Genomic DNA, 72,089 nt, shown 5'->3' with positions numbered 1-72,089 from the left:
CTTTGAGAAGCAATGACTTAAACAGTATCAACTGATACTCTTAACAGTACTTTTACTTTGTGTGTCTGTGTGGGTGCAATCTGTTGAAATCTTTACTTAATCTTCTGTATGTAAAGATAATTAAAAATGAATCTTAATGAAGAATGGGATGGCAGAGGTATTAGGAGGTGGGATCGTCTGGGTGTGTGTGGGTGGTTATTGGGGGGAAGAACTGCTATAATCCAAAAGTTGTACTTTTGAAATTTATATTTATTCAATAAAAGCTTTCTATAAAAAATAAACATACTTTAATATCATAATGTTGTCATCGTAACAAGTTCATTTGTCGGTGGTGATTCTCATTGCTTTGGGGTGCTGGGAAAACATGTATTATGACTCCAGTTTACTAACGTCTGTTATTTCTGAAAAGCAGAAATCTCCTAAACTCCTGACATACTACATAGCAATCAAATTGCCCCTTCTAAATAATGGTTTCATCTTTTTGTAATGTAATGATTTTTTTTTTATTTTTGACAGGCAGAGTGGACAGTGAGAGAGACAGAGAGAAAGGTCTTCCTTTACCATTGGTTCACCCTCTAATGGCCGCCGCGGCCAGCACACTGCGGCCCGCGCATCGCGCTGATCCGAAGCCAGGAGCCAGGTGTCTCTCCTGGTCTCCCATGCGGGTGCAGGGCCCAAGCACTTGGGCCATCCTCCACTGCACACCTGGGCAATAGCAGAGATCTGGCCTAGAAGAGGGGTAACCGGGACAGAATCTGGCGCCCCGACTGGGACTAGAACCTGGGGTTTCGGTGCCGCAGGTGGAGGATTAGCCTATTGAGCCATGGATCCGGCCTGTAATGTAATGATTTTATTTAAAATTTAAATTTTATCCTTCATTTAGTTTTTATTTCTGTGAATAAAAAACTACATTTAATAAAAAAATCAGCAATATCCTACACTAAAGAAAATAGTGACTGGGCAGGCTTGTCTTCCAGGACCAAAGAGTAAATGAGTGAGAGTCTGCAGTTTCCATGGAAAAAAGCAGGGGAGAGTAAAGCTTTAAGGACTGGCCAACTTTGATAATTTCATCTGGCTCTAAACTGTAGAGGCAGTCAGTCCCTGGTTGTCTGGGACCTGGCCCTGGGATGATTACAATAGAGAAAAACAGCCTCCCACCAGGTTGGATCCAGGGAGGAAGGCACCTGCCCTGGCAAACTAGGTGAGATCAGACTCCACAGGCCCATGTGGCTGTTGATACAGTGGGAGGGAGAGCTTAGTGAACTGCACCTTTTTGAGTCCTACCCAGATTCCTCAGGACAGCAGGGTAATTGCTCACCTAGAGGTGGACTGGGGGAAATTAGTGATGCATCTCTTTCCCTCCCCCTCTACCTGCTACAACAGAGACCTGCAGCAAGTTGTGGGAGTGCTGGCGCCATTTCTGGACATAGGCAGGTAGTGGCTGCCCCAGCTCCTGTGCACTCATCCAGCAATTATTGTAGTTGCCCTCCATCCAGTGGGCGAGGGCAACCACAGCAGTTCAAGAGAAACTGAGGGAGATGGTCTCTACCGTGGCATCTGCACCCACACAGCAATGGGAAGGGGGGGAGCCATCCCTACAGAAGGGAAGTATTGCCTGTGGGACTCCTCTACGCACCCAGCACAATTGTGAAGTGAATGGGGCTGTGGTTGGCAGTTATTTTGTGCTCCTGCAAACCATAGATCTTACCAGAGGGAAAAATTTGCATTCCACGCTAACATCAAATCTGGCTGGGAGGACTGGACTCAATCCAGCAGACTGGAACACACATGGGCAGTGGCTCTGGAAACACCTTAGTTCCCTTGCAGATAGGACAGGCTAGCACGGAAGAGTGGCTCCCCTGGTACTCCTTGACCTTGAGAGCCCTGGGAGCTGAGACTGAGAAAACACTGTGACTGCATGAGAGCAGGCAGGGTGCAGCTGGGTTCTGGGCAACCACAGAGTGCTTCTGCACACTCTCAGAGCTCCTTGGTTGTCTAGAGCAGCTCATAGCAGAGGGAACCGCGCTCACAAGAAGGACTCCACAGGTGATATGTGTGGTTCATACAGTGGTGCAAATGAGTTTTGAGCACATTGGGGACTAACACTTGGGCATTCCTCAGCTTGGAAGAGAATAGGTGGTCACACCAACAGAGGTGACCTTTCCTTTCCATCCAGTTAACCAGAGGAGAGCTAACATGCCTAATGTGGATATTACTGTGGATACTCGCCCCATCCTGGAGCACTCAACAGAGCACACTGGCCACACCCAGCACACACCTCTTGGTATTCTCTGAAAGTGTAGCTGCTTCACTAAGCCACAGAGACACAGATTAAAGGTAAAAGCCATCAGATAAAGAAATATTTTACAAATGCCTAAAAGTAAAGGCAGAAATTCAAGAAACAAGAATAAGGAAGACATTATGATTCCCCCCACAAAGGAACACTACAACATTACAATATTAGAATGTGAAGATGAAGAGAAGGAGGAAATGTCAGAAATGGAATTCAACAAATTAATCATCAGATTACTCAAAAGCAATCAGAAGCAAATCCACAAACTAAAGAAAACTATATATGATATGAATTTTCCCATGAAATTGAGATCTTAAAGAGAGAATCAAAATGAAATACTAGAACTGAAGAATTCAGTAGATCAAACAAAAAATGCAATGGAAAGCCTTAACAACAGAGTTGATGAGGCAGAAGAATATCTGTTAGAAGACAAAGCCCAGGAAATTTTACAGTCAGATTACAGTGATATCATGAAATTATTAGAGAACATTGGGGAAACACTACAAGACATTGGCATAGGGAAAGACTGCTTGGAAAAGACCCCAGAAGCATAGGCAATCAAAGCCAATATTATAAAGTGGATTACATCAAACTGAGAAGCTTCTGCACTGCAAAAGAAACACTCAGCAAAGTGAAGAGGCAACTGACAAAATGAGAGGAAATATTGGCAAACTGTGAAACTGACAAAGGATTAACTTCCAGAACCTATAAAGAGCTCAAGAAACTAAACAACCACAAAACAAACAACCTAGTCAAGAAATGGGTAAAGGAGCTGAACAGACATTTTTCAAGAGAGAAAATTCAAATGTCCAATATATACGTGAAAAAATGCTCAGGATCACTAGCCATCAGGGAAATGCAAATCAAAACCTCACCTCACCCCCATTAGAATGGCCCTCATACAGCAAACAACATCAGCAAACAACAAATTCTGGCAAGGATGAAGGGTATTGTATCCACTGTTGGTGGGAAAGTAAACTTTTACATCCACTGTGGAGGACAGTATGAAGATATCACAGAAAGCTGAATATAGTCCTACCATATGACACAGCATCCTACTCCTGGGAATTTATCCAAAGGAAATGAAATCAGCATATGAAAGAGTGATCTGTACCCCCATGTTAATCCCAGCTCAATTTACAATAGCTAAGATATAGAAACAACCCATATGTCCATCAACTGAAGACTGGATAAAGAAATTATGATATATATACACTATGGAATATTACACAGGGGTAAGAAATAATCAAATCCTGTCATTTGTAAGAAAATGGGTGCAACTGGAAACCATTATACTTAGTGAAATAAGCCAGGGCCGGCGCCGCGGCTCAATTGGCTAATCCTCCACCTGTGGTGCTGGATTCTGTCCCGGTTGCCCCTCTTCCAGGCCAGCTATCTGCTATGGCCCGGGCGTGCAGTGGAGGATGGCCCAAGTCTTTGGGCCCTGCACCCACCCAGGAGACCAGGAGAAGCACCTGGCTTCTGGCTTTGAATCAGCACAGTGTGCTGGCTGCAGCGTGTCGGCCATGGTGGCCATTGGAGGGTGAACCAACGGCAAAGGAAGACCTTTCTCTCTCTCTCTCTCTCTCTCTCACTGTCCACTCTGCCTGTCAAAAAAAAAAAAAAAGAAAAAAAGAAAAAAAAAAAAAAAAGAAAGAAATAAGCCAGTCACGGGGCCAGCGCTGTGGCGCAGCGGGTTAATGCCCTGTCCTGAAGTGCCGGCATCCCATATGGGTGCCGGTTCTAGTTTTGGATGCTCCTCTTCGATCCAGCTCTCTGCTATGGCCTGGGATAGCAGTGGAAGATGGCCCAAGTCCTTGGGCCCCTGCACCTGCATGGGAGACCTGGAGGAAGCTCCTGGCTCCTGGCTTCAGATTGGCACAGCTCTGGCTGTTGCGGCCATATGGGGGAGTGAACCAATGGATGGAAGACCTCTCTCTGTTTCTACCTCTCTCTGTAACGCTGAGTTTCAAATAAATAAAAATAAATCTTAAAAAAAGAAATAAGCCAGTCACAAAAAGATAAATACCATACGGTCTCTGATCTGTGGTAACTAATAGAGTACCTAAAATGTAATCTATAGGAATGAAACTGACACTTTGAGATGTGGTGATTTTGAACAGCCCCTTCCTTGACTGTTGAGGAATAGTATTTTGTTCATTTTCTATTTTTTCTTCATTTTAAAAATTCATACTCATCAGTGAATTCTCTACTTAGAGTAGGGTTAATCATATGAGTATAAAAATTAACTGAAAATTGATCTCTGTAAAAAATTAGAATGGGAAAGGAAGAGGGAGGAGGAAGAAAGGCAGGGGTGTGGGTGGAAGGGAGGTGGGGGGGGAAGAATGATTATGGTCCCAAATCTGTATATATTAAATGAATGAAGTTTATTCCTTAAACAAATGCTGTAATAATTCAATGACTTTACAACTCATTTCTTTTTTTCCAGCAAGTTGCATTTTTAAAAATTTATCTTTTCCTATTATAAATGACACTGTTGCCTTTACCCATACAGCCAGAAATGTTTGACAGGCCCAGAATAGGGGTCTGAACAATATAGAATTGTGATACACAAATATTTTGTTGGACACTACTTTTCAAAAATACTTAATGATTTCTGAAGGACCCATGGAGAGTGTGGGAGAGCTGTCCAACTGTATGATTAAGAAGCTGTATGCATGCCAATGTGAAAATAATCAATGCATGGTACTATACCAATCAATAAACTGGCCATTTCAGGGCCAGCACTGTGGTACAGCAGGTTAAGCCTTTGCTTGCAAAGCTGGCAGTCCCATATGGGTGCCACTTGAGTCATGGCTGCTCTATTTCTCATCTGGCTCCCTGATAATGTCCTTGGGAATGTGACAGAGGATGGCACAAGTACTTGGGCCCCTGTCCACCTATGGGGAAGACCTGGATGGAGTTCCAGGCTCTTGGCTACATCCTGGTCCAGTCCTGGCTGTTGTGGTCATTTGGGAAATGAAACAGCAGATAGAAAAATCTCTCCCTCTCTTTACCTCTCATTCTGTAACCTTGCCTTTCAAATAAATAAAACTGATCTTAAAAAAAAATAAAGTGGTATTTCCCCCTTCAAAGAAACATTTTATTTAAGGAATATAAACTTCATGCATTTCTTAAGTACAACTTCAGCAATATAGTGATTCTTCCTACCATGCCTACCCTCCCAACCTACTCTCCCATCCCTACTCCTCCTCCTTTTCCCATTCCCAGTCCCATTCTCCACTAAGATTCATTTTTGATTAATTTTATACACAGAATACCAACTCTATACTAAGACTTCAACAATTTGCATGAAAAAAGAAACTGTTCCTCCACAGTAGAGACAAAGGCTGTTCAAAGTCATTGCATCTTGAAATTGATTTCACATCTTTTTCCAGAAACTTAATTAACTTCAAATAAGCACCCAAGCATGATACATCTTTTGTGAGTACTTAGACATAATTATAACACATCTTTGAGGACAGAGGTCCTGCATGGGAAGTTAGTGCACAGTGACTCCTGTTGTAAATTTAGCAATTAACACTCCTATGTCTGATGTTAGTGACTACCTGAGGCTCTTGATATGAGCTGCGTAGGCTGTGGAAGCCTTTTAAATCCACACACTCCATCAGTATTTAGACAAGGCCATAGCACAGTAGTTCTCTCCTCCCTTCAGAGAAAAGTATCTCCTTTTTTGATGACCACTTTTTCCATTGGGGTCTTACCCAATGAGGTCCTTCATGTAGGACATTTTTTCCACAGTGTTATGGCTTTCCATGCCTGAAATGCTCTCATGGGTTTTTCAGCCAAAATAGAATGCCTTAAAGGCTGATTCTGAGGTCAGAGTGCTGCTTAAAGCCATTGTCATTCTATAAGTCTGCTGTGTGAACTGTTTCCCACGTTGGAGCATTCACTCATTTTTAATTTTATCTATATTATTATCAGACACTTAATCCTATCAATATGATCACTTTAACACTTAAGATAGTATTTTTACCCCCAGCTTAAGGGGATTTGGAGTCCTACTGCAAATTTTTAAACTGTACCCTTAGAAGTAAGTCCATAGGAATGCTTGCAAAACTATGCAGCTTTACAGTTACAAACTTCATATACTTCATAATTACAACTTTAGGAACATGGTGATTTACCATGACAACCCTCTCACCCATACTCCCACACCTCTTCTTTCTCCCTCTGTTATTCCCACCCTTTTTACTGAGATCTATATTCAATTGACTGTATACACATATAACTTAATTCTACATTAAGTAAAGAGTTCAACAAATGGTATGAAAAAGACTGTTCTTCAACAGTCAAGACAATGGCTGTTTAAGTCATTGCTTCTTAAAGTGTCAATTTCCCTTCCACAGATTGCCTTTTAGGTGCTCTATCAGTCATCACAGGTCAGGGAGAACATATGGTATTTGTCCCTTTGGGACTGGCTTATTTCACTGAGTATGATGTTTGTTTTCCAGGTTTGTCCATTTTGTTGCAAATGACTAGATTTCATTTTTTTTTAAACGACCGTGTAGTATTCCATGGTATACATATCCCATAATATATCCACTATTCAGTTTACAGGCATTTTGGTTGATTCCATATCTTAGCTATTGTGAACTGAGCTGTAATAAACATGGGGATGCATACTGAAAATCAGCAAGGAAACAACAGAGTTAATTGACATTATAGACCAAATGGAACTAACAGGTATCTACAGAAATCTCCATCCTACAGTCGCAGTATACACATTCTTCTCACAAGTACATGGAACTTTCTCTAGGTTTAACCACATGCTCAGCCATAAAGCAAGTCTCAGCACATTCAAAAAAATCGAAATCATACCATGCATCTTCTCTGACCACAATGGAAAGAAGCTGGAAATCAACAACTCAGGAATCTCTATAACATATGCAAACATATGGAGACTGAACCATATCCTCCTGTATGAACAGTGGGTCACTGAAGAAATCAAAAGGGAAATAAAAAAATTTCTGGAAACAAATGAAGTTGACAATACAACATATCCACACTTAAGGGATACAGCAAAAGCACTGTTAAGAGGAAAGTTTGTAACAATTGGTGCCTAGACCAAGAAATTGGAAAGGTACCAAATAAATGAGCTGTCCATGCATCTCAAGAAACTAGAAAAGAGCACAACAGCAAACCAAACCCAAAACTAGTAGGAGAAAAAAATAATTAAAATTAGAGAAAAATAAACAAAATTGAAACAAAAAAACTATATGAAATATCATCAAAAGGAAGAGCTGATTTTTGGAAAAAATAAACAAAATTGACACAGCTTTGCCAACTAATCAAAAAAAGCAGAGAGAAGACCCAAATCAATATAATTAGAGATGAAAAAGGAAATGTAAAAATGGACACCACAGAAATAAAAAGAATAATCAGAAATTACTACAAAGAACAGTATGCCAACAAACCACAAAACCTAGAAGAAGCCAGGAAGACAAAATCTAAACAACCAATAACCAATACAGAGCTTGAATTAGTAATAAAGACCCTCCCAACAAAGAAAAGACCAGGATTGGATGGCTTCACTGCTGAATTCTACCAGAAATCTAAAAAAGAACTCCAATTCTTCTCAAGCTGTTCTAAACCATCAAAAGGGAAGAAATCCTTCCAAATTATTTCTATGAAGCCAGCATCACCTTAATTCCTATACCTGAAAAAGATGCAACACATAGAGTGAGAACTACCAACAAATTTCCCTGATAAACGTAGACACAAAAATCCTCAACAAAATACAAGCCAATAGAATCCAACAACACATCAGAAAGATCAATCACCCAGACCAAGTGGGATTTTTTTTAAAAAAAGATTTATTTATTTATTTGAAAGATAGAGTTACAGAGAGGCAGAGGCAGAGAGAGAGAGAGAGAGAGAGACAGAGAGAGAGACTTCCATCTGCTGGTTTACTCCCCAAATGGCTGTAATAGCCAGAGCTGTGCCAATCTGAAGTCAGAGCCAGGAGCTTCCTCCAGGTCTCCCATATGGGTGCAAGGTCCCAAGCACTTGGGCCTTCTTCCACTGCTTTCCCAGGCCATGTAAGAGAGCTGGATGGGAAGTGAAGCAGCTGGATCTTGTACTGGTGTCCATATGGGATGCTGGCACTGCAGGCACCAGCTTTACTCATTATGCTACAGCGCTGGCCCCATCAAATGGGATTTATCCCTGATATGCAAGGATGGTTCAATATTCTCAAATCAATCAATGTCATACATCACATTAACAGATTGAAGAACAAATGCTATATGATTATTTTAATAGATGCAGAGAAAGCATTTGATAAAATACAACATCGATTCTTGATGAAAACTCTAAGTAAATTGGGTATAGAAGGAACATTTCTCAACACAATCAAGGCAATTTATGACATACACATGGCCAGAATGCTATTGAATGGGTAAAAGTTGGAAGCATTCCCTCATAGATCCAGAAGCAGACAAGGATGACCACTTTCACTACTGCTATTCAATATAGTCCTCGAAATCTTAGCCAAATATATTAAACAAGGGAAAACAAGCAAAGGGATATAAATAGGAAAGAAGGCTGTTTGCAGATGACATGATTCTTTTTTTCCTTTAATGTAAATTTACAAAGTACAACTTTTGAATTATAGCGGCTTTTTCCCCCATAACCTCCCTCCCACCCGCAACCATCCGATCTCCCACTCCCTCCCCCAACCCATTCTTCATCAAGATTCATTTTCAATTATCTTTGTACACAGATCAACTTAGTATATACTAAGTAAAGATTTCAACAGACTGCACCCACCCAGATGCACAAAAATATAGAGTACTGTTCGAATAGTAATTTTACCATTAATTCTCATAGTACAACACATTAAGGATAGAGATCCTTCATGGGGAACAGGTGCACAGTGACTCCTGTTGTTGGTTTAACAATTGACACTCTTATTTATGACGTCAGTAATTACCCGAGGCTCTTATCATGAGCTGCCAAGGCTATAAAAGCATCTTGAGTTCACCAACTCTGATCTTATTTAGACAAGGCCATATCAAAGTGGAAATTCCTTCCTCCCTTAAGATAAAGGTGCCTCCTTCTTTGATGGCCCACTCTTTCTGCTGGGATCTCATTCACTGAGATCTTTCCAGATGACATGATTCTATACTTAGGGGATTCAAAAGACTCCACCAAGAGACTATTGGGACTCATAGAAGAGTTTGGTAAAGTGGCAGGATAAGAAATAAACATACAAAAATCAATAGCCTTTGAATACACAGGTAATGCTACAGCTGAGAAAGAACTTCTAAGATGAATCTTATTCACAATAGCTACAAAAGAAATCAGATACTTTGAAATAAATTGAACCAAGGATGTCAAAGATCTCTATGATGAGAATTACAAAACATTAAAGAAAGAAATAGAAAAGATACTAAAAAATTGAAAAATCTTCCATATTAATGGATTGGAAGAATCAATATCATCAAAACGTCAATACTACTGAAAGCAATTTACATATCAATGCAATAGCAGTCAAAATACCAAGGACACTTTTCTCATATACAGAAAAATAATGCTGAAATTCATATTGAAACACAGGAGACCCCAAATAGCTAAAGCGATCTTATACAACAAAAACAAAGTAGGAAGCTTCATAATACCAGATTATGAAATGTATGAAGTTTGTGTTCCTTACATAAAAGATTTCTGGTTAAAAATGATGGTAATTGTAAATATTGAAAACAACCATTTGGGATTTATAAAAGGAGTTCATTGGATTGTCGATGTCATGAAATAAAAACACTATCAGGAAATAAAATTAAAAAGAATAAAGGAAAGAGAAAAATAAGGAAGAACTCAAAGATTATCTTGGGGAGAACAGGAGCAAAAATGGAGTTGAATGATATAAAACACATGTAAAGGTGGGCCTGAGGTCCTTACCTGACAGGGGCTCTCAGCAGCTTGTTTAAAGTGATGTATTCCTTCCACTGTCTTCTTCAGTCTTGCTTGTCCACCCATCATATCAGTGGTTGCACTTAATTTCCTGACACCAAAGTAGACAAGTTTCTCAGTGTGTAATTATACATACATTTGTGTGGCTATTTTAGTAATATGTGTCTTCCTGCCTCTCTGGACTTCAGGCTCCATGTGGACAAGAGTCAAAGCCTATTTTAACCACCTTCATATCTCCAAATCTCCCTTACGTGGCACATTCAGACTCTCAACATGTACCTGTAGCTGAATGAATGAATAAGCCATCAGCTGAGCCTGATGTGATTCTTGTTTCTGGTTTAATTAATCACTATTCACAACCCACATGTTCTGGTTTTAGACTTTTACATCCTTAGACTAAAATCTCCTTTTCTTTCTCTTACTTTGGTCCCCACAGGAGAGAAGCTTCAAGGGAGGTTCTTAAAAGATTCCTGTCTTCACTTCTTTATCATTATTTCAGTCATCAATCTACTATAATCAGCCTATCATTTCCCCAATTCCACTGAAAGTCACCAATAATTTCCCTGCTTAAGGCTCATCTGAATTGGTTTACTAGTTTCTGTTGACATACTATTCTCCCAACTTTTTTTCCCCTGCCTTTCTCTCTCCCAGTGGCTGTGAGAACTCCCTCTAGTGGTGTATCTTAAACTGCTGGGGTTATTTTTGAATCTCCTTGTATGGAAGTTTTACCATTGACTTTCCAGAATAAAGTGTTTTAATCATGGAAGCTTTACGTTATAATGATAGAATCAAAGAATAATTTGTTTATGCTATAATAATAAATATACATGTTATCAATGAGAAGGAATTGTCTTATATGTACAGAAGTGTGCCAACGTTACCATAAAACCACCCAGATAAAGATAATTCTGTATTTTCCTGATTTAGTTAAAAATAGGGTGGGGGGAGGGTGGTTAAACAGTTTTCTGCTTAGAAGCCAGACCTATGAAGGGAATGACTTTTGTAGCATATTATTTCTATCTCTAATATTCTATCATTTATACTACATTTTATAAAAATATCCCACAGCAGCTGCTCACTTTTCTTACAGTTTGGATAATGGTTCCACTTTCAGTTGCTCTTCCACAAAAGGACTGAAATCTGTGTAAAGCTCTGCTCCAGAGATATTTTTAGATTCCTTTGTCATATTGTCTGTATGAGTCTAGAAATGAAAACAAGCAGAACAGTAAAGCTACCCAATCTGGTGTGTTTTGTTTTGGTACTGCATGTAGACCAACACACTAGCTGATGATGTTTTATAGAAGATGCAGTTTCCTATGCATTATCCTATCCCATGCCTCTTCTGGTTCTGTCCAGAGTCTCCTTAAATCCCTGTATGGGGATAGGAGTACACAGCACTGGAATCACAGGAGCATTTTATAGCTTTCTCCTCCTGCTGCAACAAATTACCGCAACTATGAGGGGATAAACATATTACCAATCTATTATCTTAGAATTCTGGATGTCAGACGTCTCAAGTGGGTCTCACTGGGATAAAATCAAGATGTTGGCAGGGCTAAGTGCCTTCTGGAAGTTGTAAATAAGCATTCATTTCTTTGCCTTTTTCAGCTTCTGGAGGCCACCCACTTTCCTTGGCTCATGGTCCTCTTCCCCTGTCTTCAAAGCCAGCAATGGCCATGAGAGTCTTTCCCATGCTATATCACCTGACACTGAATCTTCTGCTTCTTTCAGTTATGAGAACCTTTGTGATTACATTGGGCTCATCTATAGAATCTAGGAGAATCTCCCCTTCTTAATTTCCTCTTGTCATGTAATATACTATATGCACAGATTGCAGGAATTACAGTATGGGCATCTTTGTGAGGTTATTATTCTGAGTACCACTTATGTTTGATTGATTCAATGCAGGTAAGACCATGTACAGGTATTATAAAATAGATAATTCCAAACACCTTCCTCTCTTCCCACATTTAAAATTGAATTTTCTTTCCTTCCAAGCTAGCTCCCTAACCGAGTTAGCTCTATTACTGGTGATCTTCAGATACTCTGACATACTGAGTATAGCAGGAGAAAGCATGTGGAGTCCATCATGGGCTATGAATTCGCAGATAGAGCCTAATAAAAAAATTGGGGGGAGGAATGGGTGGGAGAGATTTGGTATTTAGAGAGATTAGTGGATTTAAAATGTACTTAGATTACTTGTGAATTTCCATTATACCACAGCTGAATTCATACTGTTCCTTAAAAACAAAGAACATAGAACCAAAATTCTAGGTCCCAACTTTAAGTGTTTCTCTTAGATAATATGATGTTAGTTATAAGATGTTCTCTGTTATTGTAAATGATGCTAGTGCTTTTCAGCTTTAGCCAATTATACTTTGGCTTGGTTAAACTACTCAGTTAAGATTGAACATCATCTACCCATACCCTTTTCCTCCATCTCTCTATCTCTCTTTTTCTTAAGATCTATTTATTTATTTGAAAGTCAGAGTTACACAGATAGAAGGAGAGGCAGAGAGAGAGAGAGAGAGAGAGAGAGAAAGAGAGAGAGAGAGAGAGAAAGAGAGAGAGAGATATAGAGGTCTTCACTCCCCAGTTGGCAGCAATGGCCAGAGCTGCGCCGATCTGAAGCCAGGAGCCAGAGCTTCCTCTGGGTCTCCCACATGGGTGCAGGGGCCCAAGGACTTGGACCATCCTCCACTGCTTTCCCAGGCCACAGCAGAGAGCTGGATCAGAAGTGGAGCAGCTGGGAATCAAACCAATGCCCATACGGGATGCCGGCACTGCAGGCGGCAGCTTTACCTGCTATGCCACAGCACTGGCCCCTCCTCCATCACTTAATTCTGTTCTAATGAGATTTAGATAGATAATGGGAAGTTTAATCCAAAGGTATGCAATTCAAAAAGCATATTTGTTGGGAGGTAAGAACACATTGTTTAATAGTAAGATCAAATAAGAATGTATTTGAATTCCTGAATCTGATTCCAAGATGAGCTGAGGATTTAGCCGTAAGGATTTGGGAGTTATTCCATCTCTTTAAAATAATATTCTTTACCATATAGCATATACAACAAATGTGTGCACACACTTTTATATTTCTCCTAACAAAATCTTTGTCTAGCAACTGTTGGCAACTGTTGCTTACCTTTCAGTTATGACCTCCTAACAAAAGGTCCTCCTCTTTTTCTCACCCTACTTTCTTCATTATATGATATTTAGCTATGCCCTTGATGCCAATTACTAAGTTTTCTACTCTGTTCCCCCCAAATTTAGAGAAAGTCTTGATTTCAATTCTGATAAATTCTGTATCTCAGACTTACCATCAAATTGTCATCCACAGTTTGGAAAGGAGGAGACTGATTTATGTTTGTCAAGCCAGAGACATCACACTGATTGTCAGAGTAAATCTTCCAGGAGTCTTCAGTTACTATATAACAATCAAATAGATCAGTACTTTCAAATAAGCAATCAGAGCCCACAGGGCAGAAGTAGGTCAAGCAGTCACTTTCAATTCAATTAATACCTTAACGTACTTACTGAATGCATACTAAATGTTGGTGTTAGGCTCTGGTGCATAAAACATCAACAGAAACTGCATCTGATCAAGTAGAACTTATGATCTATTGAGGGAGACAGATAATAACTAAGAAAACAAAACCATGCAATTGTACATTGTGGTAAGATCATTAAAGGGAAAGAATAGAATACAACAATAAAAAATGGAGAAGGGCATACCTACTTTAGGAAGGGTAGTTAAAGAAGGACTCTATGAAAAGGTGGCTTGTTTAAAAAAGGATTTATTTATTTTATTTGAAAGGCAGAGTTGAGAGAGAGAGAGAGCGAGAGAGCGAGCGATATCTTCCATCCATAGTTCACTCCCCAAATGGCCACAACAGCCAGAGCTGGGCCAGGCTGAACCCAGGAACCAGGAGCCAGGAGCTTCCTCCAGGCCTCATACATGGGTGCAGGGCCCCAAACACTTGGATCAACTTCCGCTGCTTTCCCATGCACATAAGCAGAAAGCTGGATCAGAACCAGAGTGGCTGGGACCCAAACTGCTGCTTATATGGGACACTGGCACTGCAGGTGGTGCTTAACCCACTATGCCACAGTGCTGGCCCTTGAAAAGGTGACATTTAAAAAGCCAAGCATGAGTGATAAAAAGCAGCCAGCCACGAAGCAGGTGGTTATACTTGCTGTGTATTTTAAGTAAACAAACTACTGAGGCTAAAGGTCAGTAAACCACATCTCATGGGCTAAATTTGATACACTGAATATTTTTTAATTTCATGTATGTTAAGTATTGTTTTTACAGTTTTAAATATTTGGAAGAAGAAAATCCATAGAAGGGGCCGGCACTGCGGCATAGCAGGTAAAGTTGTTGCCTGCAGTGTTGGCATCCCATATGGGTGCTGGTTTGTGGCCCAGCTGCTCCACTTCTGATCCAGCTCTCTGTTATAGCCTAGGAAAGCAGTAGAAGATGGCCCAAGTCCTTGGGCCCCTGTACTCATGTGTGAGACCCGGAAGAAGCTCTGGGCTCCTGGCTTCAAACAGGCTCTGCTCCAGCTGTTGCTACCATTTGGGGAGTGAACCAGTGGATGGAAGATCTTTCTCTCTGCCTCTCTGTAACTCTACCTTTCAAATAAATAAAAATTTTTGAAAAAAATATAAGAAGAATATTTTGTGACAAGTCAAAGTTACATGAAATTCAAATTTCAGTGCAAATAAAGTTTTTTTTGGAATATGATCAGGCTAATTCATTTATATATTGTTTACAGCTGCTTTGTGTTATAACAACAGACTTGAGTAGGGGCAACAGAAACCATATGTGCAAAAGGTATAGAATAGTTATTATCTGGCCCTTTACAAATGTTTGTCAGTCCCTTGCCTAGACTATAGGAGGTGAAGATAATGAAATGAGATGAGGCTGGAGGTATAGCATAGAAAAGGATTATTCAAGATCTTAAAAAACAGTAACAACAGAGATTGCTTTGGGGGAGAGGCACCAAGTAGATGGAATAGGGAGGGAGTTTACTGCTCTAGTCTAGGTGAAGACAGTTTTAAAAAAATGTGGAGAGTGCAATCTCAGGGAAGAGTTAGGGAGAAAATTCCAGAGGAAACTCCATGCAAAGTAGAGTAACACTGTGGTTCTGTGTGGAGGGTGTGGACGCACACAACTCAGGACCCCAGCAGCTGAGAGCCTTAGCACCAGCTTTGCAGAGTGAGATGAAACCAGACTGCAGCAGTCCAAGCCACTGGGGCGATAAAGCAGCGGGAAGAGCCAGGCATAAGTCTAGCTTGGAGTGCTGGGGGAGAGTATACCTGCCAACCTAGAGAAATGAAAAAAGGGGGAAGGTTCCTCTCTCCCTGACTACCTGGAACTGTTGTCCTGTAACTAGCCAAGGGTGGATGGCCATATTGGACATCTGCACCAGCTGCACCAGCTTGTGTCTGTGAGCCCTGCAATGAGCTGAGAGGAGATGATTGAGCCTGGCTGGGAGAATTGACAGGGGGCTTGGTGCTCATGACTGTGGGAGCCTTGTGTACTGGGACTGTGAAAACGCTGTGGCTGCATGAGAGGGTGCAGGGTGTGGCAATCACTGCGGGCAGCTCCACACCCTCTGGGCTCATTGAATCCTTGGTGAGGGTCATTGCTGTGGGATCTGTGCTTACACCAAGGACTTCACAGATCCTTTGTGTGGTTCTTGTGGCAGTCCAGATGAATATTGTACTTGCTGGGCTAGTGCCCAGGCATTGGTCCACTTGGTCGAGAGGAAGTGAGTATGAAACTACACCAACAGAGTAGAACAAACCTCTCCTCCTATAACAAAAGAAATTTACCAGGCCCAATTTGGGAGTCATATTGGACACTCCCCTTACCATGGAGCACCGAACAGAGCTCCCTGGCCACACCCAGCACACACCTCTGGGTATTCACTGAAAGAGCAGACACTCCACTAATCCACAGAGGCATAGTCCAAAGATAAAAGCCATCACAGGGAAAAAAAACCCCAATATATATGCCTAAAAATAAACACAGAAATTCAAGAAACAAGAATAAGGAAGACAACATGATGCTGCCAAAAGAATACAGCGACACTTCAATACCAGAGTGTGAAGATAAAGAGATTGAAAAAAATGCCAGACATAGAATTAAAAATATTGATCATAGGATTAGAAGCAATCAGAAGCAAATCCAAAAGCTAGAGAAATCCATACAAAACACGAAAGAAAATTTTTCTCGTAAAATTGGGATTTTAAAGAGAAATCAAAATGAAATATTAGAAATGAAGAATTCAATGCATCAAGTAAAAAATGTGGTGGAATGCCTTAACAATAGAATCAGTGAACAGGAGAAAGAATATCTGATATAAAGGACAAGTCTCTGGAAATTTTAGAGTAAGGTTAAAAACAAAAGAAGAAATTAGAAAACTAAAAAACAGTGTTGGAGATCTATGGGATACTATCAAACAACCCAACATATGGGTCTTAGGAGATCCTGAAGGCATGGAAATAGAGAATATATTAGAAGGCCATTTTGGTGAAATCATTACAGTAAATTTTCCTAATTTGGAGAAAGAAAGGGACCTCCAAGTGCAGGAAGCACATAGCACTCCTAATAGACATGACCAGAAGAGATCTTCACCATGATACATTGTGGTCAAACTCTCCACAGTACAGCATAAAGAAAAGATTCTAAAATGTGCACAAGTGAAATGCCAGATTACGTTCAGAGGATTTCCAATTAGACTCACAGATGACTTCTCATCAGAAACCCTACAGGCTAGGAGAGAATAACGATATATGTTCCAAGCCTTAAGAGAAAAAAGGTGTCATCCCAGAATATTGTACCTTGCAAAGCTCTCATTTATGAATGAAGGTGAAATAAAACCTTCCATAACAGAAATCGAAAGAATTTGTCACCACTTGTCCAGCCTTACCAAAGATGCTTAAGGATGTGTTACACACAGAAACACAGAAGCATGGTTATCACTATAAAGAAGGTGAAGGCAGAAAATCTCCCAATAAAAGTACAAAGGAAATCCAAAGTAAACAATAGGACTATTTAAGGCAAAATGGCAAGGCCAAGTTGTAACTTATCAATAGTCACCTTGAATGTAAATAGATTCAATTTTCCTGTTAAAAGATATGGCCTGGCATAATGGATTAAAAAACAGAACCCATCTATTTGTTGCCCACAAGAAACATATCTCACCAACAAAGATGCATGCAGACTGAAAGTGAAAGGATGGGAAAAGATATTCCATGCCAATAGAAACCAAAAAAGAGTAAGTGCAGCCATCTTAATATTAAACAAAATAGACTTTAATACAAAAACTGTTAAAAGAGACAAAGAAGGGCACTATGTAATGACTAAGGGATCAATTCAACAGGAAGACTTGACTATTATAAACATATATGCACCTAATAACAGGGCACCTAGCTACTGAGAAGAAATGTTAATGGATCTAAAGGGAGACAGGGGCTCCAGTACAGTAATAATGGGGGATTTCAATATCCCACTTTCAGCAATGGACAGATCAACCAGAAAGACAATCAGCAAGGAAACAACAGTTAATTGACATTATAGACCAAATGGACCTAACTGGTATCTACAGAAAATTTATTCCTACCATTTCAGAATACACATTCTTCTCATCAGTGCATGGAATTTTCCTAGGATAGACCACATGCTAGGTCATTAATCACATATCAGCAAATTAAAAAATCGGAGTCATACCATGCATCTTTTCTGACCATGAGATGAAGCTGGAAATCAACAATTCAGGAATATCAAGAACATATGCAAACACATGGAGACTGAACAACATGCTCCTGAATGAACAGTGGGTCATTGAAGAAATTTAAAGAGAAATAAAAACATTTCTGGACACGAATGAAGATGACAATACAACAAATAAAAACTTATGGGATACAGCAAAAGCAATGTAAAAAGGAGAGTTTTTAGCAATTGGTGCCTACATCAAGGAATTGGAGCAGCACCTAACAAATGAGTTATCAATACACCTCAAGGACCTAGAAAAACAAGAGCAAACCAAATCCAAAATTAGTATGTGAAAAGAAAGAATAAAACATAGAAACAAATAACAAAATTAAAGCAAAAAAATCCAAAAGGTCAGTGAAACAAAGAGCTGGTTTTTTGAAAAAACAAAAACAAAAACAAAAACAAAAACAAAAAAACCAAAAAAACCCCACCAACTATCTAAAAAAAATAGGCAGAAGATCCAAATCAATGAAATTAGAGATTAAAAATGAAATGTGACAACAGACACCACAGAAATAAAAATAATCATCAGAAATTACTACAAAGAACTGCATGCCAACAAATTGGGAAACAGATGAAATGGATAGATTCCTGGACACATATAACATACCTAAATGGAGCCATGAAGACAAAGAAAACCTAACAGACCAATAACCAAGACAGAACTCAAATCAGTAATATAGAGCCTCCCAATCAAGAAAATCCCATGACTGGATGGCTTCACTGCTGAATTTTACCAGAAATTTAAAGGATTAACTCCAATTCTTCTCAAGCTCTTCAAAATAATTGAAAGGGAAGGAATCCTTCCAAACTTATTCTATGAAGCCAGCATCATCTTAATGCCTAAACCTGAAAAAGATACAACAGAGAAAGAGAGCTACAGGCCAATTTCCCTGATGAACATAGATGCAAAAATCCTCAACAATGTACTAGCCAGTAAAATCCAACAACAGATCAGAAAGATCATTCACCCGGACCATGTGGGATTTATCCCTGGGATGCAGGAATGGTTCCACGTTTGCAAACCAACGTGATACACCACATTAACAAACTGATAAGTGATATTATTATCTCAATAGATGCAGAGAAAGCATTTGATAAAATACAACACCATTTTATGATGAAACCTTTAAGCAAATTGGATATAGAAGGAACATTCCTCAACACAATCAAGGCAATTTATGACATACCCACAGCCAGTGTCCTATTGAATGGGGAAAAGTTAGAAGTGTTCCCACCAAGATCTGGAACCAGACAGGGATGCCTACTCTCACCATTGCTATTTAATGTAGTCCTGGAAGTTTTAGCCAGAGCCATTAGACAAGAAAAAGAAATCAATGGAATACAAATAGGGAAGGAGGAAACCAAACTATCCTTATTTGCAGATGACATGATTCTATATATAGGGGATCCAGAGGACTCCACTAAGAGACTATTGGAACTCACAGAAGAGTTTGGTAAAGTGGCAGGATATAAAAACAGCATACAAAAATCAATAGTTTTTGTATACACAGAAAATTCCATGGCTGAAAAAGAATTTCTAAGATCAATCACAACTCACAATAGCTATAAAATTTAAATACATTGGAATAAATTTAACCAAAGTGGTGAGAAATATCTACAATGAGAATTATAAAACATTAAATAAAGAAATATAAGAAGACAGAAAAAATGGAGAAATCTTCCATATTCATGGATTGGAAGAATCCATATCATTAAAATGTCCATACTACCGAAAGCAATTTACAGATTCAATGAAATACCAACCAAAGTACTAGGGACATTCTTCTCAGATAGAGAAAAAATGATGCTGAAATTCATATGGAAATACAGGAGACCCCAAATAGCTAAAGAAATCGTAAACAACAAAAACAAAGCAGGAGGCATCACAATTCCAGATTTCAAGACATACTACAGGACAGTTATAATCAAAACAGACTGATACTGATACAAAAACAGAGGGGAAGACCAATGAAACAGATAGAAATGCCAGAAATCAGTCCATTCATCTACAAACAAATGGTGCTGGAAAACTGGATCTCCACACGCAGAAGTATGAAGCAGGACCCCTACCTTACACCTTATAAAAACTCCACTCAAAATGGTTTAAAGACTTAAATCTATGACCTGATACCTTCAAATTGTTACAGATCGCTGGGCCAGTACTGCAAGCCACTGGCATAGGTGAAGACTTCTTGAAAAAGGTCCCAGAGGCACAGGCAATTAAAATAAAAATTGACAAATGGGATTATATCAAATTGAGATGCTTCTGCAGTGCAAAAGAAACACTCAGCCTAGTAAAGAGGCAACCAATGGAAAGGGAGAAGTGACTTGCAAACTATGCAACTGATAAAGTATTAATAACCAGAATATTTAAAGAGACAATAAACTCCACGACAACAAAACAAACAACCCTGTTGAGATGGGAAAAGGACTTAAACAGGCATTTCTCAAAGGCAGAGAGCGAAATGGCCAACAGACACATGAAAAAAATGCTCAGGATCACTAGCCATCAGGGAAATGCTAATCAAAACCACAATGAGGTTTCACCTCACCTCAGTTATAATGGCTTTCATATTGAAATCAAGGAACAATAATGCTGCATTTTCTTGTAAATAAAATTTATTGTTAAAAGAATCATAAATAAGTACTAAATTTTTGTTAATGATATTAAGGTAAACATCATTCACAATAATATCTTAAAAATAAAATACTTAGATTGTATTTTATTTTTTTTAACTTTTATTTAATGAATATAAATTTCCAAAGTACGACTTATGGATTACAATGGCTTCCCCCCCATACCGTCCCTCCCACCCACAACCCTCCCCTTTCCCACTCCCTCTCCCCTTCCATTCACATCAAGATTCATTTTCGATTATCTTAATATACAGAAGATCAGCTTAGTATACATTAAGTAAGGATTTCAACAGTTTGCTCCCACACAGAAACATAAAGTGAAAAATAATAGATGATTTTTTTTAAATGATGATGAAATCAGATCAGACCTATTGTCATGTTTAATCCCAGTGAGAGTCAAGTTGGGAATTGATAATTTCTTTTTTTTTTTTTTTTTTACAGAAGATCAGTTTAGTATACATTAAGTAAAGATTTCAACAGTTTGCACCCACATAGAAACACAAAGTGAAATATACTGTTTGAGTACTCGTTATAGCATTAAATCTCAATGCACAGCACATTAAGGACAGAGATCCTACATGAGGAGTAAGTGCACTGTGACTCCTGTTGTTGACTTTACAAATTGACACTCCTGTTTATGGCATCAGTAAATCTCCCTATGCACCAGTCATGAGTTTCCAAGGCTATGGAAGCCCCTTGAGTTCTCCGACTCTTATCTTGTTTAGACAAGGTCATAGTCAAAGTGGAGGTTCTCTCCTCCCTTCAGAGAAAGGTACCTCCTTCCTTGAAGACCTGTTCTTTCCACTGGGATCTCACTCACAGAGATATTTTTGCCAGAGTGTCTTGGCTTTCCATGCCTGAAATACTCTCATGGGCTTTTCAGCCAGATCCGAATGGCTTTAGGGCTGATTCTGAGGCCAGAGTGCTATTTAGGACATCTGCCATTCTATGAGTCTGCTGAGTATCTCACTTCCCATGTTGGATCACTCTCCCCTTTATTTATTCTATCAGTTAGTGTTAGCAGGTACTAGACTTGTTTATGTGCTCCCTTTGACTCTTAGTCCTTTCATTATGATCAATTGTGAACTGAAATTGATCACTTGGAATAGTGAGATGGCATTGGTACATGCCACCTTGATGGGATTGAATTGGAATCCCCTGGTATGTTTCTAACTCTACCATTTGGGGCAAGATGGCGGAATAGTGAGGGCGTGCACCGATAGTCCGGGAAAATTTAGTTTAATAAAAGGGGAGTTACGGTAGCCTCAGAAAAAAGAACCAGGAAAATATTGCAGAGGAAACTCTTCTGGATCGAGTGGCAGTGAATCGGAGGACCTACTGGGAGAACAAGGTTGCCCACCGTGCGGAAGCCGAGCCGCGGGACCGAGCCGCAGAAGCCGCAGGGTCTGCGTGCCAGTGCTCGAAGGGGAGTACATGCCACACAGACAACAGCGGGGAGACTTGCGACGTCCAGGGCTCTGAGTTCACACATCGGCGCTGGAGGGGGAGGTGAGCTCAATAACCCGAGACATTGGTGGGGAAACGGGGGTCAGAATCTAGAGGGGGGCCGGAAAGTGCAGCAAACTCACTACCAGAAAGAAGGAAAAAAGCTTGGGGGTTTCTCTTTCCCCTAACCTTGCAAAGGTTGCAAGGCTGCAAGGCTTGAAGAATTCGCAAGAGACAAAGTGCAGGCCCCCTCTCTGGATTTACATATCAACGGGGGAGAGCTAAGGAACTGAGTCACTACAATTCAGTAGCCTAGGCAACCCAGTGGGAGTCCAGAGGAGCCTAAACAGACTCTGTGGGTAGAAGCCAGAGACTGGAAGCTAAATACCATCAATTCTGCACAGCCATGCCGTGCGGTGTTACTTACCCCCTGAATAAAATAAATAAATAAATAAATAAATAAATAAAAAGAGAGAGATTTACCACGCATAACCTGAGGGTGTCACCTTTGCACACCCTTAACCAGGAAGAACCAAGCAGAGCTCTCAGGCCGCACCCATCTCAAGCCTCCAAGGCTCCTCCAACAACAGGCAGTCCACTTAACACGGACATAGTATAAAAAAAAAACGCACAGTGACGAAAGAAGAATTAACTATGCCAAGTAACAAACACAGAAATCGAGGGAACAAGATCAACGATGACACTATGATGCCTCCAAATAAACAAAACACCCCAAACCAAGATTATGAAGATGATGAGATAGAAGAAATGCAAGATATGGATTTCAAAAAATTTATGATAAGAACATTTAGAAGTTTTCAAAAGCAAATCCTTGAACTACAGAAATCCTTATTGGACAAGATTGAAAATCTCTCTCGTGAAAATGAAATTTTAAGGAAGAATCAAAATGAAACTCAGAAACTAGTAGAACAGGAAAGTGTGATAGTGAAGAGAAATCAAAATGAAATGAAGAGCTCAATAGATCAAATGACAAACACATTAGAAAGCCTTAAAAACAGAATGGGTGAAGCAGAAGAGAGAATATCGGACTTAGAAGATAGAGCACAGGAAAACATACAGTCAAACCAAAGAAAAGAAGAGGAAATTAGAAATCTAAAAAATATTATTGGGAATCTACAGGATACTATTAAAAAAACCAACATTCGAGTTCTAGGAGTTCCTGAAGGCATGGAGAGAGAGAAAGGATTAGAAGGCCTTTTTAGTGAGATACTAGCAGAGAACTTTCCAGGTTTGGAGAAGGACAGAGACATCCTAGTACAGGAAGCTCATAGAACCCCCAATAAACATGACCAAAAGAGATCCTCACCACGACACGTGGTAATTAAACTTACCACAGTGAAACATAAAGAAAAGATCCTAAAATGTGCAAGAGAGAAACGTCAGATTACTCTCAGAGGATCTCCAATCAGACTCACAGCAGACTTCTCATCAGAAACACTACAGGCTAGGAGGGAATGGCGAGACATAGCACAGGTGCTAAGAGAGAAAAATTGCCAGCCCAGAATATTATATCCTGCCAAGCTCTCATTTGTGAATGAAGGTGAAATAAAGACCTTTCATAGCAAACAGAAATTGAAAGACTTTGTGGCCACTCGTCCGGCCCTGCAAAAGATACTTAAAGATGTGCTACACTCAGAAACACAGAAACAGGGCCATCAATATGAAAGAAGGGAAAGGAAGAACACCTACCAGTAAAAGAGCATGGGAAGCTCAAAGCATATACTAGAAAATATTTCCGGGAAAATGGCAGGGCAAAGTCACTACGTATCAATAGTCACATTGAACATTAATGGTCTGAATTCTTCAGTTAAAAGACACCGTTTGGCTGACTGGCTCAAAGAACACAACCCAACTATTTGTTGCCTACAAGAAACACATCTCTCTAACAAAGAGGCATGCAGACTGAAAATGAAAGATTGTATTTTATTTTTAAGATATTATTGTGAATGATGTTCTCTCTGATTGGCGACAACTAACTGAGCACCAAAGGGGAAACTTGTTGAAGTGAAATGGACACTGTGAGAAACAGTGACTTGATCAGCTCTTGTCCTGACGGTTGATGTACAATGTAATACTTTATCCATTTTAGTATTTTTTTTGTTCTAGTACCATTGGTTGAACTCTGTAATTAACACACAATTGTTCTTAGGTGTTTAAATTTTAACTGAAAAGTGATCCCTGTTAGGAATTTGGAAAACATTATGTTGCGTGAAATAAGCCAATCCCAAAAGGGACAAATACCACTTGTTCTCCTTGATAGGTGACAACTAACTGAGCACCAAAAAGGAAACCTGTTAAAGTGAAATGAACACTATGAGAAACGGTGACTTGATTAGCCCTCACCCTGACTGTTGATGAGCAGCTTAATATGTTATCCCTCTTAGTATTTTTTTTTTTGTTTGTTCTACTTAATACTTTTGGTTGAATACTGTAATCAATACACAATTCTTCTTAAATGCTGAAACTTAACTGAAAAGTGATCGCTGTTAAATATAAGAGTGGGAATAAGAGAGGGAAGAGATGTGCAATTCAGGACATGCTCAAGCTGACTTGCCTCAAACGGTGGAGTTAGAAACATACCAGGGGATTCGAATTCAATCCCATCGAGGTGGCATGTACCAATGCCATCTCACTAGTCGCAGTGATCAATTTTTGTTCACAATTGATCGTAATGATAGGACTAAGAACCAAAAGGATCACATAAACAAGAATAGTGTCTGCAAATACTAGCTGATAGAATCAAAAAGGGAGAGAATGATCCAACATGGGAAGTGAGATACTCAGCAGACTCATAGAATGGCAGATGTCCTAAATAGCACTCTGGCCTCAGAATCAGCCCTTAAGGCATGCGGATCCGGCTGAAATGCCCATGAGAGTATTTCAGGCATGGAAAGCCAAGACACTCTGGGGGAAAAAAAAACCTAAATGAAAGATCTCCACGAGTGAGATCCCAGTGGAAAGAATGGGTCATCAAAGAAGGAGGTACCTTTCTCTGAAGGGAGGAGAGAACTTCCACTTTGACCATGGCCTTGTCTAAATATGATCAGAGTCAGTGAACTCAGGGGGCTTCCATAGCCTTGGCAGCTCATGACAAGAGCCTAGGGTGATTACTGATGCCATAAACAAGAGTGTCAATTTGTTAAGTCAACAACAGGAGTCACTGTGCACTTACTCCTCATGTAGGATCTTTGTCCTTAGTGTGCTGTACATTGAGATTTAATGCTATAACTAGTGCTCAACCAGTATTTTTCACTTTATGTTTCTGTGTGGGAGCAAACTGTTGAAATCTTTACTTAATGCATGCTAAACTGATCTTCTGTATATAAAGAGAAACGAAAATGAATCTTGATGTGAATGGAAGGGGAGAGGGAGTGGATAAGGGGAGGGTTGCGGATGGGAGGGGCGTTATGGGGGGGAAGCCATTGTAATCCATATTCTGTACTTTGGAAATTTATTCATTAAATAAAAGTTAAAAAAATACTTAGGTAGTGATACATTTAGCAACAAAATGTATAAGACATTTGTTCTAAAATTATATCCTCACAGAAATTAATGAAAATATAAATTAATGGGGAGCAATAGTAGCTCTTGACTCAAAAGCCTCACTATTGTTTTTCATTTTCTCTACAGTGAGGTCTAGATTAAGTGTAATCACAGTGAAAATCCAAGCAGGTTCCTTTGTAGATATGCAAAAGGTGACATGAAATTTTTTTGTGGAAATGTGATAGACCTGAAGTAGCAAAAGCCAACCTTGAAAGAGAAGAGAAAAATTTGAAGCACATATTCTACCTGACTTTAAAACTAACTATAAACTTAGTAATAAACATAACCAAGACAGATTGATACTCATGACAGGACAAACTGATCAACTGAACTCAATAGAACAGAACCTAGAGTTCAGGAATAGACTCATACACATATGGTCAAAAGGTTTTTTTATAAGGGCACCAAGAAATTCAATGGGAAAAAGAAAATTTTTTATTTAAATATTGCTTCAGCAATCTCAGGGAAAGGTTAGGAAGAAAACTGCAGTGGAAATTCCATGAAAGGAAGAGGGATGCTGTGAATCTGCACAGAGGTGCTGGATGCGCAGGATGAGCACAGACACAAGACTGGCCCCCAGCAGCCAAGAACCTGAGTGTCAGCTTTGGAAAGTGAGGTGAGACCAGACTGCAGCAGCCTGTGCCACTGGAGCTATAACAGCAGGGAGGGCCTGGCGTGAGATGGGCCTGGAGCCCTGTAGGGGACAGGATACCTACAAACCAAGCAGAAAAAAGGGACATGTTTCTCTCTCCCCATCCTGGTGCCCAGAAACTGACTGAGAGAAGGTGGGCACGATTTTGGACATATGTAACAGTTGCACCAGCTCGTGTCCATGTGCCCAGCAATCAGCTGAGAGGAGATGCCTGAATCTGGCTAGGAGCATTGACAGGGGGCTGGACATGCATTTGGGACTGTGAAGTGCTGCAATGTTCCCAAAACATCACAGTTTCTGGGGCTCAAACTGCCTAGTTGGAGAACCCACAGCAGATGGCTCTGGAAGCATCTTTGCTTCTCTGTGGACAGGATAGACTAGCGGGATAGAGAGGATCCTTGGCATGATGTGCCTGTAGGAGCTTTGTATCTGAGACTGTGGGAACACTATGACTGCACAAGATAGCACAGAGTATATCTATGTCTCTGGGCAATCACTGTGAGTGGCTCCACAGGATCAGAGCTCCCTGATTGCCTGCAGCAGGTCATTGCTGCAGGATCAGTGCTCACAATGAGGACTGCACAGATCCTTTGGGTGGTTCTTACAGAAGTGTGGGTGAGTAACACTCAAGCATTGATTGCCTTGGAAGAGAGGAGGTGAGGGTGTGACTATGCCAATAGAGCTGATCAACACTCCTTTCTGAATAAAGAAAATATCTACCATGCTCAACTTGGCTGTCACCTTCAATACTTGCCCCACCTGGAGCACTAAACAGAGCTACCTGGTCACACCCAGCACACACCTCTGGGTATTCACTGAAAGAGCAGACATCCCACTAAGCCATAGAGGCCCAGTCCAAAGATAAACGCTATCACAGGAAAATAAAAAACCAAGTATCCCTATAAATGCCTAAAAATAAACATAGAAATTCAAGAAACAAGAATAAGGAATACAGCATAACCCCACCCCCAAAGGAACACAACACTTCAATATTAGTATGTGAAGATAAGAAATTGAAGAGATGCTAAAATCAGATTTCAAAAGATTAATCATATTATTACTCAGAAGCAATCAGAAGCAAATCTACAAATTGAGGAAATCCATACATGACATGGATGAAATTTTTTTCCCATGAAATTAAGATTTTAAAGAGAAATCAGAATGAAATATTAGAAATGAAGAATTCAATAGATCAAATAAAAAATGCAGAGGAAAGCCTTAACAACAGACTTGGTGAGGCAGAAGGAAAGAGTATCTGAGCTAGAAGATAAATCTTTGGAAATTTTACAAGCAGGCCAAAAAAGGGAGAAATTAGAAAACTTAAAAGCAGTGTTGGAGATTTTTGGGGTCAATCAAATGACACAACATATGGGTCTTATGAGTTCTTGAAGGTGTGTAAAGAGAGAATGGACTAGAAGGCCTATTTAGTGAAATGACTACAGAAAACGTCCCCAATTCAGAGAAAGGAATGCCTAAATATAGGAAGCACATAGAACTCCTAATAGATATGACCAGAAAAGATCTTCACCATTACACATTGTAGTCAAGCTATCAACAGTAAAACATAAAGAAAAGTTTCTCAACTGTGCATTAGAGAAACACCAAATTACTTTCAGAGGATCTCCAAGAAGACTCATAACTGACTTCTCACATGAAACCCTACAGTTTAGGAGAGACTGCCAAGACTTAGTCCAAGTCTTAAGAGAAAAGAGCTGTCAACTTAGAAACCTGTACCACACAAACTCTCATTTATTAATGAAGGTGAAATAAAGACATTCCATAGCAAAGAGAAATTGAAAAAATTTGTCACCACTCATCCAGCACACAGAAACATAGTCATCACTATGAAAGAGTGTGAAGGTAGAAAATCTTCCAGTAAAGGTACAAAGGAAATCCAAAGTAAACAATAAGATTATTTATGCAAAAATGGCAGGGCCAAGGTGTTACTTATCAATAGTCATCTTGAATGTAAATGGCCTCAACTTTCCACTAAAAAGATACAGACAGGCTAAGTGGATTAAAATACAAGACCCATCTATTTGCTGCCTACAAGAAACACACCTCACCAACTAAGATACACACAAACTGAAAATGAAAGGATCCTAATGGAAACCAAATATCCTAATATCAGACAAAATAGACTTTAACATAAAAACTGTTAAAAGAGATGAAGAAGAGCACTATGTAATGATTAAGAGATCAATTCAACAGAAATATGTGACTATATGGCCGGCGCCGCGGCTCACTAGGCTAATCCTCCGCCTAGCAGCGCCGGCACACCGGGTTCTAGTCCCGGTCGGGGCGCCGGATTCTGTCCCGGTTGCCCCTCTTCCAGGCCAGCTCTCTGCTGTGGCCAGGGAGTGCAGTGGAGGATGGCCCAGGTGCTTGGGCCCTGCACCCCATGGGAGACCAGGAAAAGCACCTGGCTCCTGGCTCCTGCCATCGGATCAGGGCGGTGCGCCGGCCGCAGCACGCCGGCCGCGGCGGCCATTGGAGGGTGAACCAAGGGCAAAGGAAGACCTTTCTCTCTGTCTCTCTCTCTCACTGTCCACTCTGCCTGTCAAAAAAAAAAAAAAGAAATATGTGACTATAATAAATGTATATGCACTCAATTACAGGGCATCTGGCTATTAAAAGAAATGTAAATGGATCTAAAGGGAAATGTAGACTCCAATACAATAGTAATGGGGGAATTCAACAGCTCTTTCATCAATGAACAGATCAATTAGACAGAAAATCAACAAAAAACAGTTAATTGACACTATGGACCAAATGGACATAAACTGATATCTCCAAAATTATTCAACCCATAGTTGCAGAATACAAATTCTTCTGAGCAGTGCATGGAACATTATCTAGGATAGACCACATACTAGGCAATAAAACAAGTCTCAGCAAATTCATAAAAACTGAAATCATGCCATGCATTTTCTCTGACAACTATGGAATAACGTTGTAAATCAACAACTTAGGAATCTCCACAACATATGCAAACACAAGGAGACTGAACATGTTCCTGAATTAACATTGTATAAAAGAAGAAATAAAAAATTTATAGAAATGAATGAAGACAATAATACAACACATAAAAACTTATGGGATACAGCAAAAGTGATGTTAAGAAAGAAGTTAACAGCTGGCGCCGTGGCTCACTTGGTTAATTCTCCACCTGTGGCACCGGCACCCCAGGTTCTAGTCCTGGTTGGGGTGCTGAATTCTGTCCCAGTTGCTCCTCTTCCAGTCCAGCTCTCTGCTGTGGCCCGGGAGTGCAGTGGAAAATGGCCCAGGTCCTTGGGCCCTGCACCCGCATGGGAGACCAGGAGGAAGCACCTGGCTCCTGGCTTCGGATCAGCGCAGTGCGCTGGCTGTAGCAGCCATTTGGGGAGTGAACCAATGGAAAAAGGAAGACCTTTCTCTGTCTCTCTCTCTAACTCTGCCTGTTCAAAGAAGAAGAAGAAGAAGAAGAAGAAGAAGAAGAAGAAGAAGAAGAAGAAGAAGAAGAAGAAGAAGAAAGTTTATAGCAATTGGTGCCTACATGAAGAAACTGGAAAGGCATCAAATAAATGAGCTATAAATGTATGTCAAGGACCTAGAAGAACAACAAGAAACCAAACCCAAAATTAGTAGGAGGAAAAAAATAATTAAGATTAGAGAAGATGGGGGCCGGTGCTGTGGCTCACATGGTTAATCCTCCGCCTGCGGCGCCGTTATCCCAAATGAGCGCCAAGTTTTAGTCCTGGCTGCTCCTCTTCTAGTCCATCTCTCTGCTGTGGTCCAGGAGGGCAGTGGAGGATGGCCCAAGTGCTTGGGCCCCTGCACCTACATGGGTGACCAGGAGGAAGCACCTGGCTCCTGGCTTCGGATTGGCGTAGCTCCGGCCGTAGCTGCCATTTGGGGGTGAATCAATGGAAGGAAGACCCTTTCTCTCTGTCTCTCTCTCTCACTGTTTAACTCTATCTGTCAAAAAAAGAGGAGAAATAAGGAAAATTGAAACCAAAAAAGGCAATACAAATGCTCAGTGAAATGAGGAGCTGGTTTTTTGAAAAAAATAAACAAAATTGATACACTGTTTGCCCAATTAACCAACAAGAGAGGGAGAAGATCCAAATCAATAAAATTAGAGATTAAAAAGGAAATGTAACAACAGACACCACAGATATAAAAAGAATAACCATGAGGGTTGGTGCCGTGGCTCACTTGGCTTATCCTCCACCTGTGGCACCGGCACCCCAGGTTCTAGTCCCGGTTGGGGCACCGGATTCTGTCCCGGTTGCTCCTCTTCCAGTCCAGCTCTCTGCTGTGGCCCAGGATGGCAGTGGAGGATGGCCCAAGTGCTTGGGCCCTGTACCCGCATGGGAGACAGGAGGAAGCACCTGGCTCCTGGCTTCGGATAGGCGCAGTGCTGGCCGGAGCGGCCATTAGGGGAGTGAACCAACAGAAAAAGAAGACCTTTCTCTCTTTCTCTCACTGTCTATAACTCTCTCTCTGTCTCTCTCTCTCACTGTCTAACTCTGCCTGTCAAAAAATTAAAAAAAAGAATAATTATGAATTACTACACAGAGCTGTACGTCAACAAATCAGCAAACCTAAAAGAAATAGATAAATTTCTAGACACACAAAATGTACTTAAATTGAGTCATGAAGACATAGAAAGCCTAAATAGATCGATAACCAACATGGAGATTGAATCAGAAATAAATACCCTCCCAGCAAAGGAAAGCTCATGGTTCATGTTCTGACTGCTTCACTGCTGAATTCTACCAGACATTTAAAGAAGAATTAATTTCAATTCTTCTCAAGCTAGTCAAAACAATTGAAAGGGATGGAATCCTCCCAAGCTCTTTCTATGAAGCCAGTATCACACTCATTCCTAAACCTGAAAATGATACAACAGATAAAGAGAACTATAGACCAATTTCTCTGATAAGCATAGACACAGAAAATCTCAATAAAATACTAGCCAATCATTTGTGACAACACATCAGAAAGATGATTCACCTGGACCAAATGGGATTTTCCCTGGGATGCAGGGATGGTTCAACATTCACAAATCATTGAGATACACCACATTAACAAACTGAAAAACAAAAACCACTTGATTATATGAATAGATTCAGAGAGAGCATTTGATAAAATACAACATCCTTTCATGATGAAAATCTTAAGCAATCTGGGTATAGAAGAAACATTCTTCTACACAATAAAGGTAATTTATGACAAAACCATGGCCAGTGTCCTACTGAATGGGAAAAAGTTGGAAGTATTCCCACTAAGATACGGAACAAGGCAACGGTACCCACTCTCACCATTAGTATTCAATATAGTTCTGAAAGTTTTAACCAGAATCATTACAAGAAAGAGTAATCAATGGGATACAAATCAGGGAGGAGGAAGTCAAACTATCTCTCTTTAGAGATGACATGAGTCTATACATAGCAGTTCCAAAAGCCTCCATTAAGACAATCGAAACTCATAAAAGAGTTTGGTAAAGTAAAATAAGCCAATCCCAAAAGAAATATACCATATGTTCTCCCTGATCTGTGGTAATCAATAGAATACCTAAAAGGTAATCTATAGAAATCCAGTTTACACTTTGAGATGCAATGATTTTGAACATCCCTGTCTCGTCTGCTGAGGAACAGTGTTTTTATTTTTCTTTATTCATATTATGTGTTGATCTCTGTAGTTATTATAAGGTTAATATTATTGTATAAAGTTTTAAAAATAGATCTTTGTAAAAAATAAGAATGGGGGCCGGTGCTGTGGCTCACTAGGCTAATCCTCCACCTTGCAGCGCTGGCACACCGGGTTCTAGTCCCGGTCGGGGCGCCGGATTCTGTCCCGGTTGCCCCTCTTCCAGGCCAGCTCTCTGCTGTGGCCAGGGAGTGCAGTGGAGGATGGCCCACGTGCTTGGGCCCTGCACCCCATGGAGACCAGGAGAAGCACCTGGCTCCTGCCTTCGGATCAGCGAGATGCTGAACCAATGGCAAAAGGAAGACCTTTCTCTCTGTCTCTCTCTCTCACTGTCCACTCTGCCTGTCAAAAAATTAAAAAAATAAAAAATAAAAAAGTAAGAATGGGACTAGGAGAGGGAGGGAGTGGGAGTGTGGGTGGGAGGGTTGGAGAATCACTCTGTTCCTAATTTTGTATATATGAAATGCATGAAGTGTATATACCTTAAATAAAAGTTTTCTAGGTAAAAAAACCAGTGCCTTAACCATTGAATTGCCAAATGAAAACAACTACTTTGATCTCAAATTATAGCATACAAAAATAATTTGAGGTAGGCTAACATCTACACAATAAACCTAAAAATACAGGAGCTGACGTTGTGATGCAGCAAGTTAAGCCAGTTCGAGTCCTGGGCACTCCACTTCTGATCCAGCTTCCAGCTCATGCACCTGGGAAACCAGTGGAAGATGGCCCAATTACTTGGGCCCCTGCCACTGGTGTGGGAGACCTGAATGGCTTTCCTAGCTCCTGAGTTCAGCCTGGCCATTGCAGCCATTTGGGATAACAAACCAGAGGATGGAAGATCTCTCTTTCTCTCTCTCACTCTGCTTTTCAAATAAATAAAATATACATCTTTATAAAGCTAAAAATATGGGCTGCCTGTAGTGCCAGCATATGGGCTCTAGTTTGAGTCCCAGCTGTTCCACTTCTGATCCAGCTCCCTGCTGATACACCTGGGAGAGCAGTGGAGGATGGCTCATATACTTGGGTCCCTGAACCCACGTGGGAATCCTGGAAGAAGCTCCTGGTCCCTGGCTTTTAACTGGCCTAGCTGCTGCCATTGCAGTCATTTGGGGAGTGAGCTAGCAAATGGAAGATCTCTCTCTGTTTCCATCTAACTGTTTCTCTCTCTGTGTAACTGTGCATTTCAAATAAATAAATAAATAAATCTTTTTGAAAAAATCCCTAGAAATATGAGATTATTAGTAAAAATATAGGATAATATACTCACAAGAGGACTAAGGGATTCATAAAACACAAAAAGAACTAGCCATAAAAGGTAATACTGGTGTACTGGATTTCACAAAAATTAAAATCCTGTTTATAATATATATACCATTAAGAATATAAGTATGCAAGCTAGAGACTGACAGAAGATATTTGGAATAGGTATGTATAATAAAGGATTGGCTCAAGACTATATAGAGCATATGCATATCAATAAAAAACAAGTCAATAGAGAAAAAACCAGCAGGATAGGGAAGAGTGAAAATTTGTCACAGAGAAACAAAAATTAAACTGGAATAATTTTATAAGTTATAGCCCTAGAATCAGTGAAATACCTACAATCATGAAGCAAATGCTCAATGAAGCAAAAGGCATAAAACTTATTCTCAGTGTGGGCATTGTGGCATAGTGTGTTAGGTTGCTGCTTGGGATGTCCACATTGTACATCAGAGTACCTAGGGTTGAGTCCAGCCTCCATTTCTGACGCAGCTTCATGCTAATGCACATCTTGGGAGGTAGCAATTGATGGCTCAAGTATGTAGGTCCCTGCCACCCATGTGGGAGACTCAGAGTTCCTGGCTCTTAGCTTTAGCTTGGGCTAGCCTCAGTTGTTGGAGGCATTTGGAGAGTGACCCAGCAGGTGAAAGATCTGTGTCTCTCTCTGTCTCTGTTGCTATGTTTTTCAAATGAATAATAATACATAAACTTTAAAAACCCTTAGTTTAATAACCCATTAACCTCAGTTCCTTTTACATAGTACAGCATGTCTCATTTTCAAGAAAAAACTCCAGGCCGGCACCGTGGCTCAATAGGCTAATCCTCCGCCTGTGGCGCCGGCACCCCGGGTGCTATTCCCAGTCGGGGTGCCAGATTCTGTCCCGGTTGCTCCTCTTCCAGTCCAGCTCTCTGCTGTGGCTCAGGAGTGCAGTGGAGGATGGCCCAAGTCCTTGGGCCCTGCACCCGCATGGGAGACCGGGAAAAGCACCTGGTTCCTGGCTTCCGATCAGTGCGGTGCGCCAGCTGCAGCACGCCGGCCACAGCAGCCATTGGGGGGGGGGTGAACCAACGGAAAAAGGAAGACCTTTCTCTCTGTCTCGCTCTCTCACTGTCCACTCTGCCTGTCATAATTGAAAAAAAAAAAAGAAAGAAAAAACTCCAAGGCATATTAAAAATACAAGAAGCACAATTTGAAGAGACAGTAAGCATCAGAACCAAACTAAGATATGATGTATCAGATATGACAGACATGTTGGAATTTTCAGAGGGTAATTTAAAACAACTATGATTAATATACTAAGAGGTCTAGTGGAAAAACAGACAACATGTAAGAAGAGGTGGGGTGTATGTGACATCAGCAAGATGGTAAACTAGGAAACCTTGGACTCTCCTTTCCCCAGTGGACACACTTCTTACAGATACTCTGATTTCAACAACAAAACATGAAAAAACTCCTCTTGTGACAAATCCAGAAACTGAGATGTCGCTCCCCGTCTTCGTGGAGGAACGACACAGGACCCTGCGCTGTTCTTTCGTCTGCTTGGCCCTCCCCGGGTTTGCTGCTGGTTCTTCCCGGGTTGGCTACTGTCCCTTCCACCTCCGTGGAAGGGCGGTTCCCCCTGCCACATTCCCCACTTCCGCGGGGGAGCGGCACACCGCCGGCCGGCTCTCTCGGGGGCTGCACAGGTGTTCCTTCAGATAGATGTTCCCGTTAGATGTTCCTGGTGCATGCCGTCTCTCTCCTCCTTTATAGTCCTCCTCCGCCAATCCTAACTCGGCTGCCCACACGCCGAGTACGCTGCTCTCCTCCAATCAGGAGCAGGATCAGCTCCTGGAGGTCATCACTCAAGTTGGCAAGAGGCAGCTACGCAGAAGCTGTTTTCTCCTCTCCCAGCGCCATACTGTGGGAGAGCAGATGCATAGAATAAGTCTTAATTCCAGTAACTTAGTCTAGTCCGAGTTGCTCCCCACACTGAGAGGCTCCCTCATTTTGGGTGAGCATGAAAGACCTACATTGGAACCCATAGAGAAGTTAAAAACACTTTGTCAGAGTAATCCGTCCCCCAAGCTCAGTACAGAATGACTGTATGACTGTATGTAAAACTCAGCTCCTGGCCTTTCTTTGAGAGAGAAACAAAGTGGTTGAATCACTCATCCAATATTCCAAATTTTGGAGCGTGGCTTCCCAAAATACTGGCCTCTGTCACCTGTCCTAGAGCACTGATAGAGCCCTGCACACTTTTGACATTTGGTTTCAATTGAGAACAAAGGCAGCACTGTATAAATGACTTAATTCTAGCACAAATGTTAAGACAAAAGTTAAAAGTAACAAACTATAATAAAGTTAATGGATACACTTTAAAAGATGTATATTGCTACATTAAATAACAAAGTATGATGGGGAAAGAAAGTAAAGTTTAGAATTTTTATGTGATTGAAGTTTTTATGAGTTTAAAGGAAATTGCTAGGCTATCAGACATTTTATGTAAGTCCCATGGTATCCACAAATAAAATAACTATGTAAGACACACAAATGAAAATGATAAAGAAATCAAACTGTATCAACAGAAAAAATTAGTGTAACAAAGTAAGACAGCATGAGGAAAAGTAGGAAAAAAGAACCATATGAAACAAAAGAAGTTAAATAGCAATATGTGAATCCTTCCCAATGAATAATTATATTAAATATAAATGGATTGAACCTCCCAGTCAAAATATGTAGAATGCTTGAATGAATAAAAACAAAAGAGTGTACAAGAGACTCATTTTAGTTTTAAGGAAACACACAGCTTGAAAGTGAAGGGCAGGAAAAAATATTTCATGCAAATGGTAACCAAAAGAGAGCAAAGGTGGCTATATTAATTTAATTTTTTAAAAGATTTTTTTATTTGAAAGTCGGAGTTACACACAGAGAGAAGGAGAAGCAGAGAGAGAGAGAGAGAGAGAGAGAGAGAGAGAGAGTCTTCCATCCGCTGGTTCACTCCCTAACTGGCCACAATGGCCAGAGCTGTGCTGATCTAAAGCCAGGAGTCAGGAGTTTCTTCTGGGTCTCCCATGTGGGTGGAGGGCCCAAGCACTTGGGCCATCTTTTACTGCTTTCTCAGGCCATGGCGGAGAACTGGATTGGAAGTGGAGCAGCCCGGACTGGAACCGGCACCCATTTGAGATGCCAGCACTGCAGGCGGTGGCTTTACTCACTACGCCACAGTGCCGGCCCCAAAGATGGCCATATTTATATCAGACAAATAAGGGGGAAATACTGATAAAAGGGTAAAAATTTTTAGTTTTAAGATGAACAAGTTCTGGGGATCTAATACTCAGAGTAGTGACTATATCTAATAATACTGTATTGTATCCCTGAAATTTACTAAGACAGCACATCTCAAGTGTTCACACAATAAAAAAATTAACTGTGAACTAACAGGTTAATTAGGTTAATGTAGCAATAATTTTGCAATATATATGAATATCAAGGCATCAAAACACACTGTATACTTCAAATATATAAATGTTTACTTGCCAGTCATGCCTCAAAAATTGTTGGGGAGGGGATGGAGCTGTGGCATCATGAGCTAAGCTGCCACCTAGGACACTGACATCCCATATTAGAGTGCCAGTTTGAGTCCTTGCTGCTGTACTTCTGATCTAGGTCCCTACTAATGCACCTTGGAATGCAGTTGAAGATGGCTCAAGTACTTGGGCCCCCGCACCTATGTGGGAGACCCAGATGGAGTTCCAGGCTCCTGGTTTTGGCCTGGCCCAACCTCCAGCTTTGGGGCCATTTGGGGAGTGATCCAGCTGATAGAAGATTTCTCTCTCCCTCTCTCCTTCCCTCTCTTTCTCTGTATCTCCCCTCCCTACCTTCCCCCCTTCTCTGCCTTTCAAATAAATAAATAAATCTTGAAAAAATCTAAGGAAACAGTCAATGAGATGGAAATAATCCAATTTTCTACTGCCTTATATATAAATTAACTCAAAATGGATCGTAGATTTACATGTATCCATAAAGCTTTACATTTTTCAAAATGTTACAGGGGCTAATCTTTGGAACCTAGGGCTTAGTGAAACATTCTTAGACTTTACACAATCCATCAAAGAAAAAAAATCAATAAATTGTCCAAATTAATACTTCGTGAAAAGAAGAGATCTTCGGTTCAAAATTTGTGAAGAGGATGAAAAGATAATCTATTATATATGTTGGTAAGGATTTACATACACAACATATAAAGAATATGTGACCTTGTTAGAAAGATAGATTTAAGATGCTCCATCTAATAAAAAAAAATGGAAAAATCTTCCATGTTCATGGATTGGAAGAACCAATATCCATTCTTCCATAAGCAATTTACAGATTTAATATGATACCAATCAAAATACCAAAGACATTATTCTCAGATCTAGAAAAAATGATACTGAAATTCATATGGAAACACAGGAGACCTCGAATAGCTAAAGCAATCTTATACAACAAAAACAAAGCCAGAGGCATCACAATACCAGATTTCAAGACATACTACAAGGCAGTTATAATCAAAACAGACAGTTACTGGTACAAAAACAGATGCGTAGACTAATGGAACAGAATAGAAATGCCAGAAATCAGTCCAAACATCTACGACCAACTTATATTTGACCAAGGAGCTAAACTAAAACCATTCCCAGGAGCAAGGATCAAGTGCCCGGCAATAATAATTAAAAAGGAGAGAATGTCCAACATGAGAAGCAGTCCACATGGCAGACCCATAGAATTACAATTGCTTTAAGTAACACACTGACATCAGAATCAGCCCTTAAGTCATTCTGGTCTGGCTTAAAAGCCCAAGAGAGCATTTCAAGCATGGAAAGCCAAGACACTGTGGCAAAAATGTCCTACATGAAGGATCCTTGAGTGAGACCCCAGTGGAAAGAAGTGGCTATCTAAGAAGGATGTAATTTTTTCTGAAGGGGAGAGAGAACTTCCACTTTGCTTATGGCCTTATCCAAATACTGATGGAATTTGTGGACTCAAAAGGCTTTCATAGTCTAGGCAGCTCATTTTAAGAGCCTTGGGTGGTCACTGACATCACACATAAGAGTGTTAATTGTTAAGTTAACGACAGGAGTCACTGTGCACTAACTCCCCATGTAGGACCTCTGTCCTCAATGAGTTGTATTGAGAGTTTTTTTTAAAGATTTATTTATTTATTTGAAAGTCAGAGTTACACAGAGAGAGGAGAAGCAGAGAGAGAGAGAGAGAGAGAGAGAGAGAGAGAGGTCTTCCATCCGATGGTTCACTCCCCAGATGGCAGCAACGGCCATGAACTTTGCCGATCCAAAGCCAGGAACCAGGAGCTTCCTCTGGGTCTCCCATGTGGGTGCAGGGGCCCAAGGACTTGGGACATCTTCTTACTGCTGTCCCAGGCCATAGCAGAGAGCTGGATCGGAAGTGGAGCATCCAGGTCTCGGACTGGTGCCCATAAGGAATGCCGGAACTTTAGGCCAGGGAGTTAACCCGCTGAGCCACAGCACCGGCCCCATATTGAGAGTTAACTGTAAATCCAGTTCTCATACTCTGTGTGTGTGTGTGTGTGTGTGTGTGTCTGCAAATAGTTGAAATCTTTACTTAGTATAGAGTTGGTCTTCTGTGTACAAAATTAATTGAAAATGAATCTTAATGGAGAATGGGACTGGCAAGGGGAGAGGGAGAAGGGGGAGGGGTGGGAGGGCTAATATGGTAGGAAGAGTAACTATATTCCTAAAGCTGTACTTATGAAATTTATAGTCCTTGAAAAATAAATTAAAATATGTTAATAAAAAAAAGATGCTCCATCTAAATTTACTGTTTGCAAGAAAACAACTAATCAGGGATGGCGTGGTGGCATAGTGGGTTAAGCTGCTGCCTGCAGCACCACATCTGATCCAGCTCCCTGATAATGTGCCTGTGCAGGCAGTGTAGGATGGCCCAAGCTTTTGAGTACCTGTATCTATGTGGGAGACCCTGAGGAAGCTCCTGGCTCTTTGCTTTGGCCTGGCACATCCCCTGCCATTGTGGCCATTTGGGGAGTGAACCAGTGGATGGAAGATTCTCTCTCTCTCTCTCTCTCTGTATGTGTGTTTGTGTCTCTCCTTTTCTCTTTCTCTCTAACTCTGCCTTTCAAATAAATAAAACAACTCATTTTTAAAAGAAAGCAAATAACTCCTGCCTTAGAATCAACCCTTGGGACATTCGGATCTGGCTAAAAGGTCCATGAGAGTCTCACAGGCATGGGAAGCCATGACACGGTGGCAAAAAGCAATCTAAATTAAAGATCCTGGTGAACAAGACCCCAGCAGAAGGAACAGGCCATCAAGGAGGGAGGCGCCTTTCTCTGAAGGGAGGAACGAACCTCCACTGTGATATGGCCTTGACTAAACAAGTTCAGAGTTGATGAACTCAAGGGGCTTCCATAGCCTAGACAGCTCATAGCAAGAGTCTCGGGTGATTGCTGATGTCATAAAAAAGAGCGCCAATTGTTAAATCAACAATGGGAGTCACTGGGTACAGCCTCCCCACGTAGGATCTCTGTCCTTAATGTGTTTTACTATGAAACTTAAAAACAACACTACTAGTCGAACAATGCCCTATACCTTGTGCGGTTGTGTCAGTGCAGCCTGTTGAAATCCTTGCTTAGTGTATACTTAGTTGATCTTCTGTATATGAAGGTAATTGAAAATGAAACTTGATGAAGGGCGGGATGGGAGAGGGAGTGGAAGAGGGGAGGGCTGCGGGAGGGAGGGAGGTTGGGGGGGAGGAGCCACAACAATACACAAGTTGCACTTTGTAAATTCATTTATTAAATAAAAAATTAAATTAAATTAAATTAAAAAGAAAGCAAATAATATAATTAGAATTTGAGTAAAAGGCATGAGGAGACATTTCATTGAAATATATTCACATGTGGAAAATATGTAGGCATATGAGAAGATATTAATATTAGCCATTAGAAATTAACAAATAAAACTACAATGAGACTTCACCACACATCTAGCAGAATGAAAATAGCAAGTACTGATAGGGATATAGATAAAATATAGCGGTCATTTACTACTGGTTCAAATGGAAAGTGGGAAGAATTTTGTATTTTCTTGAAAGTTAAATACACTTACCATAAGACCCAGCAATAATACTCTTCACCATTTATCAGAGAGAAATGAAGATTTTTGTTCACATAAAACTTGAATAGAACTTCAATACAACTTCAATACAAACTTCAATACAAGAATGTCCAAAGTATCTTTATTCATATTAGCCACAAAATGATAATAATCCATCCCTTCAACAGGTGGATGGTTAATTAAATTGTGGTATGTCTGTACCATGAAATACTGATCAACAATAAAAAGCAACAAATTGGGTGGACCTCTTACTTATCTAGCCCAGGAGAAGATAGTTTAACGAAAATGGAGATAGTGTAGTCTCAGGGAAGAGTTACGGAAAAAACGACAGAGAAAACTCTACCGAAATTAGAGGGACACAGTGGAACTACATGGAGGGCATGGATGCCCATGGCTCGGGACTCCAATAGCTGAGAGCCAATGCACCAACGCTGGAAAGTGAGGTGAGACAAGACTACAGTAGTCTGAGACACTGGCGTAAAAGCGGCAGGAAGATCCTAGAGGGAAAAAGGCTTGAAGCCCCATGGGGGAAAGTGTACCAGTCTAACTAGAGGAAAGAAAAAAAAAAGGACGATACGGTCACGTTTCCCTCTCTCTGATCACCTTACAAAGGCGTACAAGCCAATAGAGCAGGTGCCATTTTGGATATATGCAACAGCTCATGTCTGTGCCTGGCAATCAGCCAAGTGCAGACTCCTGACCCTGGTGGGGAGAAATAACAGGGGGCTAGGAGCTTTTGACTGTGTGAAGCTTCTGAAATGGGACTGTGAAAAAAAAAGAGTGTGTGTGGGAGAACTCATGGTGTGGCTGAAACTTTAGCAATCTCAGTGGGAGATGCCACAAGCTTGGATGGTCCTGATTAACCTGTGAGAGACATTGCTGGGGAATCTGAACTTACACTGAGGATTGCACAGATCATTTGTGTGGTCCTTGGGACAGAGCAGATAAATATTATACCCACTGGTCTAGTGCTCAGGCACTGGTCTCCATTGAGGAGAAGAGCTCAGCTGAGTAGAATTAGTTCCCTTCTGATTAACAAAAGAAAGAGAAGATTTACCATGCCAAACCTGGGTGTGTCACCTTAGGCACATCCTTAACCCTGGAGAACTGAGCAGAGCTCTCTGGCCATATCAACTAGAAGCCTGTAGAGATTCACTGAAAGCAGACAGTCCACTTATCTACAGAGTCATAGTACAACGATAAAGGCTGCCACAATGGGGAAAAAAAGAAGAAACCAACGAGTATCTTCACAAATGCTGAACAACAAACACAACATTCCAAGAATCAAGAATAAGGAAGAAAACACGACTCAAAAGAACACTTCTTTATAAAATATTATGAAGACGACGAGATAGAAGAAATGAAAAAAAAAAAAGGAACTCAAAAAATCGATCATAAGATTACAAAGAAGTAATCAAAAGCAAATGCATGAACTACTGAAATCCATGCAAGACATGAAAGAAAATCTCTCTAGTGAAATGGAAATTTTAAGGAGGAATCAAAATGAAATGAAGAATTCAATAGAACAAAAATATGCAGTGGAGAGCTTTAAAAACACAATCAGTGAGGCAGAAGAGAGAATATCAGATTTAGAAGACAGAGCACAGGAAAGGATACAGTGAAACCAAAAACAAGAGAAAATTAGAAATCTAAAAACATTGTTGGAAATCTATAGGATACTACAAGAAAACTCAACACTCGGATTCTAGGAGTTCCTGAAGGCATGGAGAGAGAGAAAGGATTAGAAGGTCTTTTTAGTGAAATACTAGGAGAAAACTTACCGGGTTTGGAGAAAGAAAGAGACGTCCAAGTACAGGCAGCACACAGAACACCCAATAGACATGACCAGAAAAGATCCTCACCACAACACATTGTAATCAAACTCACCAAGTGAAACATAAAGAAAAGATTCTAAACTGTGCAAGGGAGAAACACCAGATTACTTTCAGAGGATATCTGATAAGATTCACAGCAGACTTTTCATGAGAAACTCTGTAGGCTAGGAGAGAATGGCAAGGTATAGCCCAAGTCCTAAGAGAAAAAACCTGTCATCCCAGAATATTATACCCTGCAAAGCTGTCATTTGTGAATGAAGGTGAAATAAAGACCTTTCATAACAAACAGAAATAGAAAGAATTTGTCATCACTTGTCCAGCCCTGCAAAAGATGCTTAAAGATGGCCGGCGCCACGGCTCTCTAGGCTAATCCTCTACCTTGCGGCGCCGGCACACTGGATTCTAGTCCCGGTCGGGGCGCTGGATTCTGTCCCGGTTGCCCCTCTTCCAGGCCAGCTCTCTGCTGTGGCCAGGGAGTGCAGTGGAGGATGGCCCAAGTACTTGGGCCCTGCACCCCATGGGAGACCAGGATAAGTACCTGGCTCCTGCCTTCAGATCAGCGCGGTGCGCTGGCCGCAGCGTGCCGGCCACGGCGGCCATTGGAGGGTGAACCAACGGCAAAGGAAGACCTTTCTCTCTGTCTCTCTCTCACTGTCCACTCTGCCTGTCAAAAAAAAAAAAAGATGCTTAAAGATGTGTTACACACAGAAACACGGCCATCAGTACAAAAGAAGGTAAAGGAAGAAAATCACTCAATAAAAGACCATGGAAAGTTCAAAGAATAAATCAGAAATATCTTTGGAAAATGGCAGGGCAAAATCACTACTTATCAATCGTCACATTGAATGTAAATGGCCTCACTCGGATCTGGCTGAAAAGCCCATGAGAGTATTTCAGGCATGGAAAGCCAAGACACTCTGGCAAAAAGATCTCTGTGAGTGAGATCCCAGTGGAAAGAACAGGTCTTCAAAGAAGGAGGTACCTTTCTCTGAAGGGAGGAGAGAACCTCCACTTTGACTATGACCTTGTCTAAACAAGATAAGAGTCGGAGAACTCAAGGGGCTTCCATAGCCTTGGAAACTCATGACTGGTGCATAGGGAGATTACTGATGCCATAAACAGGAGTGTCAATTTGTGAAGTCAACAACAGGAGTCACAGTGCACTTACTCCTCATGTAGGATCTCTGTCCTTAATGTGCTGTACATTGAGGCTTAATGCTATAACGAGTACTCAAACAGTATATTTCACTTTGTGTTTCTATGGGGGTGCAAACGGTTGAAATCTTTACTTAATGTATACTAAACTGATCTTCTGAAAAAAAAAAGAAAAAAAAAGAAAAAAAGAAAAAAAAAGAAAGAAATTATCAATTCCCAACTTGACTCTCACTGGGATTAAACATGACAATAGGTCTGATCTGATTTCATCATCATTTAAAAAAAATCATCTATTATTTTTCACTTTATGTTTCTGTGTGGGAGCAAACTGTTGAAATCCTTACTTAATGTATACTAAGCTGATCTTCTGTATATTAAGATAATCGAAAATGAATCTTGATGTGAATGGAAGGGGAGAGGGAGTGGGAAAGGGGAGGGTTGTGGGTGGGAGGGACGGTATGGGGGGGAAGCCATTGTAATCCATAAGTCATACTTTGGAAATTTATATTCATTAAATAAAAGATAAAAAAAAGAATGTAAATGGCCTCAACTGTCCAGTTAAGAGACACAAATTAGCTGAATGGATTAAGAAACAAAACTCATCTATTTGCTGCTTACAAGAAACACATCTTTCCAAAAATGTGCATGTAGACTGAAAGTGGAAGGTTGGAAAAAGATATTCCATGCCAACAGAAACTAGAAAAGAGCTTGTGTAGCCATCTTAATATGAGACAAAATAGACTTTAACACAAAAAACTGTTAAAAGAGACAAAGGGGGGCACTATATAATGAGTAAAGGATCAATTCAACAGGAAGATTTTTTTTTAAACTTTTATTTAGTAAATATATATTTCCAAAGTACAGTTTATGGATTACATTGTCTCCCCCCCATAACTTCCCTCCCACTTGCACCCTTCCCCTTTCCCGCTCCCTCTCCCATTCCATTCACATCAAGATTCATTTTCAATTCTCTTTATATACAGAAGATCGATTTAGTATATGTTAAGATTTCATCAGTTTGCACCACACAGAACATAAAGTGTAAAATACTGTTTCAGTATTAGTTATAGCATTAATTCACATTGAACAACACATTAAGGACAGAGATCCCACATGAGGAGTAAGTACACAGTTACTCCTGTTGTTGACTTAACAATTTGACACTCTTGTTTATGGCATCAGTAATCTCCCTAGGCTCTAGTCATGAGTTGCCAAGGCTATGGAAACCTTTTGAGTTCGCCAACTTCAATCTTATTTAGACAGGGTCATAGTCAAAGTGGAAGTTCTCTCCTCCTTTCAGAGAAAGGTACCTCCTTCTTTGATGGCCTGTTCTTTCTACTGGGATCTCACTTGCAGAGGTCTTTCATTTAGGTCCTCTTTTTTTTCCCAGAGTGTCTTGGCTTTCCATGCCTAAAATACTCTCATGGGCTCTTCAGCCAGATCTGAATGCCTTAAGGGCTGATTCTGAGGCCAGAGTGCTGTTTAGGACATTCACCATTCTATGAGTCTGCTGTGTATCCCACTTCCCATGTTGGATCATTCTCTCCCTTTTTTATTCTATCAGTTAGTATTTGCAGACACTAGTCTTGTTTGTGTGATCCCTTTGACTCTTAGACCTATCGATATGATCAATTGTGAACTGAAATTGATCACTTGGACTAGTGAGATGGCATTGGTACATGCAACCTTGATGGGATTGTATTGGAATACCCTGGCACATTTCTAACTCCACCATTTGGGGAAAGTCTGATTGAGCATGTTCCAAATTGTACATCTCCTCCCTCTCTTATTCCCACTCTTATATTTAACAGGGATCACTTTTCAGTTAAATTTATGAGAAACAGTGACTTGATCAGCCCTTGTCCTGACTGTTGATGTACAATTTAATACTTTATCCCTTTTAGTATTTTTTTGTTCTAATTAATACTATTGGTTGAACTCTGTAATTAACACATGATTATTCTTGGGTGTTTAAATTTAGGAAGATAAACTATTATAAATTTTTTTTAAATGCCCGCAGCTGCGGCAGCTTAGGCCCATGTCACGAAGAGTCTCCAGGTGCGGCAGCCACTCGGGGCGAGGGAAGCGGCCCGCAGCTGCTGAGACGAGTGCGCGAGAGGCCAACCTCTTTGGCCGCAGGCAGCGAGCCTCGGGACTCCTTTGCAGCCACCTATTCCTGCGGCGTGAGGCCCGCGTGTCCCCTCAGCTCTGGGGCACTGCCACCGCTGCCTTGCTCCCTCTCCAGCCCACACAGCCGTGGCCTGGAGCACGCGCTGACGCAGGGGCCTATAAATGTATATATACTTAATTACAGGACACCTGGCTATTTAAAAGATATGTTAAGGGATTTAAAGGGAGACTTAGCCTCCAATGCAATAGTATTGGGAGACTTCAGTACTCCACTTTCAGCAATGGACAGATCAACTGAACAGAAAGTCAACAAGGAAACCGCAGATTTAATTGACACTATAGACCAAATGGACCTAAAAGATATCTACAGATCTTTTCATTCTACCGTTGCAGAATACACATTCTTCTCAGCAATTCATGGAACTTTCTCTAGGATGGACCATATACTAGGCCATAAAGCAAGTCTCAGCAAATTCAAAAAAATTAAAATCATACTATGCATCTTCTCAGACAATGGAATGAAGCTGGAAATCAGTAACTCTGGAATCTCTAGATATGCAAACACATGGAGACGGAACAAAATGCTCCTGAATGAACACTGGGTCAAAGAAGAAAGCAAAAGAGAAATGAAAAGCTTTCTGGAAGCAAATGAAGATATCAACACAACATATCAAAACTTATGGTATACAGCAAAAGCAATGGTAAGAGGAAAGGTTATAGCAATAGGTGCCTACATAAAGAAATGGGAAAGGCACCAAATAAATGAGCTATCAATGTATTTCAAGGATCTAGAAAAACTACAGCAAACAAACCCAAAACTAGTAGGAGAAGAGAAATAATTAAAATTAGAAAAAAAATCAACAAAATCAAATCAAAAAAAATACAAAAGATCAGCAAAACAAAGAACTGGTTTTTGAAAAAATAAACAAAATTGACACAAATTGGCCCAATTAATCAAAAAAGGAGAGAAGAAGACCCAAATCAATAAAATTAGAGATGAAAATAAAGCATTTGATAAAATAGAATACCCTTTCATGATGAAAACTCTAAGGAAATTGGGTATAGAAGGAACTTTCCTCAACACAATCAAGGCAATTAATGACAAATCCATGGCCAGCATCATACTGAATGGGGAAATGTTGGAAGCATTCTAGCTGAGATCTGGTACTAGACAGGGATGCCCACTCTCACCATTGCTATTCAACATAGTACTGGAAATTTTAGCCATAGCCATTAGTTAATAAGAAAGAAATCAAACGGATACAAATTGGGAAGGAAGAAGTCAAACTATCCCTCTTTGCAGATGATATGATTCTTTATTTAGGGGATCCAAAGAACTCCACTAAGAGACTATTGGAACTCATAGACGAGTTTGATAAAGTAGCAGGATATAAAATCTATAAACAAAATCAATAGCCTTTGTATACACAGACAATGCCATGGCTGAGAAAGAACTTCTAAGATCAATCCCATTCACAATAACTACAAAAAGAACCCAATACCTCGGAATAAACTTAACTAAAGATGTCAAAGATCTCTACGATGAGAATTACAAAATCTTACAGAAAGAAACCGAAGGAAATACAAAAAAGGAAAAATCTTCCAGGCTCATAGGTTAGAAGAAGCAATATCATCAATATGTTCATTCTTCCAAAAGCAACTTACAGATTCAAAAATCTGTAATATTTTAAAATTTTAATATTTAAAAATTTTAAAATGTGATACCAATCAAAATACCAAAGACATTATTCTCAGATCTAGAAAAAAATGATGCTGGAACTCATGGAAACACAGGAGACCTCAAATAGCTAAAGCAATCTTATACAACAAAAACAAAGCCAGAGGCATCACAATACCAGATTTCAAGACATACTACAAGGTAGTTATAATCAAAACAGACTGGTACTGGTACAAAAACAGATGTGTAGACCATTGGAACAGAATAGAAATGCCAGAAATCAATCCAAACATCTACGACCAACTTATATTTGATCAAGGAGCTAAAACCAATTTCTGGAGCAAGGACAGTCTATTCAACAATTGGTCCTGGGAAAACTGGGTTTCCATATGCAGATGTATGAAGGAAGATACCTATCTTACACCTTACACAAAATTCCACTCAACATGGATTAAAGATCTAAATGTATGACCCAGCACCATCAAATTATTAGAGAACATTGGAGAAACCCTGCAAGATATAGGCACATGCAAAGACTTCTTGGAAAAGACCCCAGAGGCACAGGCAATCAAAGCCAAAATTAACAACTGGGATTACAACAAATTAAGAAGTTTCTGTACTGCGAAAGAAACAGTCAGGAAAGTGAAGAGACAACCAACAGAATGGGAGAAAATATTTGCAAATAAAGGATTAATAACCAGAGTCTACAAAGAGATCAAGAAACTCCACAACAACAAAACAACGCACTTAAGAGATGGTCCAAGGACCTAAATAGACATTTTTCAAAAGGGGAAATCCAAACGGCCAACAGGCACATGAAAAAATGTTCAGGATCACTAACCTTTAGGGAGATGCAAATCAAAACCACAATGAGGTTTCACCTCACTCCAGTTAGAATGGCTTTCATATAGAAATCAATAAACAACAGATGCTGGCGAGGATGTGGGGAAAAAGGTACCCTAATCCACTGTTGGTGGGAATGCAAACTGGTAAAGCCACTGTAGAAGACAGTTTGGAGATACCTCAGAAATCTGAATATAGCCCTACCATATGACGCATCCATCCCACTTCTGGGAATTTACCCAAAAGAAATGAAATCAGCAAATAAAGGAGCTATCTGCACCTCTATGTTTATTGCAGCTCAATTCACAATAGCGAAGACATGGAATCATTCTAAATGCCCATCAACAGAAGACTGGGTAAAGAAATTATGGGATACGTACTCTATGGAATACTGCACAGCTGTTAAAAAAATGAAATCTGGTCATTTACCGCTAAATAGATGTATCTGGAAAAAATCATACTTAGTGAAATAAGCCAGTCCCACAGGGACAAATATCATATGGTTTTCCTGATCTGTGACAACTAACAGAACACATAAAGTAAACCTGTGCAAGTGAAACTGACACTATGAAAAACAATAACTTGATCAGCCCTTGTCCTGACTGTCAAGGCATAGCTTACTATTTTATTCTCTTTAGTATTTTCTTTTTCTACTTAATACCATTGATGAGCTCTTTAATTAACACAGGATTACTCTTGGGTGTTTAAATCCAATTTAAAATTGATCCCTTTTAAAAATAAGAGTGGGAATAAGCGGGGGAGGAGATGTACAGTTTGGCACACGCTCCCTCAGACTTACCCCTAAGGGTAAAGCTAAAAACTTGCCATGGGACTCCAAATCCCATTAAGTCAGCAGATACCAAACCATCTTACTAGTTAAAGTGATCAGTTTAAGTTCATAACTAATCATAAAGATAGGATTAAGTGTCAAAGGGATCACATAAATAAGACCAGTGTCTGCTAATAATAATTGGTAGAATTAAAATGGAGAGTATGATCCAACATGGGAAGTGGGACACACAGCAGACTCATGGAAAGAGAAATGCCCTCAACAGAACTCTGGCCTCAGAATCAGCCCTTAAGGCATTCAGATCTGGCTGAAGAGCCCATGAGAGCATTTCAGGCATGGAAAGCCAAGACACTGTGGCAAAAATGACCTACATGAAAGATCTCTGTGAATGAGATCCCAGTGGGAAGAACAGGCCATCAAAGAAGGAGGTACCTTTCTCTGAAGGGAGGAGAGAACTTCCATTTTGATTATTGCCTTGTATAAATAAGGTCAGAGTTTCTGAACTCAAGAGCCTTCCATAGCCTTGGCAGCTCATGACAAGAGCCTCAGGTGATTATTGACATCATTAATAAAAGTGTCAATTGTTAAATCAGCATCAAGAGTTACTGTGCACTTGCTCCCCATGTAGGACCTTTGTCCTTAATGTGTTGTACTATGAGAATTAACGGTGCAAACTGTTGAAATCTTTACTTAGTATAGAGTTGATCTTCTGTATATAAAGATAATTAAAAATGAATCTTAATGAAGAATAGGATGGGAGAGGGAGTAGGAGATGGAATGGTTTGTAGGTGGGAAGATGGTTATGGGGAGGAAGAACCGCTGTAATCCAAAAGTTGTACTTTTGAAATTTATATTTATTATATAAAAGTTTTCTATTAAAAATAAATGAATAAGCTATAAAAAACAAATAAAACCAAACAAAGTGGAAAAAATAAAAGATTGGGTGGACCACAATGACATGGTGAATTAAAAAAAGCTAATCCCATGAGGCCAGTACTGTGGCATAGTGGGGTTAAGCTGTCGCCTGCAGTGCCTGCATCACATATGGGTGTTGGTTCGAGTCCCGGATGCTTCACTTTTGATCTAGCTCTCTGCTATGGCCTGAGAAAGCAGAAGATGGCCCAAGTCCTTGGGTCCCTGCCCCATGTAGGAGACCTGGAAGAAGCTCCTGACTCCAGGCTTCAGATCAGCCTAGTTCCAGCCGTTGGGGCCACATGGGGAATGAACCAGCAGAGAGAAGATCTCTCTCTCTCTCTCTCTCTTTCTCTCTCTCCCCCTCCTTCTCTGTGTAACTCTGCCTCTCAAACAAATAAATAACTTTAAAAAAAAAACAATCCCAAATGATAAGAGTAGGGGTCATTGTTGTGGCATAGCAGGTAAAGGCTACCTTCTACAGTGCCGGCATCTCATTTGGGCGCTGCTTCATGTGCTGTCTGCTCCACTTCTGATCCAGCTCCCTGTTAATGGCCTGGGAAGAGCTGTGGAAGATGAATCAAGTGCTTGAGTCCCTATCAATCACTTGGAAGACCCAGAAGAAACTCCTTGCTTCAGCCTGGCCCAGCCCTGGCTGTTGTGGCCATTTGGGAGTGAATCAGTGGTTAGAAGATGTCTCTCTCCCTGTCTCTCTCTCTTGCTCTCGCTCTCTCTCTCCCTTTCAAATTAATAAATAAAATCTTTAAAAGAAAAGAAGTAAAGTCTAATGGGTGAAAAAATTGAGGAAAGGGGAATTTGCTCAACCTTATACAAGGTGTCTAAGAAAAAATTAAAATAATACTCATTGTTGAAAGAATGAATGCATTCTCCCTAGAATCAAGACCAAAGATGAATGCTCTTTCTGCTTTGATTTGACATTATACGGTAGGTTCTGGGAAATGCAACTAGACAAGAAAAAGAATGTAAAGGTACCCAGATTGGAAAAGAAGAAGTAAAACTATCATTATTTGTAGATGGTAAGATTTTTTTAAAGATTTATTTATTTATTTGAAAGTCAAAGTTAAGAGAGAGAGGGAAAGAGAGACAAAGGGATGTATCATCTGCTGGTTTACTCCCTAGACAGCTGCAACGGCCAGAACTGGGCCAGGCCATTTGGATTTCCTCTTTGGAAAAATGCCTTTTTAAATCCTTTGCTCATTTCTTAACTGAGTCGCTTGTTTTGTTGTTGTTGAGTTTCTTGATCTCTTTATATATTTTTGTTATTAGTTCTTTATCAGTTGCATGGTTTGCAAATAATTTCCCATTTGGTCTGTTGCCTGTTCATCTTGCAGTACAGAAGATTCTCTATTTGATGTAATACTATTTGTCAATTTTGACAGTCACTTTGGAAAACAATTTGGCAGTTTCCTACATAACTGAATATACTTGTTTTTTTTGGGGAAAACCAGCTCTTTTTTAAAAGATTAATTTATTTGAAAAGCAGAGTTACAGACGGAGAGGGAGAGGGAGAGGGAGAGGGGGAGAGAGAGAGAGAGAGAGAGAGAGAGAGAGAGATCTTCCATCCACTGGTTTACTCCCCAAATGGCTACAATGGCTGGGGCTTGGTCAACCCAAAGCCTGGGTCTGGGAGCTTCATCCAGGTCTCCCACACAGGTGCAGGAGCCCTAGTGCTTGGGCCATCTTCTGCTGCTTCCCCAGGTGCATTAGCCTGAGCTGGACTGGAAGTGGAACAGCCAGGACTCTAACCCATCCCATATGGGATGCTGGCAATGCAGGCAGAGGCTTAGCTTTCCATGTCACAGCTCAGGCCCCTGAATATACTCTTACAATATAACCCAACAATCATACTCCTTGGAATTTACCCCAGGTCAGTTAAAAACTTATTTCTACATAAAAACCTACATACAGATGTTTATAGCAGCTTTATTCATAACGGCCAATCTTGGAAGCAACTAAGGCATTTTTCAACAGGTGAATAGATAAATAAATTGTAATATAGCCTGATAGTGAAATATTTTAGCAGTAAAAATGAACTATCAAGCCATGTAAATACAAGAAACTTAAATAGAGAGTACTGACTAAAATTAACCAATCTGAAAGCCAAAATACTGTATGATTAAAATTATATGATATTCTGGAAAAGACAAAACTGGAGGCAGTGAAAAGACCAATTGCTTACAGTGGTTAAGAGAGAGGGAGGGATAAAGAGTGGAACATTTTGGGGCAGGTGCTGTGGCGTAGCGGGTTAAAACCACCACCTGCAGTGCCGGCATCCCATATTGGCGCTGGTTCGAGTCCCAGCTGCTCCACTTCCAATCCAGCTCTCTGTTGTGGCCTGGGAAAGCAGTAGAAGATGGCCCAAGTCCTTGGGCCCCTGCACCTGCACGGGGGACCCAGAGGAAGCTCCTGGCTCTTGGCTTCGGATTGGCGCAGCTCTGGCCTTTACGGCCAGGTGGGGAGTAAACCAGCAGACGGAAGACCTCTCTCTCTTTCCCTCTGTCTCTCCCTCTCTCTCTCTCTGCCTCTCCTTTTCTCTCTGTGTAACTCTGAGTTTCAAATAAATAAATAAATATTTTAAAAAAAGAGTGAACATTTTTAGGGCAGTGAAACTAGTCAGTATTGTGTTATAATGACAGGTCCATGCCATTATACATTTGTTCAAACTCATAGAATGTACAATGTGTCATTATACATTTGTCCAAACTCATAGAATGTACAATGTGGAATATACACTGTACAATGTAATGTAAATTGTGGGCTTTGGGTAGTAATGATGTTTCAATTTAGGCTAATTATAACAAATATATCACTCTGGTTTGGGATGCTGGCAGTGGAGGAGTATGGGAGTGGTGAGGTGTGGAGGACAGGGTATATATGAGAATTCTGTACTTTCAGCTTAATTTTGCTATGAACCTGAAAGTGCTGTAACACATAGTTTCTTGGTTAAAAACATCACTTCTGAGCTTCAAACACTGCAGGGCATGGTCAGGGCACAAGAATGCAATATACAACTTTAATAACAATACAAAAAAGGAGGAGGATACCTTTTACAGATGTTCCAAAGGTTTGGCTTGCTTGTGAATTCTGACTAGCCAGCAGAGCCCTAGGATAAAGAGATACATTGTAGTTTACTAAGAATAAACTGACAGTAACAATTTAAAAAGTCATTGGGATTAGAATGTTCATGCACACACTCATACCAAATATGGCCAATTTGTGCTGGAAAGGAGATTAATTGAGGATACTGATATTATGATATTAATTTGTAATGGGATATGTTTCAATTTTTAAAGATGGGGAGAGATGTGAAATTTGGAATTTTAATTTTCATGAACACATATGTGACAGAAAAAACCATGGAACTTGGGGCTCTGAGAAATAAACTAAATGGAGCTACTGTATTTTTTAAATTGAATTTCCTAAACAAACTAAAGTCAGAACATTTAGCCATGCAGAAACAGGGTATTTTCTCTTTTTTTAAAATCATAAAACAGACCTCACATGGCTTCCAGCCACTTGGAAGGTCTGACTTTTTAAAGAACACTGTTTGCACGTAGGAGAAGCTGCTTTATCAGAAATAAATAGATTCATCACCTCTCTCACCTTGAAACTCTCAAATTTTCAACAAAAGATGGGGGTCATGCTCATAATAAACACCAGCAAAATCCTAAAGAAGACGACACTCAAAACTACCCATGGAAACAGACCAAAATCAAATTAAATTCAGGTCAGCATTGTGGGGCAGCTGGTTAAGATACTGCCTGGGATGTCAGCATCCCATATGAATGGTAGTTCAAGTCCTGGCTGCTCCACTTTCTATCCAGCTCCCTGCTGATGCACCTGGGAAAGCAGCAGAAGATGGCTCAAGTGCTTGGGTCCCTGCCACCCATGTGGGAGAACTGGATGGTGTTCTAGGCTTCTGGCTTTGGTCTGGCCCATCCCTGGCTGTTGCAGCCATTTGGGGAGTGAAACAGCAGATGGAAGATTCTCTCTCTCTCTCCCCTTTTCTTCCTCCTCCCCGTAACTTTGCCTTTTAAAGCAATAAATAAATCTTTAAAAAAAATCAAGGCCGGCGCCGCGGCTCACTAGGCTAATCCTCCGCCTAGCAGCGCCGGCACACCGGGTTCTAGTCCCGGTCGGGGCGCCGGATTCTGTCCCGGTTGCCCCTCTTCCAGGCCAGCTCTCTGCTGTGGCCCGGGAGTGCAGTGGAGGATGGCCCAGGTGCTTGGGCCCTGCACCCCATGGGAGACTAGGAAAAGCACCTGGCTCCTGGCTCCTGCCATCGGATCAGCGCGGTGCGCCGGCCGCAGCGCGCCGGCCGCGGCGGCCATTGGAGGGTGAACCAAGGGCAAAGGAAGACCTTTCTCTCTGTCTCTCTCTCTCTCTCACTGTCCACTCTGCCTTTCAAAAATAAATAAATAAATAAATAAATAAATAAATAAATCAAAACAAAACAAAACAAAACAAAAAACCCACAATGCAGCAACAGAATATCACAATCAGTCTTTGGTGATGGAATTATCATTAGTGACTTAATTGCCCTCCTATATTCCTTTCCATCTGATACCTAGAGTAACATTTCAAGCTCAGAAAAAGTACAGAAAAATCTTACTCTACTTTACTGTCTTTCTCCTCCCCGGATGTCCCCCAACCCAAGTAAGCTTAAACTCATGCACATATAAATTGAGGGGCCTGTACTTATGTTGCCACTTGTGACCTTCACATTATCATCAGTGTCACTGTCACTGTCACTGCCTTCATCTTCTTTCTTTCTTTTTTTTTTTTGGAGTATACACAAACTTTTTTATTTCTACTAATAAACACAAAAAACTATTCACTTAAGAATATCCAATGTAATAGAACATAGAGCTGAACTTTCACAAACTAAACGTTGGGCTAATAATTTTCTGTAACTGTATGATATATTTCATTTAACCTTTCATATGAAACTTAAAAATATACATAAATTCAACTTCTAAGATTCTTTGTAATAAATAACAAAGATATTGAAACCACATTTGATATTACACTTATTTTTGTCAAAAAAGTTACTATAAAAACAGCTAGAAATTTGAGAAGAAAGTAAAAAAAGGTATAAAATAACTAAAAATGTTCTTCCACTTCAAAAACTGACACCAGAGGAGAAAAGACTTTCTGCATCCATAAGTGACTTCCTCTTTGTGTGTCACAGAAAGAGTTCAACATGCTTTACAAAACCCATTACATTTTAAGATCATTTCCAATATCTGCTATAATAAATCAGGAAATCCATTTATTCAAGGTTACTTATGGAGAATTAATCACAGAAAATCTTAAATCCTTTTTCAAAATTATAGTACTTTACTGTATTTGGCATTCTTATACATAATGATGTGAATTCAAAGACTGAAACTATTTGGTATATAATTAAACATCACAGACAGGCATAAAAGAATTTAACATGTACAATTCTTTGTAACAAATATTTCAGAAACAAATCAGAATATTAGCACAATGTGATCTCCTTTGGCATTCTCTTCTGCTTAAGCAGCATTATGTAACATACAGAGTTGTTCCAAAACACTTGTACATACTTGATACAGCCTCAAAACATGTAATTGAAAAATCAGAGAAAGTGAGACCAAGAAAACTATAAGCACTACACACTCTGATTTAAAAAGTAAGTTTAAATACGACAAAAACAAAAAAACAGGTCAGCTATACAACATTTACAGACTTTTTAAGAGAGTATAACCATTTTGTCAAAATTCAGTCATCAACATACAACCTTATTTCCCATCTAATGTTAATGAGAATGTATTTTATATTAAATGGGACATTGAGGCAATGTGCCAAAAATTAAAGTACAACCTTAAAGTTTAAATTTCACACTCCAAATATCAAAAAAGCAATTAATTCCTAAAATCATGAAAACATGATAAATTAACTACACAGGAGAAAAAAAGGATATTAAGTCATTTCATTCTTTCTTAATATCATATTGTAAAAATAGATGTACTTTTAAATTCAGCCCAGAGATAACATACTTCATAAGGTCATTATTCATTTAAAATAGTGTAAATGTTTACAAAGAACATTTAACTTAAATTTCAGTTGTTTATAAAATGGTACTTGCAAGACTGACCTACATAAGGAAATAAGTGTCATCAAAAGAGATGGTAAACTATAAATATAAAATAGATCACAACATTAAAACCTCAGAGTGCTCTATAGGAAAAATCAATAAAGAATCTTTCTGGCAGAAAAGTATTTTTGCATTACAAATCTGAAGTACACATTTACATATAAATTCAACAAGGAATACATTTAAGCCTTGCATTGCCACATAATTAGAAATTTTGTTATGACAATAAAAATGATGTACATTTTGAATATGTGTATACCAAAACCAAAAAGTTAATGTTTGTTTTTTTCCTTTACTGGCAACTTTGGATGCATTCTTAGGTTTCAGTTCCCAGAGAGCATTTTTTTTACAAATCTCGAAGCTGCACCCCTGTCCAGTTTGCCAGCCTTTTTCTTGTCTGCTATTTCCTTGACTCTGTTCATGTACACTCTGATTCTTTCCAATTCCTGTTTTACGGGATGTTCCTTAGGATTAACTCCTTGAGTTGCCAAATAAACCCAAAACATTGAATTTAATGTGTACGCAGAAACTAAATCCACTTTTGCTTGTTCAAGTGGGTCTAACTTTTGTAACAACTCATTTCTGGAAACAGACATCATGGTCTTCAGCATCTCATCCACAGTGCTGATGGAGTTCTCAAATGCAGACAAATACTCATGAATTTCTACTGGATAGTCTTCATTAATTTCTTCACCTGCCATTATGACCAGCTCAAAGCCTCCGACTCCTCGCCTCCTGGAGAGCTGTTGCGCGATCCATCTTCTTTCTTGATGGGTACCTATAAAGTGATTAACATATGGGAAAGTCAAAATGGAAACAGGGTACTATATTGAACTTCTGGTAATCAAAGAAGGAAGATTTAGGTCTTTTTTGAAGATACGCTTTATTTTTGTTTTTTGACAGGCAGAGTTAGAGAGAGAGAGACAGAGAGAAAGGTGAATACAATGTTCTAATGATGGCAGGTTCCACAATTTAACAATACCAGATAACCTGGGGGGATTCAGTAGTTGGTTTTAGAATATTTTAGTAGTTTTATTTGATGACTATAACCTTTCATTCCCTTCTATTACTTACTGCTGATATTATTTCCTTTCTTTCAAACTCTCAAAAAATATTATATCCATCAAAGTGTCATCCAGTCAAACTCTTTAGTGCTATCATTTCAGGGTACGTATACTGAAGCTACTTGAGAAATTGTTATTTACACAGTTGACCCTATATAATTGTAATCCCCAAATCAATACTTGCAATTCCTCCTCAGTTATTTGCAGACACTCCCAGAGTGATGAAAAATTTGATGATTCACCTGATATACACATTCCCAGCTGGGGCTGAACAAACTGATATTTTGTCTCCTTGTTTCAATTCTTAAACTGTAAACTAGCATTACTTGCACTGTCTTTCTTTTTTTTTTTCTTTTTTTTTTATCTTTTATTTAATGAATATAAATTTCCAAAGTATGACTCATGTGTTACAATGGCTTCCCCCCCCATACCGTCCCTCCCACCCACAACCCTCCCCTTTCCCACTCCCTCTCCCCTTCCATTCACATCAAGATTCATTTTCGATTATCTTAATATACAGAAGATCAGCTTAGTATACCTTAAGTAAGTATTTCAACAGTTTGCTCCCACACAGAAACATAAAGTGAAAAATAATAGATGATTTTTTTTAAATGATGATGAAATCAGATCTGACCTATTGTCATGTTTAATCCCAGTGAGAGTCAAGTTGGGAATTGATAATTTCTTTCTTTTTTTTTTTTTTTTTTTTTTTACAGAAGATCAGTTTAGTGTACATTAAGTAAAGATTTCAGTCGTTTGCACCCCCATAGAAACACAAAGTGAAATATACTGTTTGAGTACTCGTTATAGCATTAAGCCTCAGTGTACAGCACGTTAAGGACAGAGATCCTACATGAGGAGTAAGTGCACAGTGACTCCTGTTGTTGACTTTACCAATTGACACTCCTGTTTATGGCATCAGTAATCTCCCTATGCACCAGTCATGAGTTTCCAAGGCTATGGAAGCCCCTTGAGTTCTCCGACTCTTATCTTGTTTAGACACGGTCATAGTCAAAGTGGAGGTTCTCTCCTCCCTTCAGAGAAAGGCACCTCCCTCTTTGAAGACCTGTTCTTTCCACTGGGATCTCACTCACAGAGATCTTTTTGCCAGAGTGTCTTGGCTTTCCATGCCTGAAATACTCTCATGGGCTTTTCAGCCAGATCCGAGTGCCTTTAGGGCTGATTCTGAGGCCAGAGACTTGCACTGTCTTTCAATGTAACATTTTCCACATTTCAGTCAGTGATTTTTACCATTTAAAATGGCTCCCAAACATAGTGTGCCTGTGCTGTCTAGAGTGTCTAAGCACAGGAAAGCTGTGAGGTCCATTATGGAGAAACTATATGGATTAGATAAGCTTTTCTGAGGCCTGAGTTAGAGGGCTTTTGGTCATATGGTCAGTGATAGTGAAGCAACAATATATTTAAACAAGGTAGATTTAGACTGAAACACATACAAAACAATGTAATGTGTTGATTGGTTGACAAAAAAGTGACCATACTAAGAACCTAGCCCTGTATTTCCCTTGGGGCTAAAGGTTTAGTGTTGGCTAATTTGATGTAACAGGGGTTTTAGTGATGTTCTGTGATGCTGTTCTGAAACGTTATTCTTCCAAGCCCTATCCTTTGCATAATTTTAGTTATGAGTTTAGTAAGTTAGTGAGTTTCATAAGTAGTAAGCATGCTTAGCATATTTTGATGTGTTAAGCTGTGTGAGAACAAGAAGGTAGAATAGAAAGCACCTCTCTTGTATGCCTCAATAGCAGCAATAATTTAACAACCATCCACAGACAAAAGTGCCTTTCTGGGAGATTTGGGATTGAGGTAGGAGATTGTAAAACCCCGTGGAGCCCAAGACTAAGGAGAGGAAGTTGTGAGCACACAAGCCTATGTCCAGGTGGCAGGCTTGCTGAAAATGGTCCTGGCTACCACCCTGTGCCTAATGAATTCAGTTACCATCACATTTGGACCCAGGCCTGTCAGCAGCTACGTCTGCCAAGAGACACAGGAGGAATCATGTCCATCTAAGCCTTTGGTAGCTGGCCTGCAGACCTCACTTCCAGATGTGGGCCCTAAAGGGGCCTGTCACCTGACTCCAGTTCCTCCCTGTTGTAGCCTAGAGCTGTCTTGCCTGCACAAGAATATGATAGAAAACATGTCTACCCCTGCTACTAAAATCAGGTCTGCTGAACTCCAACCTACAGCAGCCACTAAGAACCTAGGGGCCTGCATTACGGCACAGTGGGTTAAGCTGCTGCCTGCGCTGCCTGCGATGCCGGCATCCCATATGACCACCAGTTCAAGTGCCAGCTGCTCAAATTCTGATCCTGATACCTCCTAATGTGCATAGGGAAGCAGTGGAAGGTGGTCCAAGTGCTTGGGTCTCTTCCACCCACATGGAAGACTGAGGGAGTTCCAGGCTCCTGGCCATTGCAGCCATTGTGGGGAATGAACCAGTGGATGGAAGATCTCTTTTTCTCTCTCTATAACTCTGTCTTTCAAAAAATATAAATAAATCTTTTTTTCTAAAAAAAAACTGATTAAAGATGAAAATGACTTTGCAGATACGACACCAAGAGCACAGGTGAGAAAAGCAAAAATAAGTACATGGTACTACATCAAATTAAAAATTTTTTGCACAATAAAGGAAATAGCCAACAAATGAATAGGTAACCTCTGGAATGGGAGAAAATATTTGCAAATCATATATGCAATAGGTGATTAATACCTAAGTTATATAAGGAATTGCAACTCAACAGCAAAAACTCAAATAGCCTTATTAAAAATGGGCCAAGGACCTGAACAGTTTTTTCAAGGAAAATATATACAAATGGCAAAAAGGCATGCAAAGATGTTCAACATCACTAACCATAAAAGAAATACAGGGACCGGCTTTGTGGCATAGCAGGTAAAGCCGTCGCCTGCAGTGCCGGCATCCCGTATGGGCACAGGTTCACATCCTGGCTGCTCCACTTCCAATCCAGCTCTCTGTTATGGCCTGGGAAAGCAGTGGAAGATGGACCAAGTCCTTGGGCCCCTGAAGTCATGTGGGAGACCTGAAAGAAGCTCCAGGCTCCTGGCTTTGGGTCGGCCCAGCTCTGGTTGTTGCGGCCATTTGGGGAGTGAACCAGCTGATGGATGACTTTTCTCTCTGTCTCTGCCTCTCTCTGTCTGTAACTCTACCTCCCTGACCCTTTGGAACCAGTGGATTGAGGACCCCTTTCTCTCTCTTTCGTTGTCTCTCCCTCTGCCTCTCTGTAACTCTGCCTTTCAAATAAATGAATATATCTTTAAAAAAAAAAAAAAGAAATGCAAAGCAAAACGACAATGACATGCCATCTCACACCTGTTAGGTTGGCTATAATTAAAAAATCAAAAGATAAGAAGTATTAGTGAGCATGTAGAGAAAAGGGGATCTTTTTACACTGTTGGATCAAATGTAAATTGATAAAACAATTATGGAAAAACAATTATGGAGTTGCCTCAAAAACTTTAAGAGAACTCTCATAGGATCCAGTAACCCCACTTCTGGGTATACAAAGGGGCTTCAAGAAGTTCATGGAAAATTCACACTATCTTGTAATTACATTTCTGTATGAATATAAAAAATTAAACAATTTTAATTTTTTTTACAGAGCGAGAAAGAATGAATGAGAAAGAGTAAGCGAGCACTCCCTTCTGTTGGTTCATCCCTTCAAAAATATCTGTAACAGCCTGGCCCAAGGCTGGGGGCTAGAGCCAAGAGCCAGAAACTCAATACAGGTCTCCCATATGGATGTAATAACAATTACTTGAGCCATCTTCCCTGTCTTCCAAGATCTGCATTAGCAGGAAGCTGTAGTCAAGGACCAGAGGTGGGTATGGAACCTGGACACTGCAATAAGGGACAAGGTGTCTTAACCACTATGCCAAATGCCCACCCTCTATCAACTTTTTGAAGCCCCTTCATATATCCAAAAGTAATGATATTAACATCTCCATGAGATATCTACACCTCTATGTCCACTGCAGGATTATTCACAAGAGTCAAGAAATAACCTAAATGTCCAATGATGGATGGATAAAAAATGTGGTATGTATATATACAATGGAGTAGTGCCATTTGTTAATACATAGATGAATTCAGAAGACATAATGGTTAGTAAAATAATCCAGACACAGAAAGACCAAATATGTACGATCTCATCATGTATAAGTGGATCTAAAAAGTCAAACTCGCAAAACCAGTGTAGAAGGTTGGTTACCAGGGGCTGGAGAGTGGGGTGAGGAGAAGGATATGTTGGTCAAAGGGTGCAAACTTTCAGTTGTAAGATGAATAAGTTCTAGGGATGTAATGTACACCATAACGACTACAGTTAATGATAATACTCTCTGGTGTGCTTGGAAGTTGCTAAGAGAGTAGATCTTAAGTGTTCTCACTATGAAAATATGATAGCCATGAGAGACAATATATGTGTTAACTCATTATGGTAAGCATTTCATAATGTGTATCTAATCATTATTGTATGTATCTAATCATCATCTATGTCAACCATACCTCAGTAAAGCTATGTAATCAATACAGTATAACAAAACATTACATTTTTACCCTATACATTTGTATAATTACTATGTATCAATTAAAAATAAAGTTAAAATATACATAGATTAATGGAAGAGAAGAACAAGCTGTACATGGTCCCTTTGTTATTTCCCATGCTCTTCAGTTTCTCACATTTCATTTTCATTCCCTTCATCCCACTTAAATTCTGCAAGTCTTTATCCTCAGGATTGTTGACCCTAGTCTCTTGAAGAACATCTTCCTGGTGAAGAAATGATTCTTCATGGCTAGAAAAAATGACATAATAATAAACATTCTGGAAGAGCTTTTTGTTCCAATGCCCAACTGCAGTATGAAACAGAAACTGGAGTGGTAATCTATCTTGTAAAGTGCAACCCAGGGAATATAGCCAAGTGAATAAACAGTTAAGATTGAATTTTATGTAGGTATTCCATGTGCGTGCTAGGGACTCAAGTACTTGAGCCCACCAAAGTACATATTATCAAGAAGCTGAATCAAAAATGTAATGTAAATGAGCAAAATTGACATTTTGAGATTTGATTATTGTTTATAGCCCTTGTCTAACCTCTTAAGGCAAAGTGGTTTTTTCTGCCTACTTGTTGAATTCTTTATTTAGTGGAGGGTTAGGCTTATGATTATAAAGTAAATTGAAAATTAAAAAGGAAAAGAAAAGGCAGAGGAGCTGGGATACGAATCAGGCTCTCCCATATGGGATATGGGAGTCCCATGCATTGGCTTAACCACTGTGCCAACCATCACCCCTTGACTTAAAAATATTATTTATTTATTTGAGAGGCAGAGAGACAGGACAGACAGACAGACAGACAGACAGACACACACACACACACACACAGGTCTCCAGTCCACTGATTCACCCCTTAATGTCCATAATGGCCTCCTGGCAGGGCTGAAGGCAGGACCTAGGAACTCAAATGCAGGTTTTTTCTTCCCTTTTGATTTCTTTTTTACTACTTTGTTTTGGCTAATGATAGCAATTTTTTTAAAAAACAAAAGATTCAGTTTGGTATTTTCACCCAGTTTATTCCTCCTTTTAGTTCAAGCTACACCTACTAACATAATTTTGATTTCTACCATTTGAAATAAGAACAGGTTTATCAGTAATAACAGGTGCTTTCTTTTTAACCACTTGTTTTGGTTAATGACAACGTTTTAAACAAAAGCTTCAGTTTGGGATTTCCACCCAGTTTGTTCTTTGTTCTTGCTTTTAGTTCAAGCTACACCTACTAACATAATTTTGATTTCCATCATTTGGAATAACAGGCTTATCAGTGGTAACAAGTTGCTTAAACTATGTTAAAATGCTGCTGCTGAACCACCCACAGTAGAAAACACACACTTTTCTGGGAAATTTAAGCTGCACTTCTGCGAGACAATGGTGGCACTTAGAATATTTATTACTTTCTGCTCTCATTATTACATAAATAAGCTCTGTAGGAAATATAAATCTTAACTATTGTTTTCTCCCAGAGTTCCTCTGGGAATTCAGTCTATCAGCTCTCTAAGGCAGGATACATCATTTTTCAGAATTATTAGCAACAGTGGTCCATTTAGACTCAGGAGGATCCCAAGCTGAGAGCTGAGCATACAATGGAATTTGGCACTCATCATCCCTCCATGGCAAGGACTGCAGAAAAACCTGAGAAATCAAGATCCCAAAGATACCTTTTCAGGGATTTATTTTCCAGTGGCACTCTTTTTTTGAGACAGAGCAAATGATCAATTTCAATCAGTGGATGTGACTAAAGGTTCCTTTCTGTTGGAAAAGTCAGTGTGATAAATTTATAGCTACTGCTCCAGAATGTCCCATAGACGGGTATATATTATGTAGTGTTCATCAAAGTACATAACAAGATAGTCCATAATCTAGTTCATTTTGATTGGATATAGATGTCACCACAAAGAGGGCAATTGTTAATGTGAACAAAAGATTTCATAACTTACCTCAGTAATGGCTTGTCTTCAGGCTTATGGGTGTCATCATCTGTACATAGGGGGAAAAAAGCTAAAGTGAAATCTCAAACCAAAGTGGGTAGGGTAAGGAAAGGAAGAGGCTGGAGCACCCACTGAACTTAAAATGTTAGTGGAAGAAGAACCCTAAGAAAGCTAGTGGCAGAGGAGCCTTTCCTTGTCAGCAGATCCTGTTATCTCTCTTTCTACCCCCAAAGGATTTAGGTTCACTAACACTGACCCTAATAGGCACTGATTCTAAATGTAACCAAAATTTTGTTAAACTATCAGTAAGTTAGAGGAGAGACAGTAGCATTCACCAAATTTGGAATAAAAATTTGCAGTACTGGCCCCTTTAAATTAATGAGAACAAAGAAGGAAAGAATTGAAATTATTGAATATTTTTTCTACTTCAGCATTCTCTAAAAGTCATGAATTGCTAAAATGTGCTAAGAATCTGAATTTATTTTCTCCCAAAGCATTTAAAAAGCATTATTTTTAAACATCCAGGTTCAAAATCATAGTGAGTTTAATGAAAATAAAATGTGTGCATTTAATGTTAGAGGTCAAAGTGCTTTGAAGATACACCTACACTTATTATTGCATGTTTTAGGAGGCAAAGAAACAGGAGAACGGGGGTATGCATTGTGCAAAAGGTTATGCTACTTTCCTATAGAAGGAAAAATAACCCAAAGTGTATGCTAAATGCCTCCATATACATGGCTTGTTTGTCAGAAAGATCCTTAAATTTGTGCAGTACAATATCAGATGGCTTACACAGGAGGTGAAAAATAGTATCAATTGATACTGGAAGGGCTGGTGCTGTGGTGTAGTGGGTAAAGCTGCCGCCTGCAGTACTGGCATCCCATATAGGCGCCAGTTTGAGTCTTGGCTGTTCCACTTCCAATCCAGCTCTCTGTTATAGGCCTGGAAAGCAGTAGGAGATGGCCCAAGTCTTTGGGCCCCTGCACCCACATGGGAGATCTGGAAGAAGCTCCTGGCTCCTGGCTTTGGATCAGCACAGCTCTGGAGGCTGCAGCCATTTGGGGAGTGAACCAGCAGATGGAAGACCTTTCTCTCTCTGCCCCCCCCCACTCCGTGTGTGTGTGTGTGTGTGTGTGTGTGTGTAACTCTTTCAAATAAGTAAACAAATCTTTAAAAAAATTCATACTGGAAAATTCCAATTTATTCTAACCTCCCCTCCCTTTGCAAAGTGAATTCACCTAAATACCAGAGGAGAAACTTTAGCTCTTAGGCATGGAATCCATCCCTTAGTCACTTCAACTTTCACCTCCAGAGGGAAGTGTCCCCACCCACAGCCCCAGAGCTGTTACTATAGAATCCTCATTTGTCTCAAGGCTTAGAAAACTGCATTGTTAATTATTCTGACTGCTTTCAGTTAAAGGGGACCCTTCTTGTAGTTGAGTAGTTTTGGTGACACGAGGGAATCTAGCCTAGTAGAAAGAAAAATGAGTTACAAGTCAGAAGGGAGGTAGCATAACAAGCAAAAACTCTGAGGAGGCAGGGAGAAGTTTCCCCTTTGCATCAAGGACGTTTGAGAGAGAGGCAATCTGAAATCTCTCTGAACCCATGAGCAGGGGAGGTCCCCTCCTCCCTCAGTGTAAAGACAAGAAAGTAGGTCCTTACCACTGTGAGGCCCACGTTTTTCATCTTCCAACTCCAGGTGGCCTGGCACACTGCCCTCTGCTTCAGTCAAATCTGCTTCCTTCTCTTTAGTAGACATAGCTCCAGAACTAGGCCTCTGTATTTGGAGATGGAATAGGGATAAGCCTAATGAAGCAACTGGCCATTGACAGTAACTGCTCTAACAGCCACAACAACTAGCCTGGATGGAGGGAAGTAAGCAAGCATTCAAGAGAAGGATGCTGTGGTCTAGGATTGGGCAAAGATGAATGAGAGCAGGGATGTGGACAAGTTGAGGAGGAGAAGGTAGAGGGAAGGGACTTACAAATCAATAAATTAGGCAGTTTGAGCTCTCAGTTTTCTCATGAGATGCCCGCCTGGTCGATCAGGTGTACTTCTTTTCACTAAACTTTTTTTCAACATTCACTTGCCCTTCTGTGTCCGTGCCTTCACACTTGTTCATGACATCAGACAATGAACTCTTATGGCTGAGAACAACTACCCATTCCTGTTTCATTTTGGATGTCCCACTGAGATTGTCAGAAGGGCGAGTGAAGATAGACTATTTCTATTTCTTTTTCTGGAGATTGTTGTTCTCTGCCATGGTCACTAAAAACACCTGGATGCTGCCAGCCAGTAAATTAGGCAGTTTGGCAGTCTGGCCCCAAAAGGCAAAGTAGTGGAGACTTAGGCTAGAGCATCAAACTTTCATCACAGCCCTTTCCCCCCAGTCTTCCCCCCCCCCAAAATTGTATAGATGTGATGGAGAAATGGAGGCAGGAATCATGCCTTATGCTAAAAGGGAGGAGGAGCAGAGGACGAAAATAGTATATAAAGCTTTTAGGACTGGCAGACCTAGAACATAATGGCGCCTTTGGTCTCCACTAGGATGGACAAGCTAATAAAACATCACAGAAATACAAAATACTTGGCAGAGAAGGTAGCTAGCCCCATCTCTTCCCTTCATTAACCTATAGGGGGTAGCGGCACACTGACTGAGTCAGGTACCGGATTTACTTACTTTAGAAAATTGCTTAATCTTGATGCCTGACCGTTGTTCCCCGCTGACTGCTCCAACCGTTACAGAAACCGTTAAGCGTTACTTGATTTCCCAGCAGTACTTGCGAAACTCGCGTTACAGTTCTTGGATTGTGTAATAGTCCAATTAAGAAGCGCCAGAGACCGCTGAAAGAAACCATGCGCAAAAAAACTTAACCCCATTGGCCACGCCCTGATAATGCACAGACGTAACCATTGGCAACCCCAGCCGACATACATAGGTCTCCGCCTAGTCTTGTTTTGGAACTCGATGTCATGCTTAATGTGCTAGTGCTTGCTGGCACGTCTTTTCTAAAGCCCGCACTGAAGTCATGAATGCGCAGCGACTCTAACAGATCCGCCCCTCATCTGCGTCCTCCCTCCCTTTGACGCCATTTCCTGATGACAGCTACTTCCGTCCTGATTACCTTCTCAGTTCTTGTTGACGCAGCAACACTACCCACTGCCCTTTTCTCCAATGATCAGAAAGTCACCATCGGTTCTATTTTGTTTCCATTCAGTACCGTGTACGTGAACCACCATAATGAAGCCTGCTGTTCCCTCTCTTCACACGACACCAGCTCCTTTTTAGCTTTTGTCCAGGAAAAACGCCTTTTCCTCTCATGATAACGCCCAGGCCTATATACTTCTTTGGGAAAGTCTGATACATGAGAATTGGCCACAGAGGGTAGAAAGGGGCCATGAGATCAAAGAAAGAGGCAAAGAAATCTTGGCTGAGGCATGGTCTTGGGGGATGGCTGGAACCACTTGTCAGGAGAAAAATGGTTTTATAGAATAAGATGGGCTGTGGCTAAGTGGAATGCACCAGGACTTTCCCACGAAATAGTAACATTCATAAGAGGTGTTCCAGTCATCAGTTAAGAGGGGTAGATTAATTTAACAACTTTGTTCATTTGGTATGATTTCTGGTAACTGTCATTCCGGGTTGTCTAAAGGACAAGGTGACGCTTATGACTAAGATAGCTGTGATCATGTCAAGGTGGATCCCTACAATACTGGTTTTATATTATGCACACTCTTATTTTGGAAGACAGGGACCTGTGCAATCTAAGGTAGGCACTGCAGAGCCAAATGGCTCTTTTAAATCCTTCTTCATGAGTGAAAAGGAAGAAAGATAAAAGGGAAAAGAAACATATCAAAAATGCTGAGTGTTGTGTTGTATGTTACAATTAGGGATGAATATTACTTTCGTATTGATTTTTCATATTTCACTATATTTCTACAGTAACCATTAATTTTCAAAATTAGCATTAAAGGGCCAGCATTGTGGCAAAGTGGATTAAGCTGCCTGTGTCTCCAGCATCACATATCTGCCCCTATCAGGCAGAGCCAGTTCGTACTTGTCCTCTACCATCCACAGGCGAGAACGGGATAGTTCGTGGTTCCTGGTTTTAGGCTGACTGTTGCAGGCATCTGGGAGTGAACCAGCAGATGGGAGATCTCTCTCTCTCTCTCCTCCCCCCATCATTCTGCCTTTCAAATAAATAATTTTTTAAAAATTAGCTTTAAAAAAGAACAAGTAGAGAAAGGATTACCAAATTATGGATGCCAGGCACATCCAGGATTTATTTTCAGACTTCAGAGATTAATGTTTATTTTAAAAATACAGCAAAATATTTGAAGTAAAGTATGTATTGTTAAAACATTTACTAGCAGCATTTTATAATACAGATCATTTTCTTCTTTATAATTTTTGATTAACATGCAATATATGTACACCTTTATGGGGCATGGTGCATATTTCAACATTTGCATGTAGTATAAATTGATCAAATTAGGCAATCAGCATCCCACCCTTCCTCCATGTTTGGTGCCTACCAGCTCCTATCTCCTTTAGTTCATTATTGTGATTAATAGTGATCCCACTATGCTGATAAAGACAATAAGGCATACATACACAGTGGAATATTACTCAGACATAAAAAGAATGAAATCTTGACATTTGCTATAAAATACATGGAACAGCATATCATTATTCTAAGTGAAATTAGCCAGACATTGAAAGACAAATACTGGTCCTCGACTGTGCTTTTGTGCCCATTAGGCAACTCCCCTCTATTCCACTCCTCCCTACCCTTCCCAGTCTGTAATAATTACTATTCTAATTTCAGATCAACTTAGAGAGAGAGAGAGAGAGAAAGAGCGAGAGAGAGAGAAGAAAATGGCTGCAGCCAGGGCTGGGCCAGGCTGAAGCCAGGAGCCAGGAGCCAGGAGCTCCATCTGGTCTCCCATGTGGGTGCAGGGGCCCAAGCAGTTGGTCCATTTTCTGCTGCTTTCCCTGGTAGGTTAGCAGAAAGCTGGATCAGGGGGCTGGTGCAGTGGTGTAGCAGGTAAAGCTGCTACCTGCATTGTTGTTATCCCATATGGGCACTGGTTCAAGTCCTGGCTGCTCCATTTCAATCCAGCTCTCAGCTATGGCCTGGGAAAGCAGTAGAAGATGGCCCAAGCTGGGCCCCTGCACCCACATGGGTTAACTGGAAGAAGCTCCTGGCTCCTGGCTTCGGATCGGCGTAGCCCATTGTGGCCATTTGGAGAGTGAACCAGTAGATGAAAGACTTCTCTTTTTCTCTCTCTCTGCCTCTCCTTCCCTCTCTATGTAACTCTGACTTTCAAATAAATAAATAAATCTTAAAAAAAGAAAACTGAATTAGAAGTGGAGCAGCTGTGACTAACCAAAACCCATATGGGATGCCAGCAGCATAGCTTAACCTGCAGCACCCTAAGGCTGGCCCATAACTCTGCTTTCACATTAAAAAATCTTTTAGAAAAAGATTTAGTTATTTTATGTGAAAGGCAGAGTTACAGAGAGAGAGAGAGAGAGAGAGAGAGAGAGAGAGAGGTCTTTCATCCGCTGGTTCACTCCCCAGATGGCCGCAACAACTGGAGCTGAGCTGATCTGAGGCGAGGAGCTAAGAACTTTCTCCAGGTCTCCCACACAGGTCCAAGGGCCCAAGGACTTGTGTCATCTTCCACTGCTTTCCCAGCCCATAGCAGAGAGCTGGATCAGAAGAGGAGCAGCGGGACTCAAACCAGTGCCCATATGAGATGTTGGCACTATAGGTGGTGGCTTTACCTACTAGCCACAGTGCTGGCCCCATAAATAAATCTTAAAAAAAAAAAAAACTACAGTGAGATAGAAGTAATAGGTTCCAGGGTCCTTTTTTTATACAGTCCATTCTTTATCTGAAGACAGGCAAGTGGCACCTAACTCAATTCAAATGATTAAACGTTTCTACAAGCATTTTAAATTTAAAAGTCTTTAAGGAATTCTTCCTGGCATAAGTCAAGGATTCTTCTCCCATGTCACTCCACTCCGATAAAAGCAGTATTTCTATGTTAAAAGATAAACACTGTCTCCTTTTATAGTTCCTTCTCTTTAACTTACTCTAATGGACTTTGTGTGACATTGGTGGTTTCTTTCTGTCTCTGTTAAATGCATTGTTCCAACTACTTGGGTTCTGAATGGACCTTGGAGTTCTTGGACGTTTTTATCGACACTACCAGTCACAGAGGTAAGGGGAAGTATGAAAGTTTTAGCTTATGTCATATTCACAGTAGACATCAAGGCAATAGGACTGATCAACTATGAGAATAAAAAATATATAACCAGTCAGGATCTTTGAAACTATCTCACATTTGACTTCCAAGAAGAAGAGGGAAAGGAAAAAGATCTGCCAGAAAGCACGGCTTGAACTACTAATAGAACTAAGATCTTTCATCTCATAGCCCAGTGCTCTCTTCACCTTATTACTTACATAATTCATCAAATAAACACCCCAATAAACATCTGGTCATCGTTTTGAACAGGACAACTGGTTTTTGGTGTCACTACACCCAGGGGCTGTCACTGACAGCTTATGCCATATTTTAAACTTTTCTTTTTTTTAATGATTTATTTATTTATTTGAAAGTCAGAGTTTTACACACACACACACACACACACAGAGAGAGAGAGAGAGAGAGAGAGAGAGAGAGAGAGAGAGAATCTTCCATCCGCTGTTTCACTCCCCAAATGGCCTCAACGGCCTGAGGTGCGCTGATTCGAAGCCAGGAGCCAGGAGCTTCTTCCAGGTCTCCCACGTGAGTGCAGGAGTCCAAGCACTTGGGCCATCTTGTACTGCTTTCCCAGGCCATAGCAGAGAGCTGGATCTGAAGAGGAGCAGCTGGGACTAGAACCAGTGCCCATATGGGATGCTGGCACTGCAGGCCAGGGTGTTAACCTGCTGTGCCACAGCGCTGGCCCCTAAACTTTTCATTTCCTCTACATCCGTTGTAAATATATCTCTACCTTGGGCCAACCCTTCAAAGTTCTGTGTGCTACTTTCTCAGGTGAGAACAGGTATATTAATAGCCCTATTTCTCTCTATATAATCTGGGGAGTGAAGCAGTGGATGAAAGACCTCTCTCTCTGTCTCTGTTTCTGACTCTGATTCTGCCTTTCTGTAACTCTGCCTTTCAAATAAATCGGAAGTGGAGCAGCTGGGACTTGAACCGGTGCCCATATGGGATGTTGGCACTGCAGGTGGCGGCATTACCCACTACACCACAGCGCCAGCCCCCATGTATTTCATATATACAGATTTAGGAGCAGTGATACTTCCCACATAACTTCCCTCCTTCCCCATGCTCCCACCCTCCTTCATTTCTTATTCTTTCTTTTAATTTTTAAAAGGATTTATTTATTTTTCTAAAACCTGGAAGAAGCTCCTGGCTTGTGGCCATTTTGGGAGTGAACCAGCAGATGGAAGACCTCTCTCTCTCCTTCTCTACCTCTCTCTGTAACTCTTTCAAATAAGTAATTTTTAAAAAAGAATCATTTGTAGGGTTGGACAAGTGGTGAAAAATTCTTTCAATTTCTGATTGTTTTGGAAGGTATTTATTTCATCTTCATGTGGAAATGAGAGAGCTTTTCTGGGTACAGTGTTCTTTCTTTTAGGACTTGGACTGTGTCTCTCCATTCTCTCCTCACCTATAGGGTTTCTGATGAGAAATAAGCTGTTAGTCTAATTAGGGATCCTCTGAAGTTGCATTTGCTGTCTTCCCTTATGCAATATGTCATGGGATGATACAAAAGTTTCTGATTAGATATGGCTCCTCAATATTGGCCTTTTCTTTATAAATTCTTTATAAATTACCTAATCTCTGGCATTCTATTATAGCATTCAAAATGACCTAAGACGCTGGGATCAGTTACTACTTCACTCACTGTGTAATATTATCACTCTGGTCTTGAACCCTGCCTCAGGTTTCTCCCTACAAAATTAGGATAACTTGTGTAAGATCAGTGGTTATCAATTTTCTGTGGAGGTAGGAACAAAGATGGAGGCTGAGTAAGATGCTTCACTGACACCCCCCCCCCCCAACTGAGACACTAGTGTCAGCTGCTAAACACACACCAAATCACCTTCACAAGAGCTATGGTAGCCACGTTGGAGATCACGGTGCCTCTTATTGATATAATCATTAGAAACAAACAAAAAACCTCATATTGAAGAAAACAAGAAGGGAAGAATTGCTTTCCAAGGTGCGTGGTGTAGAGATAGCTCTTTCTTGGGACAAGGAGAGGAAACTGAATTCCAGTGCTAGGCCCACTGCAAAATTCATTCATTCAGAATGAGCCCCACCTTCCCCAGCAACCCCTGTTCTCAGACCTGTACCAGCAGGGGTGGGAGTCCTTTTTTTCTGCCAAGGACCATTTTGATATTTATAACATTAACAGGTCATACAAAATGATCAACATAAAAATTAGCCTGCTATAGATTTGCTGAGTTTTGAGTCCCCCCTACTGATGCCTTGGCAGGGCCAGACTAAATGATTTTGTGGGCCTGATACAGCCCATGGGCTGGACATTATCCACCCCTGGGACTATTTGGACCCTCTACATCCAGGCAGGCTCTACCA

The 72,089-nt window shown here is 40.3% G+C and overlaps 1 protein-coding gene and 1 pseudogene across 1 annotated transcript; both read right to left on the bottom strand.

Moving 5' to 3' along the window:
• Positions 1–54,536: 54,536 nt before the first annotated feature.
• On the bottom strand, positions 54,537–56,651 carry LOC100357940 (nuclear nucleic acid-binding protein C1D pseudogene; annotated as a pseudogene).
• A 101-nt stretch (positions 56,652–56,752) lies between these two features.
• On the bottom strand, positions 56,753–66,302 carry LOC127484871 (testis-specific protein TSX). The gene is made up of 4 exons (XM_051827217.2): positions 66,151–66,302; positions 65,133–65,247; positions 63,480–63,519; positions 56,753–61,783 (listed from the first exon to the last, which is right to left on the bottom strand). Exons 2-4 carry the CDS (start codon positions 65,227–65,229, stop codon positions 61,588–61,590), a joined length of 333 nt encoding a protein of 110 aa, XP_051683177.1. The 5' UTR covers positions 65,230–65,247; positions 66,151–66,302; the 3' UTR covers positions 56,753–61,587.
• Positions 66,303–72,089: the final 5,787 nt, after the last annotated feature.

Source organism: Oryctolagus cuniculus, chromosome X, assembly GCF_964237555.1.
Source record: "Oryctolagus cuniculus chromosome X, mOryCun1.1, whole genome shotgun sequence".
In the NCBI taxonomy this organism is placed as follows: domain Eukaryota; kingdom Metazoa; phylum Chordata; class Mammalia; order Lagomorpha; family Leporidae; genus Oryctolagus; species Oryctolagus cuniculus.
Note: the sequence above shows the minus strand (reverse complement) of the source record. Positions and strands in the feature narration are given on the sequence as shown.

Coding starts and splice junctions, on each gene's coding strand:
- LOC127484871 (XM_051827217.2), bottom strand. CDS start 65,229: ATGTCTACTAAAGAGAAGGAAGCAGATTTGACTGAAGCAGAGGGCAGT. Junction 63,520..65,132: donor AAAACGTGGGCCTCACAGTG/GTAAGGACCTAC, acceptor CCCTATGTACAG/ATGATGACACCCATAAGCCT. Junction 61,784..63,479: donor GAAGACAAGCCATTACTGAG/GTAAGTTATGAA, acceptor CATTTTTTCTAG/CCATGAAGAATCATTTCTTC.